Consider the following 56,779-nt stretch of genomic DNA (forward strand, 5'->3'; position numbering starts at 1 on the left):
CTCCAATTCAACCAAAATTCGAGCATAATGACCAATAGAACCAAGACGAGTTCGTCTATCAAGAGAAACAGGTCTCCCAACAGATTTTGCTATAGAAAGAAGCACTTTCTCATGCCAATACTCAAGAGGTAAATCAGGGAAACGAACCCACACCAACTTACCTGCTGGTTGAGGAGAGTGGATATTAAAATCCGGCCTCCATCGCTGAAAACGAATGTATTGCTTTCCAACATTCCAAAAACCTCTGCGCCACACCTCAGTCATATCTGCCTCACTATGAAACTGAAAGATGATAAACCCTTTCCCCAATGAATGTAAGATCACCCCTTGAGACAATTTCCAAGCACCCCTAGCTAGCTCTTGCAATTCATCCATGGTAGTGATGCGAAAATTAGCTCGCCCAATCAACGAAAAACGGAACTGATTTTGTTGCAGCTCGTATTCCTATTGGCCATCTAGGTTATCTCATATTTACTTAGCAGTCTTACAATTGCTATAAGTTTTTGCAAATCTATCAGGACATTTAATAAATAATCCATACAAAAATCATCATCGCTTGTCCATTGTTTAGTCAACCTTCTCAACAATATCCTCAAAGGAAGTTTTTTTTTTTTGGTAAGATCCTCAAAGGAAGTTTGTACCATATAAAACATGTTTAAAATCCTCAAATTGGAGGGGTTTTTCGCAGCTCAGAATGGGTGTACTTGGGAGGTTTTGTGCATAGAATCCCAAGACAAGTGTTCTTGAAACTGAGCTCCATGCTATTTGTGTAGGCATATGCTATGCAGTAGAAAGAAATATGCTACCTGTTTACGTGGAGTCTAACTCTTCACAAGCAATCGATTGTTTGAAACTGAGTGCTCAAAATCAAGGAAGGATGACAAGGATTATTGTGGCGATTCGAGAGTTGGTAGATTTGCATGGAAATATCATCATTACTCATACTAATAGAGAAGCAAATATGGTTGCCGATTGGATGGCGAAGAGAACAACAACATTGTAGTCTCCTACGCATTTCTTTCAGGAACCCCCTCAAGGTATAGAGGAGTTCCTTCAGGTGGATCGTTTGACCAGCTCTCTTTAAATTGATTTGGATTTTTAACCCCGTTTATGTATCAAATAAAAAAAATAAAAAAACATGTTTAGATATCTCAATCTAAATTGGGTGTTTATTTTCTAGGCTTTAAACTTGAACCATTAAATGTCTATAGTTTAACTATATTAATTGTAACAACATCCATTACACTATTAGAGATAATAAATACAATTAATCAATGAGAATTCTAATAATAATTTAATCTAATATTTTATCAAATAAATAATCAAACTAAAAATAGAAGTCACAAATTCCTTTCCCAAAATGATAAAATTAAGCAATTTTAACAAACTGTTCACTCTCCTTTTATAAACTCATTGAAAAACCACTGCGTTAGCAAACCTCCAATTCCAGAGGTAATGTTTACATCACAAAATTATGGTTTAATCGCTTTCCAGGATGCCACACTTTTCTTTTATTACAATTAATCTAAAAGAACAAAAAGATTTAAACCATTGAAATTTTTTTTTTCTTTTTTCCGGCATTTCCATCCACGATACATAGAAATCAAGAAGACCAAAGCAGCCGTTTAATTTTTTTATATTTTTATATTATTACCTTTTTTTATTTTTTTATTTAATCTATCAAGCTTTCATAAAAAACAAAGCAATGACAATCGTGAGTTGTGGGTTCTGCAAGTGTAAATCAAACGTTAAAAGAAAACAAAATTCACGTAACAATTCGATAAATCGACAAAGTTTTAGGGCTAACCATGCAATCTCGATATTTTTTTTTTTTTTTGCCAAATACATAAAAAAAATTCATTCAAAGAAACAAGTTTGGGGAAATTTTTTTAACAGGAACAAAGTACATATGATCAAGTCCTCATGGTGGCTGCATCCACCAACTTTAGACATACCCAAACAACGGGCCCCTCTAGCTAACAAATCGGCATAAATTTTGTTTGATCTCAAAATATGTAATACAACACAATTGTCAAACCCTAGCAAAAAGTTTTTAATAGGCTGAATTAAGTTTGAACAATTCCAATCCAAATCACTAGAATCACTATGTAAACTAGAGACTACGGCCTGACAATCAGAAAAGAGCTTGATATTTTTTATCCCCATAGTAAAAGCAACTTGAAGGATATCATACATTGCTTCCAGCTCCGCTTGCGATGTAGATAGAGCCCAACCTACTTTCACGCGAGTAGCTATAAAAGACCCACAGGATGCCTTGATAATCCCTACATGACCACTACGAAAAGTTGTTGAATCCCACGAACCATTTGAGAAAACATGAAAAAAAATTGATATCATCAACTTCTATCGTTCGCGGATGCAAATCATTAAATAATACACCGGATGAACCTAGGGATTCCAATATTTGCACTTAATCTCCTAGACAAAGCCTCATGACAAAGAATGAAAATATATGGACTAAGTGGGCAGCCCTATCTAATGCCCCTAGTTGGAATCGCCTTCTCCAATAATTGACCATTAACTTTAATTTAAAAAGTAACGGTGGTGATGCATTTCATGATCCACCTCACCCACTTTGCCTGAAACCCCAAAAAATTTAAACATTCCTCAATAAAACTCCATTCTAACTTGTCGTATGCTTTACACAGATCTAGTTTCAAAGCAAAATAACCATGCTTAGATGTAGATTTCTTTATGAAGTGAAGACATTCAATTTGACCCACCTTTCTTCAAACTTGGAATGAAAAATACTCCTTATTTTAATTTAAGAAGAAGAGCGAGCAACATATCGGAATGATAAGATTACTCACAAGAAAGAGTTTCAAAATAGTAGTTAACAATTGAATCGCACATGACTTCATAGAGCTTCCAATCTCCTTTCAATAGATGCAAGACTTTATCGAATGAAATTTTCAAAGAAAATTGTAATGCTTTAAGATTAATTGTTGATGCAAAAGATTACTTAAAGCATTACACTTGAGTATCTAGTTTGGAATACTCAAATCGTTGCTTTTAGCTAGTGTTTATAGAATGACATTAGGTTCTATTGTTAACTGGACTCTCCCAATAAGTTCCTTACACCATTGAATCGTTACTAATTTGATGACATGTATTAGAACATAATAAATTGGGTATAATGTAGATACCTCAACCAAGTATGACTCAAATAACCCTACAGAATGCGCCTTCCTCAACCCTGCCCCAATAGAATTTTCAGCTCAATAAGTCCTAGATCAGGATTATCACACCACATAGGATTGTTCATTTCCAACCCAAACTGGTTAGACTACCTATCAAAACTGACCAGAAAAACTCTCTGGTTGATTTGGGTCTTCATGCAATAAGAATAAAAATGAATAAAAACCCAATAAATGACTCAACCAAAACTGATTTAAACCAAAATTTGTCCCAATTGATTGCTAAAGTGTTCAACCGGATCCAAGCAGCCAGTTGACACCCTTAACTGGGATTTTGGTTAAAACCCTTCTGCACTATAAATACTAGGGCAGAAGTACTCAATTCTGTAAACTTTTGGGAACTACAAAAATTATAGATTAATGTAAAATTATAAACTAAGTGATCAATATGAGAGGACTAACTTTTTCTTTACATGGATGTGCTTGGAGTAGGGTGGGGGCAGCGTATCATGTAGAAGTAGTAAAATCAAAGAGTTTTTGAATTTGAACTTCTGTCTTGATGATGACAAAAATTTTTGCCCCTTCACTCCAAATGATGAGAAAACTTTATCTGTGACATTTGAATTCAACAAATTAGAATAAAAAACTTATTATTTAAGGCAAATCTATTCATTAAAACGGTACGTGAGCTGGGCTCAAAACATCATTAAATAATTTAATGTGGCATGACAATAGAAATCATAAGATGGGCATGTGACATGAATTTAATGACACCCTTAATCTCACTCAAATAATGGGGTAGGCATTGAAGAACCCCATTGTTCTCATTTCATTTTTATTTTTAATTTTTTTATTGATATCATTTTTTCTTGCCAACATAAATAATAATGATCGAGTTTTAATAATGATTAAGTTTTAACCATGTTCTAATTTTTTTGGTAATTAATTATGTGCCATTAAGTACTATCATTTACTGTGACTTTCCTTATGTGTTACTCTTTACTTGCTTTTATTCTTATCATGCTTCACTTTATGGGTATGTAATCATAAATCATCATTTGATTTCGATCTTTAAAGCACATATATCATTGAAGAAAACCATGCAACAAATGATAACAGTCAAAGTTTTACTTTAAAATAACAAAGATTTTTCTTCTTTACATAAGTTTGAACGTCTAACATAAGTTGGAATGTGAAAACTTCTTGCTCGTACTACTTTTGCAAAGAGGTTGTCACCATTAACCCAAAAGCATATCCTTTACACGTTTTTACTTGGATAAATTATTGTTCCATCAATAAGTAGATGATTGAGATGAGCTGTTATGTGCCCTAGTAGGATTCTTATGATGTGAACTGGACCTGGACCCAACCCTAGGATTTGGGGTCCCGAAGGAATTCTTCCCAAAATGTATATCCTCACCAAGCCATGTCGGCCACTTGGACCGTTTTAATAATCTAAGAGTGCTGATGCAGCCCAACAGCAGAGGTTCTGGGTCTTGCTTGGGTCCTTTGCATTGCCATACACTATGGGCCGTCGGATTGAAATTTCAGTCAAAATTTTGATCTCGACCATTAAAATTCAACGGTCGAGATTCGATTTCGGATCTGACAGTCCGAAATTCCAGGTTGATGGTCATGCGCATGACCCAAGCAATTTCCCAGACTGTCACCTCATTTAAATTATTTTGTTAATATTTAAAAATAATACCACACTTATTATATGGTAAAAAAAAGTTTTAAAGGGTACAGCATGTGTGGGAGAGATGATCTAGACTCCAGCAGTGCCTGTCATTATGTATCTTAACTAGAAGATCCCAACTATTTGTACCCCATTTTTGTTTCCTGCTCTCATCTGCTGTGCCCATTTGTAGTTTCCATTCATCAAATTAGGACTAATGGCTTCTTACAGCCTTCTGTGTTTAACCCTTTTAATTGCAGGTTTGTGCAATGAGGCTCATTGCAAGCTCTCCTCTAATTACTACTCATCGACATGCCCCAAATCTCATTCTATCGTGAAATCAACTGTAATTGCTGCTATTAAGAAAGAAACTAGAATTGGTGCCTCATTACTTCGGTTGCATTTCCATGACTGCTTTGTAAATGTGAGTTCTTCCCCTTGCTTTCTACTCTTTTGAAGTGTGTTTGCTTCTTAGAAATGATCTTAATTTTTACAGGGCTGTGACGGATCAATACTCCTGGATGACACTGCCAACTTCACCGGCGAGAAAATGGCAGCTCCAAACAATAACTCAGTTCGAGGCTTCAATGTAGTTGATAAAATCAAAGCTAATTTGGAGAAACAGTGCCCAGGAGTTGTGTCTTGTGCTGATATTCTTGCTTTGGCCGCTCGTGATTCTGTAGTTTATGTCAGTCAGACACACATCAAACACCTCGTAATAGATCTTAATTTGGGTTGATCTTCTCACTGTATACTAAAAGGGTTTCATGAAATTGCAGCTGGGTGGCCCTTCATGGACTGTCGGTCTGGGAAGGAGAGATTCTACCACAGCAAGCCTTGCTGCAGCCAATGCCAGCATCCCTGCTCCTACTTTGAACCTCAGGGGTATCATATCCAAATTCAAGGCACAAGGGTTGTCTGTGAAAGATGTGGTGGCCCTTTCAGGTAAATTGTTCTAATTTCTAAACTAAAATATAGTTTCAATCCTTCTGTTATGTTTGGATGGACGTGCACCAACATGCTTTGGTGGGTGACCCAAATAACCCTATTTGGGAGATCCATGGTTGAAGTAGATGGTTTGGACCAACATGAATCTGTATATAGAACCTACATTCTCCCATATGGTCATATTGTGAGATTAGGATTTTCACCTTAGGATTTTGAGTGAGAGTTCTTATAAAGCTGTTTTGACTATTGGTTGAAAGCTCTCCATTTTTTTCCTTCTTCCACATGGTGGAAAGTCCTTCGCCCGTCAATGTAGTATACTACGTTGGTGTATAAACCACGTTAAATATTTGTGTTTTTTGTTTTTTTTTTTTTTTTTTTTTTTCGGTCGTTTGTTCTAATGCATTTCTTAATGGTTTGAGCTTGTAGGTTCACACACCATTGGTTTCTCTAGATGCACCTCATTCCGTAGCCGAATCTATAATGACTCAAATATAGATCCTTCGTTTGCTAAGTCATTGCAGAGCAAATGCCCCAAGAGTGGTGGTGACAACAACCTGGCTAAGCTTGATGCTGTATCCCCTGCCCATTTTGATAATAACTATTATAAGAACTTATTGAGAAGAAAGGGGCTACTTCATTCAGACCAGGAGCTCTACAATGGCAGTTCCAAAACTGATTATAGAGTTAGAAGATATGTTAATTATCCTTTTCTGTTTTTCAGAGACTTTGCTAAGTCCATGATTAAGATGGGTAAAATTAAAGTTCTTACAGGAAGTAAGGGAGAGGTTAGATTCAACTGTAGGAAAGTGAATTCATGTAAATAAGGGGCCATAAGGGATATCCTGTTAAAAAAATATGGCTTTGAACTTGTGATATTGATGAAATCCAATGCCTGTTGGATTTTTTTCTTCCATGATTGACAATATATAATGTACGTTTGAGTTCTACTTCTTAAATCCATCTTATTTAGAACAAATTGCTCGACCACCCTAGAGCAGTGGCCTTTAAACACTGACATGCCATTTTATCTTTGAAAAGTAAAGACACTCCAAAGTTGAATTTTCATTAAAAACACAGCCGTATAAGTTTTTCGAAGTGGTTATTACCATTCATTCAAAATGTGGAAAGTCTCTTAACTAACATACCCATTTATTACAAACCAAATACAGAAATCGTTTAGGAAGAGACAGCATTTGCTGGCTTCAGCTGTTCACCTTCCTACAGTTCACCCTAATTTGGCCCTTCTTTCCAGTCAAAGGACTAATATTCCCCATCTTAATCATAGACTTGGAAAAATCAGCATAAAAGGTCTTAGAGTCTGAGCTATAGCTCTTTACTAGTGCATCAATGGTACTAGAACCACCAGTATACAGTTCCTGATCCGAGTGTAGGAGTCCCCTTTTCTTCACCAGGTTTGCAAAATACTGTGTATCAAATTTTGAAGCTGTGGTGTCTATGGGAGAACGGTTATTGTCACCACCAGAGGGCGGGCAACTTGACTTCCTTGCAGTGGCAAAGTTGGGATCAATGTTGGTTTCATTATAGAGATGGTTCTTGAAGAGACTACACTTTGCAAAGCCAATGGTGTGTGCCCCAGAGAGTGCAACCAAATCTTTGGTGTCTAGCCCTTGTTTCTTGAAGTTGCTGATGAGTCCAGAGAGGCTTAGCAACGGTGAAGGGATGTCATTGTTCGCAGTGGTCCGACTTGCTGTAGTTGAGTCTCTCCTCCCTAGCTGCACCTCCCATGTTGGGCCTCCAAGCTGTTTTGCAGCACACATCAACCAATGATTGTTTAGTGGCTTATGAACTTAAAGACCACTTTGATGACCCACAAAAAAATAATTTTTAGTGTTTCTTGCTTCAGAAAACAAAAAAAAAAAAAATAAATAAATAAATAAAAAAAAAATAAAATCAGCCAAAAACCATTTGATAAAATTGTCATGTTTCATATAATTGTTAAAACATAAATTGAAACTAATGAAAATTCCTACTAAAACAAATAGTCAAAGCAAAAGTTGGGCATGGAGTAGATTAAGTGAAAGAGTTTAGAGAGAGGTACTTATGGAATTTGAAATTATAAATATAAGAACTTTGGCTATAAGTAGTTTTGCTTTCGAAAGCAAGTTTTATCAAACGTCCATAAACAAGCAAAACTGTCTCTAGTATTTTCAAAGCAGAATCACTTGGTGGGTTATCCAACGAGCCGTGAACTTGACCATTAGGAATTAATCTTGGGTTAGCAGAGAGGTTTATTTTACTAACCGCAACTACAGAGTCTCTGGCTACCACGGCCAAGATATCAGCACATGATACAAGTGAGCCTCCACAGACTTTATCAACCTTGGATTTAATCTTGTCAATAACATCAAATCCTCTGGTGGAGTTAACATTAGCGAAGGCATTCTTCTCACTATCAATGTTGGCGGAATTGTCTAGAAGAACTGAACCATCACAGCCCTACAGGATTGGGAAGGAAAAAAAAAATATTAACAACTCATCATGATATATAGAAAATAATTCATACGTAGCTTACATTTACAAAACAGTCATGGAAATGGAGACGAAGCAAGGAAGCCCCCATGCGACTTTCTTGGTTTACTGCATCTTTCACCACTTCTTTAATGGTGGACAAAGCCTTAGGGCACACTTTGTCGTAGAAAGTAGAGGAGAGAGTTGCAGAGTTAGCTATGTTTACTACAGAAAGCAAAATGATCACGAAGAGATGGAGACACAAAGAAGCAACTGCAGCCATGTTTCTGTTGAAAACTTCAGAATGGACACTAGCATTTATAGTTTTTATAGATTGAATATGACAGAGACAAGCAAAAGTTGGTTCTAGGAGTTGGTAGAGTATGCAAAGAATTTGGTCGGAGAGAACAACTAGTAACTACTGCGTAGAAGTTTATATCAAGGCGGCTAGCTAGCTTCAAAGTAAAACCAACCACTGCAAGAATACGAGTTACACTATTATTGATTTATCTGGATAAGACGGGTCACTGTGATCCTGACCAGACGGAGAAAACCAGCCCAATGGTCCGGTTTAGTTTGGGGTTTTGTGACACCAGACCCAAATCGGATCACATTAAAACCGAAAAAAATTCATAGTAATGTAATCGGACCTAAATCAACGTAAAACCAAGATCAAAACCGGTGTATCTTTATTGGTTTGATTTGGATTCACTCAATTTCATAATGAAATTGAGATGAAACCGATCTAGACCAACCGATGGACAACCCTGGCTACTATAAAGATAATGACTAGATGCATGGGTTATTCGCGCACCGGACCCACCATGCACCTATTGGCTGGCCCTATGAAATATTTAAAATTGAAATTAGGTTTATAGAAAGGAGAGCAGATGGTCAAAGGTCAAACGGGGCTGCTCAGCAGGATACATGAGTACACTTGGGAAGAAAATATAATGAATGTTGCGTAAGTGAAAATAGCCGTTAAGACGTCACGGTCGAAATAAGTATAGGTAAGAGTTTGGCAACGATGGAGACTAACAAACTTATGCATATAGTAGTTATCTTCTACAACGTGACTTTAGGAGAGTCTAATTGACTATAGAAGTTAATGTTGTCTATAAATACTAGTTGGACTAGTATTCCAAACCAGATTTGACCATAAGTTGGGTACAACTCAAATATCTTAAAAGTGAAGAGAATACAATCTTCTATCTTATGAAGGAAAAGCTTCAAACTATGCAAAGAGTATTTGTTACTTATTGTCATGCAAGTAAAATTTATGCGGCATTGTATATTTGGCTCTTATCTCCTTTTTAGATCCAATGGCTATTCCATCTAAAACTGGATGGGTAACCTCTAAGGATCTTAGCTAGTTCAGATGATGAAGATCAATATCTCATAGTATGGGATAGAATTTTAATAAAACTATCAATTCCAAAAATTTTAAAAAATTTAAAAAATAAAAAGAGATTAACTAACAAATACGTAGGGGCACTAAAGGAAAATTTTACAGAATAATCCTACCAAGGTGTGGAATATCAGCGAAATTCGCCATTTCCCCCTTTAGAGAAACCATCTAAATGGCAAATTTCGCCGATACTTCAGAGGAAATTTGAGCAAAAAAATTCAAAAAGTCCAACGGGAAAATTACTTGATTAGCTAGTTGTAAGTTTTCATTTACAAAAATAACCACTCAAAGTTTCACTTAACAAAATTAGCTAAAACTGAGTTTGGATTTACAAAAATAGTGATTTTTCATCCATTTGGACATTTTTACCCCTAAAATTAATCATACCAATATATGGGTAAAAATGTCCAAAGGAAATGAAAAATTAGTGATTTTTCCTTTTGAACAAAATAGTGAATTTTCCTTTTTAATGTGGTTAATTTTAGGGGTTAAAAATGTAAAAGGAATGAAAAATTATTATTTTGGCTAAACAAAACCCAAACTTAATTTTAGCTAATTTTGTTAAGTGAAACATTGAGTGGTTATTTTTGTAAAAGAAAACCTAAAAGTGGTTAATCATGTAATTTTTCCAAGTCCAACTATGGTACCTTTACCCAAAACCCACTTTATCTATCAACCTAATGTCTTTTCATTTTTCTTTATCTTTGAATAACCATGCTCATTGGAAATAGAACTTTATCTTTTTCTTCTTTAAGCAGTTCAATTACAAGAAACGTAAATGGTAGCCAGATATTCTCCTTCGCCCCCGTTGCTGCACAGAGGAGCCCATCACATTGGAGAGATAGAAGATGAAGACAGAGAAGGAGAGAAGAAAAGGATAAGGCAACAGTGGCCAGTGATTTCTAAATGACAAAGCTCAGGTTTGGAGAAATATTGACGCTTTCCCCCATTATTTCACCGATTTGCTGGAAAAGCGCTGAAAATCACCAATTTTTCGATGACTTTTAATAGATATCGTTTTCGCCCTTTGTTTTATTTCGCCACTCACCGATCTAACTGAAATATAATGAATTTCGGTCAAATTTCGACAATATAGTTTACCATGGGTCCTACTTCTTAGGTCATTGGACAAACTCATGGGATTTAAGTCAGAAACACAATACACCCACTTTTAGAATTGTCCCCCCTCTCTCCAGAGACGAGTGAATTCAAACCCGATTGATTTTTCCTTTTCTACTTTTGAGATCAAAGAAAAAGTGTTTGATTGAGAATACGCATATATAGTTTGGTAACGGATTGATTTGCAGCATGGGCATGAATTACATTTTGACCAAAAAAAATTCATTTATTTTCACAATTGTAACATAAGTTACATGTACTTGTCTCCACCACTTAGGTTATTTTTGGAGGATGGCCAGGGAGCAACCCAAAATTGAGTACAAATGATCGTATCTTGTTTCCCACCCCATACCACAAAACAAGAAAAGATTGACTTAAGATCAAGCTCATGAGTTGACTTTTCTGCAATTGGTTTTGATCTCCCCGCTGGTGCCTGTGAGAACACTGATGTTTCCCATCTTTATCACCACATTGGTGAAATCTGATAAGAATGTGGAAGAAATCATGCTATAGGTAAGCATTATTAAAAAAAAGTTGTAGAGCCATCATTGTAGAGCTCTTGATCCTTGTGTAATAAGCCCTTCTTGTTTATCAGGTTCTTGTACTAAGCATTATCAAAAGAAGTTGAGCTTGTAGCGTCAAGAGGGGCAAGATTGTTGTCACTGCCATTTCTAGGGCAATTGGACCCGAATGATGTTGCATATGATGAATCAATGTTGGTCTCAAAGAAGATACGATTTCTGAAGTTTGTGCATCTAGCTTTGCCTATGGTGTGAGCTCCTGAGAGAGCCACCATTTCATTTGTATTTAAACCTTTCTTGGAGAAAAAAGAGATAAGCCCACTAAGATTCAAGGATGATGCATGGATGTCACTGTTGGCTTGACTCAAACTTGCTATAGTTGAATCTCTTCTCCCTAGTAGAACAGTCCATGAAGGTCCACCCAACTGCAATATATACATTGCCCATACTATGCAAACCAGAAAAATTAACCTTTAAAAAAGAGAGAGAAAGAGAGAGAATAATGAATGAACAATGATGCTTATAGCAATGACGGAATCACGAGCAACAATGGCAAGAATGTCTGCACAAGAGACTATGTCGGGACAGATTATCTCGACTTAGATTTGATGATATTGATGACTTCAAAACTTCGGATTGAATTGTTATTTCGGTTGGTCGTCTTTTCACCGGTGAAGGTAGAAGTATCGTCCAATAGTATAAATCCGTCACAACCCTATTCACATACACTCTTGATGTCAACGTCTATTCTTGAAACCCTAGTTCCACATTCATGATAAAAAACGAAGTGAAACTTGACTTTTAAGTTCCTACGTGTTACAACTCATAATCTATTTATTGTAGTCCGGATCACCTCCCTGTACAGGGAGGTATGTGTTCGTTGCATGCTTCTCCATCACACAAAAGTGGGGTTTTGCTTCAGTCTTGCATAATTAATGTGTTGGATCGTCTTGCGGCCATCCGATGGTTGCCACGGGTTGGGTTTAAATCCCGGCCATTCATTGCATATCTTTTCGCTTAAGTGGTTTCAAGCAACGGGTGGTCAGGATTTAAACCCTGACCACACGACCATCCAACGGCTGCAAGAAGATCCTTGGCATTAATGACGTGGGACCGAAGCAATTCCCACAAAAGTGATCCACCGGGGATCCATCTCTGATTCGTTTTATCATGTCCATACTTAGAGGTGGGGCCCACCTATTTTGTAGTGAAGAAACGTGAGAGGTGACGGATATCTCTAATTATCAATCCATCTTCTGGGTTGTAAATTAGGTAAACCAAAGACTGAGAGACTTGCTTCGACAAAGCAATCATGGAAATGAATACGAAGCAGGGAAGCGCCCATGCGGCTATCGTTAGCAAACCCAGAGTCCACAGCTGACTTGATTGTGGAGAGAGCATTGGGACATGAACTGCTATAGTAAGTCGAGGATAACGCACCAGAAGCCACTCCAATGAGAACAAGAAAAGCTACAGAGAAAGTGATTTTAGAAGAAGAAGACCCAGCCATGATTATAGCTTGAGAGAGCCCAACCCCAACAACTATTGCTCTTTTGTAGGGAGGATGGAAAACAAAGGAAGAGTTGCTAAATTCTTCCTCGACACCTTCTATTTATGCTAGTAGATCATTAAACGTAGCACTTATTCCCCTCTTCGTTTTCTCTAGACCACAATCAAATACTTAAAGTTGCTTGGGTTCAGCGCACAATGTCTTGCTGAATGCGCTGAATTCAAGCAACCCAAGCAAAATCAGTTACAGCCAGTGTGGGATTTGAACACACGCAGAAAGAGGAAATTTGCTTTCAACAAATCTCTTCTTGACAGATAAAGATAAAAACAAACTGCTAACGATGCTTTAGATTTTTCAACGGTTTGACGTGTAGATGGTACCAGCAACGCGGTTCTAGAGTAGAGAAGGAACCCAGTTAAAGTAGACCCTGACGGTGCGGTGGACCCAAGTGTGAAACCTAGCTTCTCTTAAGCTAACATCTTGCCGCTCTGATGCTTGAGATGTTTCCTTCACAGACAAGAAACGCGTGGCCATTAGGTTTTCAATTGGGATGAATGATTGTAAGCTAAGATGCTTAATGAACCCGCATTTACATATTTTGATGGGAGATCAAAATGACCTGAATCAATGATAAAGCAAAAGGCTTGGCCGATATCCAATTAAAATATATAAATGTGTACATATGTTCTCTTAAAACTGTGTTTGTTTGCTGGAATAAAGGTGGGTGGGAAAATTCTTGAAAAAAGTGTAGATTTCTTCCTTTTACTTTTACTTTAAATCCCAAAATGGTAGATTGTTTGGTTGCTTGGGGTGGGAAAGTGAGAGACAAGCTTCTTTGAATCAAAGAAACTTGTCTGCTGATGTGGCAGCTCAACTTTCCCACCCCATGCTATTTTAAAACCCCACAAATTTAGTGGGACTTTGTGGGAAAGTTGGGAAAAGTAAAAAAAATGGGACCACCCCTATCACTTTTCCATAAAACCTTTTACTTTCCTTCTCCTTCACCCTACTACACATAGGACTAACATGTTTTTTTTCCCCACCCCACCTTTGCAAATAGACACAGCCTAAAGCAAAGGTGGGGTGGAAAAAAAAAACATGTGGGCCCATGTGTAGTGGGGTGAAGGAGAATGAAAGAAAATGAAATGAAAGGGTTTTGTGGAAAAATGATAGTGGTGGGTTTTATTTTTTAGTTTTTTACGAAATCCCACAAAATTTGTGAAGTTTTAAAAAACTTTGAATCAAAGAAGCTTGTTTCTCACTTTCCCACCCCAAACAACCAAATAATCTACAATTTTAAGATTTAGGGAAAAGTAAGAAATCTACACTATTTTCAAGAATTTTCTCACCCCTTTTTTTCCACCCCACCTTAATTTCAGCAAACAAACGCAACCTTATTAGGTGATTCCGAGATAATGTTGCTTAGTGAATGAATGAATGTCCATTACGTTCTTTTATTTGACCGTGAAAGTCGCAGATTGCATTGATATTTTGAACTACGTTAAATCCTCATTTTCTTCTCATTTTGTGAATATCCCATCAAATTACAAATAATTCAACACCTGCGGGACCATGACTGTTAATATCCCATCAAATTTTATATATCGAAAAGTGATAAAAAATCAAATGGGATTCATGAATATAGAGATTTCAATTATCTGAATTCACAAATGGGAGATTTATAATCTTTGGATTCATGAAATCTAAAGATTCATTTTTTTACACTAAAAACGTGAATCTTTAGATTTATGGGTATGATGTGAAATCTAGAGAATTCAAATATCTACTATAAAAGCATTAAACATTTGAACCATGATTACATAAATGTTTTTCAAGATGAATTTACTGATTTCATTCCAAAGAAATAGTTAATTTTATGAATCATGACTTTTATAGATTTGAAATCTATAGATTTTTGAAATTTCTAGATTCAAGTAACCAAATAGACCCTAAAAAAATCCAAGGGATGATAGCTGGCTAGTGTTGAACTTCAATTTGGATTTTACATATCGATTTGATTTCAGTCTGTTTCATCATGGACCAAAATGTAAAGAGCTGTAATAGCCTTGGTTGGATTTGACAAATTGACAATTTAACTGTGTTGTCGGAATAAGAGAGTTTGAATTTCCACTGGCTTTCTTGCATGAAGAGGAAGTGTAAATAGGTCTTACAGCTCTGAATCGCCAAAGAAGCTAAAAAGGCCAAGAAATTCTTCTAGATGATTTAATACTGTATCCATTATTGGGGTGTGAAGGCCGGCAAGTATAGAAGAATATTCTGATTAAGTAATATAATATAGTAAATTAACACGGTTTCCAAACTGAAAAGATATCAAATTTAAGTGGAAGATTTTATATTAAAGGCGTGCTAAGTCTAACACGGTTTCCAAACTAAATGAAAATATATGAAATTAGAGTGGATGATTTAAAATTAAATGCATTCAAAGACATAGCACCTTACATTGGTGTGTGAATGCATTAAATATTTGTGTCCTTTTCGTTTTATTTCTGTTTCTGTTCGTGAGTTGTTGATGTTCATTATAATACATTTCTTAATGGTTCGAGCTTGTAGGTTCACACACCATTGATTTTTTTCTATATACACCTCATTCCGTAGTCGAATCTATAATGACTCAAATATAGATCCTTCGGCTACTAAGTCATTGCAGAGCAAATGCCTCCAAGTGGTGGTGACAATAACTTGGAGCTTGATGTTGTATCCCCTGCCCATTTTGATAATAACTATTATAAGAACATATTGAGAAAAAAAGGGGCTTCTTCATTTAGACCAGTAGCTCTACAAGGGCAGTTCCAAAACTGATGATCGAGTTAGAAGATATTTTAATTATCCTTCTCTGTTCTTCAGTGACTTTGCTGAGTCCATGATTAAGATGGGTAAAATTAAAGTTCTTACAGGAATGATTAGATTCGACTGTAGGAAGGTGAACTCCTGTAACTGAGGGGCCATAAGGGATATCCTGTTAAAATGTATGGTTGTGGACTCGTGACACTGATGGAATCCAATTCCCTGGGGTTCTTTCTTCCAAGATTGACGATAATTAATGTATGTTTGAGTTCTACTTCTTAAACCTATCTTATTTAGAACAAATTGCTGGGTCACCCCAAAGTAGAGGCCATTAAACACTAACACACCATTTTATCTTTGAAAAGCAAAGATACCCCAAAGTTGGATTTTCATTAAAGCTAGAGCCATTCATTTAAAATGTGGACTAGTCTTTTATATAATCCATTTATTACAAACCAAACACAAAAAATTCAAGTTTAGGAAGGGAAGGCATTTTCTGGCTTCAGCTGTTCACCTTCCTACAATTCACCCTAATTTGGCCCTTCTTTCCAGTCAAAGGACTAATATTCCCCATCTTAGTCATAGACTTCGCAAAATCAGCATAAGAGGTCTTAGAGTCTGAGCTATTGCTCTTTACTAGTGCATCAATCGTATCAGAACCACCACTATACAGTTCTTGATCTGAGTGTAGGAGTCCCTCTCTTCACCAAGTTTGCAAAATATTGCGTATCAAATTTTGAAGCTGTGGGGTCCATGGGAGAATGGTTGTCATCACCACTGGGGGGTGGGAAAGTCGATTTCCTTGCAGTGGCAAAGTAGGGATCAATGTTGGTCTCATTATAGAGACGGTTCTTGAAGAGACTACACTTTGCAAAGCTAATGGTGTGTGCCCTAGAGAGTGCAACCAAATGTTTGGTGTCTAGCCCTTGTTTCTTGAAGTTTCTGATTGTTAGATGCCATGAGTTAGGGATAGAGAGGCACGTTTTTGGGTGGTGGAGACTCAATTTTACATGGTTCGATTGATCTTTGCAATATACGTCCACGGGAATGTGATTTGCTTCATTGAGATTGATTGTAGTACAGATTACTTATTTATAGTTACAAGAGTTTTGCTCAACATTAATCTTGGACTATAACTCTAGAGTTTGAATTACACAAGTTATCTATTTGTGTTTGGTATAAACTGTCTTTTGTGTGTTTGAGTGCAATTCTAAGTCTGATCTACATATGGATAAGATGTAATTTACTGAAGTCTCTTGACTAGTTGAGTTTGAGTCTAGTTCTTGAAGTCTTGCACGCATGGAGGTAGTTCAGTTTGAGTCTAGTTCTTGAAGTCTTGCACGAATAGAGGTAGTTGAGTTTGAGTGGAGTTCTTGAAGCCTTGCACACATGGAGTAGTGGTGGCTAGGGTTGTCTATGATTTTCTTGTTTTTGCCCTTAGAATTGCAAAAAACCGTTATTATCCTTAACACTAATAAGGTCAGAGAGCTTTAGTGATAGTGAAGGGATGTCATTGTCCGCGGTGGTCCTGCTTGCCGTAGTTGAGTCTCTCCTCCTTAGTTGCACCTCCCATGTTGGGCCTCCAAGCTGTTTTACAGCACACATCAACCAGTGATTGTTTGGTGGTGTGGAAAATTAATAATCCACTTGTTAACCCACAAAAAACTGTTTCTGGTGTTTCCAGCTTCAGGAAACAAAAAAAAAATCAGTCAAAAACCATTTGACAAAACTGTTCTGTCTCATATAATTGTTGAAACTTAAAATCGAAACTTATGAAATTTTCTACTTCAAGAAACAACTTTGACACTCAATTTGTCAAAGCAAAATTTCAGCAAGAATTTGGTTTAAGTGAAAGAGTTTAAAAAAAAGGTTTTCATGGAATTTGAAATTATAAACTTGAATACTCTGCTAAAACCCTGCTAATAATATTTTTCTCTCAAAAGCAAGTTTTTCAAACACTTAAAAAAGTGTTCTGCTTCTAGAACAAGCAAATTGTTTCTCGTATTTTTTGAAGCATAAACAGTGGGTGGGTTATCAAACGGGCCTGAACTAAAATTAATCTTGGATTAAGGGAGATATTTATTATTACTAACAGCAACTACAGAGTCTCTGGCTACCACAGCCAACATATCAGCACATGATACAACCGAGCCTACACAGACTTCATCAACCTTGGATTTAATCTTGTCAATAACATCAAATCCTCTGGTGGAGTTAACATTAGGGAAGGCATTCTTCTCGCTATCAATGTTGGCAGAATTGTCTAGAAGAAGTGAACCATCACAGCCCTACGGGATTGAGGGAAAAAAAAAACAATTCATGGTATATAGAGAAAATAATTCATACGTAGCTTACATTTACAAAACAGTCATGGAAATGGAAACGAAGCAAGGAAGCCCCCATGCGGCTCTCTTGGTTCACTGCATCTACCACCACTTCTTTAATGGTGGACAAAGCCTTAGGGCACACTTTGTCGTAGAAAGTAGAGAAGAGAGTTGCAGAGTTAGCTCAGATCATTACAGAAAGGGAAACACTGATCATAAAGAGATGGAGAAAGAAGCAAGCAACTGCAGCCATGTTTCTGTCTGAGTTGTAACTTGACAGTGTATAAAAACACTGGTAGTATTTATGGTTTTTATAGATTGCATGTAAGAGAGACAAGCAGAAGTTGGTTCTGGGAGTCGTTGGAGTGTCAATGAATTTGCATGGAGAGAAAAAGAAAGCAACTACCGCGTGGAAGTTTATTTCAAGGCGGTTACCTAGCTTCAAAGTGAAACCAATAACTGCAAGAATACACTATGGATCACTGTTATCCTGCCCAGACCGATAAAACCAGCCGAACAGTCCGGTTTGGGTTTGGGGTTTTGTGACACCAAACCCCAATCGGATCACATAAAAACCAAAAAGTTTCATAATAATGTAATCAGACCCAAATTAATCAACGTGAAACCCAGATCAAAACTGGGGTATCTTTGCTGGTTCGATTTTTGATTCACTCGTTCTCAAAATGAAATTGAGATGAACCGCTCTAGACCAACCAATGGACAACCCTAGCTACTATAAAGAAAATGACTAATGAGATGCATGGGTTATTCGAGCACCAGACCCACCATGCATCCATTGGCTGGTCCTATAAAATTCAAAAGAGTAAGAAAACTAAAAATTGAAATTAGGTTTATAAAAAAGAGAGCAGATGATCAAATTTGTTTGATGTCACCCTACTTCTCGTATTATGATCAGCAAATATGACCATTTGACCAATCAACATGGCATACCTTGTCAACTAGCCTATAAAGAGTACTTTTATAATTAATTCATCAACTTCTTGTATATAATTTTTAGTAATTTTTCCAATAATATAGCCATGAGGCAGCATATAAATATTGACAGATTAGTGGACTTTTTAATGAACACAGGCTTACAGCATAGATATGAACTCTTAACAATTATTTTTGTATATTTTTAGGACGCCTAAATATATTTTTTTCTGCCCAATTTTTGGGTAGGAAAAAGAATCCAACCTATGATTAAACACATTATATTTGACCATTTATTTTCTTTAATATAATTTCAATCATAACTTTGGAAAGTGTACGAATAGGTTAATTGTGATTCGCTAATCAGATATGGCCTGTCTCCAAATAATTAAGAAAAAAATAGTGATTGTTACGTGCTAATAATTAATGATTTTTTTTTTTTAAATTAAGAAAAATAGACACCATTGGAGGTTTTCAAAACAAGACTAAATTAATGGTCGTTAGGATGCCAGGTGTATATTTATGACGAAAATAGAATGAAAGTTGTGTAAGTGAAAATGGCCGTTAGAACGTCACAATCGTAATAAATATAGGTAAGAGTTTGACAATGATGGAGACTAACACAAACTTAATTATGCATATCATGCTTATCTTCTACAACTTTATTTTAATTAATATAAAATATACGCTGATGGTGGTAGAAGGTGAGCCTTCAACTTTGAAATATTGTGAGGAATGGGAATATTATTAGGGTAGAGGGGTTTAAGGATAAGAGTTGCTTAAAATATTGTACTTTGAGTATCAAGTTGGGAATATTCAGATCGTTGATTTTAACTAGTATTTATAGACAGCATTAGGCTCTACGGTCAATTGGACACTCCTATAAAGCTCATTATTACGTCGGTTCATAACCAATCTAATAGTCTATAATATAACATAAGTTGGGTATAACTCAAATACCTTGACAGTGAGAATAACACAATCTTCTACTTTTGCAAAAAGACATTTTCAAACCACCCGAAGAGGTTTTTTTACTTCTTGTCATGCAATTAATATTTGTGCGGCATGTATAATTGTTGTTTGTCTCTGTTTCAGATCCAATGACTATTCTATCTAAAACCGAATCGGTAACTCTTAAGATTGACTTCGTTGACAAGGACCAATACCTGATAGTATGGATTAAAATTTTGATTTTTCAATAAAACAATCAATTCAAAGAAAATATTTGATTAACAAATACATAGAGACACCAAACAAAAATTCTACTAAAGGGTGGTCTTACCAATTAGTTCATAGGACAAACTCATGGGATCTAAGTCAAACAAACAAGACAGCCACTTTTAAAATTGTTCCCTTCTCCAGGTCAAACTCCAGTTAAACTCGTATTGATTTTTACTTTTTCTTCTCTTGAGATTAAAGAAAAAAGTGTTTGATTGAGAATACACAGATTTTGGTAACAGATTGATTTGTAGGCATGAAATTACATTTTGACCATAAAAAAATTCATTTATTTTCACAATTGTAACTAACTTAATTTATTTGTCTCTACCAGTTGGGTTTTTTTTGGAAGATGGCCAGGGAGCGACCCAAAAGTGAGTACAAAAAGAAATATCATATTTTTACTTCTATTTTTCATATTTCTAATACAATGTAGTAGACAGAGAATTTGAAGTGCATGCTTCAAACCTAACAAAATCTTATTCATAATAACTATCTCTAGCAATAAAAACCATCAAGCCATAGCACAAAACAAGAAAAGGTTGACTTATGATCAACATATTCATGAGTTGACTTTTCTGCAATTGGTTCTGATCTCCCCACTGGTGCCTATGAGAACACTAATGTTTCCCATCTTTATTAACGCATTGGTGAAATCCAATAAGAATGTCAATGAACTCATGCTATAGGTAGTAATCTTCGAATCAGTAGAGCCACCATTGTAGAGCTGTTGATCCGAGTGTAACAAACCCTTCTTGTTTATCAAGTTCTTGTAGTAAGCATTATCAAAAATAGTTGAACTTGTGGTGTCAAGAGGGGCAAGATTGTTGTCACTGCCATTTCTAGGGCAATTGGACCTCAATGATGCTGCATAGGATGAATCAATGTTGGTCTCATTGTAGATACGATTTCTGAAGTTTCTGCATCTAGCTTTGCCTATGGTGTGAGCTCCTGAGAGAGCCACCATTTCATTTGTAGTTAAACCTTTCTTGGAGAAAGTAGAGATAAGCCCACTAAGATTCAAGGATGGTGCAGGGAGGTCAGTGTTTGCTTCGCTGAAACTTGCTGTGGTTGAATCTCTTCTCCCTAGTAGAACAGGCCATGAAGGTCCACCCAACTACAATATATTGCCCATACCATGCAAAGCAGAAAAATTAACCCTAAAAAAGGGAGAAAGAAGAGAGAAAATAATGAAAGAAGAATGGTGCTTACAGCAACGACGGAATCACGAGCAGCAATGGTGATAATGTCTGCGCAAGAGACTACACCGGGACAGAGTTTCTCGACATTAGATTTGATTGTGTCGATAACTTCAAAACCTCGGAGTGAATTGTTATTTCGGTTGGCTGTCTTCTCACCGGTGAAGGTTGAAGTATCGTCTAATAGTATAGATGCATCGCAACCCTGCTCACATACAAACTTGATATCAACATTTATCCTTGAAACCCTAGTTCCACATGATCAAGAAACCAATACAATTGATTGTGAAACATGGACTTTTTTAACTTCCTGCGTGTTAATATAATGATTAGAGTCCAAATCACCTCTCCATCAACAACAAAGTATGTGCTCCTACACGCTTCTCCACTATACAAAAGGTGGGGCCCATGTGAGACCCATTAGGGATCCCACTTTTAGAGATAGGCCTCACCCTTATTATGCGGCAAAAAACCATAAGAGGCGCACATACCTTTAACCTGACGGATAGAGGATCCGACCTCTAATTATCAATCCTTCGTCTTGGTTAGGAAATTAAATAAAGGAAAGTGAGAGAGACTTGCTTGTACAAAACAATCATGGAACTGAAGACGAAGCAGGGAAGCGCCCATGCGGCTATCGTTGGCAACTGCAGAGTTCACAGCTGACTTGATTGTGGAGAGGGCATTGGGACATGATTTGCTATAGTAAGTGGAGGATAACGCAGCAGAAGCCACTTCAACGAGAACAAGAAAAGCTACAGAGAAAATGATTTTAAAATATGAAGAAGAATGAGAAGAAGAAGACCCAGCCATGATTATAGCTTGAGAAATCCAACCCCAACAGCTACGTACTGCTCTTTGCAGAGAGAATGGAAAACGAAGGAAGAGTCGCTAAGTTCTTCCTCGACACCCTCTATTTATACTAGTAGTTCGTTAGGCGTGGCACTTATTCTTCTCGTCGTTTTCTCTGGCCCAGAATCAAATATTATTGTTACAGATAGACAAAAAACAAATTGCTAATATTTTATAGTAGAGCAACGCGGTTTTAGAGCATAGAAGGAACCAGTTAAAAATAGACCATGCATGACGGTGCAGTGGAGCTTAAGCTTACATCCTTCGGCTTAATTTGCTGCTTGAGATATTAACATTATAATCGAAGGTTTTGACAGTAGATTTCCAATCATCTGCATGATTTTATATACTGAAAAGTGATAAATAAGGGAGAAGAGAATATCCAAGAGATTTAAAACCAATCACACTAATAGCTAGCTAGTGATAAACTTCAATTTGGATTTTACAGATCGATTTGATTTCACTCAGTTTCAGCATGGATCAAAATTTCTCAGGTCTAATAGCCTTGATTGGAACTGACAAATTGACAGTTTAATCAATACAAATATCCATTTAAATATTTCTGAGCCAGTGATGATGCTTTGATGCTATATCCATTTTCGGAGTGTGAACCCCGTAAAGTATGGAAGAATATTCTGATTAGTTAATATAATATAGGTAATTAGTACTGCTAAAATCGTGGAATTAAGAGAGGGAGAGAGACGTGTAAGAGGAGAGGGAGAGAGATGCGTGTGAAAGAGTCAAAGAGGGAGAGAGAGAGAGAGAGAGACCAGTTTACATGGTTCGAGACAATGCAGATTTAGTTGAGTGGTAAGATCCATAGTTCTTAGTGGAGATATCGTGGGTTCGATCCTTGCAAATGGCATTTCTAGTATTAAAAAAGCACCAGTTCCCAAAAAAAAAAAAGTTTATCCATGGCTTCCTTATATATAGGTAGAGTCCTTGTTCATCAGTGTTCTAGGACTCTTGTAATTGTGATTATCTAGATTCCCTGTTTTACAATGTTTGGATTTACATGAAGATAGGTGTTTTAGATTACATAAAATATTGGTCAAGGTTTTGTAGCAACTGTAATCAGTATCAAACTCTTATTTGGATTGGTTAGAGTCCTTGTGAGTACCAACTATAGACACATTCTTGAGTGTAGTGGCTGGTGTTTGATTAACTGTGAAAGTCTTAGAAGCAACCCTAGCCAATAAGCTTGAGATGGAGTGCCGGATAGGGTTTTGGTTGATTTTCCAGAAATATCCCTAATACGCTCCCCACAAACTCAAGGGAGGTGAAGTGACCTTGAAGTCAGCTAGTAACTATAGAGGGGAGACATGGAGTGTCACGTCCTCCCAGCCGGTACCCTATCTGGCATACCCGAGAGTGTGATCCACAGCCCGAAGATCAGGTATCGAGTGATCAACCTCCCACATAAACAATAACATAATCATGAACAATCATAATAAAAGTGCGGAAGATAAACCATAGATCCAATAAAGAAAGAATGAATCATAAATGAATCAGAATAATAGATATAATCAGAGTGTCAAACAAATAAGTAAAGTGAGGCAAAAATCCCACTCTACAACCAGCGGAAAAGTAGCTCTAAAAGAATAAACTAGACAAAATCTAATCCCAGTAGCAAGTACATTGGGTAACTAAATTGTTCTCCACTTTATAGACAACATCCTTATAAGTGTAAATCTCATAAATGGCACAAGGACGCTTCCACTCAATGGTCGGACTAAGCATCGTACGGAGCATAACCACTCGCGGGATCTTCAGAGTAATTGTGGTAACCGCAATCACCTTCCCGGAGATATGCTTCTTCGCCTTGCGCTTCTTCATAGGGACCGTCACGGTACTCGGTACTGCAGGATAGTCTAACAAACATTGTACAATAAAGGAATGAGTTTCAAAGAAACTCGGTAAGGCGATTAAAAATCCATAATAACATAAATGGCGGGATTCCGAACAATCATAAATGCAATATGATATGAGACAAACAATGAATGAATGAATGAATCTAACTCTATGTATCTTTGGTCTCTATTGGCGGACATGCTTTAAGTCATAGCACCGTACTTCTTTAGGAAAGTCCACTCACATCCTCAACCATTTAAGATATCTTGGATTCTCTCACGGATCATTTCACCGGTCTTGAGCAGCCGATTGGTAATGGGTCCTTCATCCCTCGGGACAAACCATGGCGGGGGTTAAGTCAACACACTCTCTCACAACCATTTGGTATAAGTCTTGGCGCATGTCGGGGTAAAACCTAGCCAAATGCAAGTCTTCTACTTAGTTACATCAAGTCGAGATCCGGATACTTCCATTCCTCGTCCCCGACGATCCTTTCTGGTATCCTTCACACTAGAGTCCTCATAGTCCCTGACTACGGACTCATCAACCCTATTGGTTATCCACATATGGTAAACGGGAAGTTCTCACGTCCTCTCACGGGTTGGTTACCGGTCTTAAGCGCCCGTGAGCCCAAGTCTAACCATATGCAACCCTACCAATAAATGGCCCCCACAATGTGATTCCTGTCCTCTCACGGGTTGGTTACCGGTCTTGAGCGCCCATGAATCCCCATTGCTACCACGGGTCGTTCGGTCTCAATACCCCTCCGATTAGGGTCTGACATAACAGGACATCCTAGCCAAACACTACTAGACAATCCTAGATATGTCATCCAACAGTTTAGGAAGGTGTCCAGAGGGCATCTCCGGAAACATCCCATAATATTCCCGTAGTAGTCCAAGGACAGAAGTGTCAAAAGGACACCTCTCCTTTCCAAACCATACTTAAGCATACACATGCATCAATTCATATCATCACATATATGGTAACTTCATATATGGAAAGAAATCAATAATTACAATCACTTGTATAACATTGGTAAGTAAATCATACATGAATCAATTTAATATGAATAAGTAATGCTACTGTAATCAAAGTTATGCAACAGTAGTATATCATTGTAAGAATCTAATTTAGGAATCATATCAATGATATTCAAATATAGAAACTAGATTCATGCTATCTATGTAATTAAGGAAATAACCATCCTTACCTTTTATAACTTGCAAAGGGATTCTAAGAATCAAGTAAGATCTTGGCAAACTTGAGAAGAAGGTCCTAAACAAGTATATACAACATATTAGGAAAGATCCCTAACGAAAAAGATACCAAAACATCCAACACAGACCAATTCTGGAGTTGCTGTACTCATTGGTCGAGTGGATTGGTCGACTGGTCCAGTCGACCAATGCAGACAGTAGCCTAAAAAAACAGAGTTTTAAGATATGAAATCCGAATTTGGTGGTTCAAAAGGGTACTAATCAAAGGGTAAACTACCTCAGTAGTATTCTAATATATAGGGGACCTCAAAACACCAATTGTTATGCCCCGTGTCTTTTTATATTATTATGTTATTATCGTGTGTGAATGTGTCAGTCTTTAAGATTATTAACGGATTCGATAATTGATTTGACGGTTTAATTAAATGATTTGAGTATAGTTAAATGATAGTTTAAATGAGGCTAGATCCAATTGATATTGGGTCGAGGTCAGACATCGTTTGTGGGTCCCACAACAGTGGAATTAGACTGAACCGAAAGCGAGGAAATGATCAGCGTAAATTTCTGGACCTAGAGGTATGAATATTAGCACCTGAAAGTGGGCCCTGCATAAGATATTACAGCGGGCCCACAAGCCCATAATAAAGCCCATTAGCCATTTAATATTTATATATGTATTATATATATATATATATATATTATATTTATTATATATATTATATATATATTATATTATTTACCCAACCGACTTAAGAGGACCGACTAAGGAAACTTAAAGGGGAAGATGGATTGTTGCGTAGGGGAGAAGCAAGAGAAGAGGAGTAAGAAAGGAGAGAGAAAGAGTGGAGAAGGAAGGAAACAAAAGAAGAAGCCATTAAAGAAGATTCAGAAGAGAAGATTGAAGATTTTAGATTTCAGAAACGTGTAGGAGTTAAGGTGAGAGAGAGAGCTAGCATAAGAAAGAGAAAGAGAAAGTGGGTGAGGTCATTAAAGGAGAGAGAGGGTAGAGTTGGGAGAGGTGAGTTGTGTGTGAGGTGAAGTTGAGGAACAGGGGAGAACGTGGAGAAGAGAGAGAGGGAGAGAAAAGGAAAGAGGAGAAAGCCTAGAGGAGAGAGAAGGAGTGGGGAGAGAAGAGGAAGACAAGAAAGAAGAGAGGAAAACCGTGGGGAGGAGAGAGAAAGTAGGAGAGAGAAAATAAAATAAAATAAAAGGGGAAAGTCTACCGTTGGTTCCTACGCTTTCGAAATAGCCAGTAATTGTTCGGAATACCGAAGGGAAAGCGGTTTTATCGGGAATCGGGGTCAAATCACACACACATGGAACCAGGACGGTAAGTAATATTGACCAACCTATGTATGATAAGTGGGTGTTTCCTTTAATAGATATGTAGCATGCACATGATAACATAAAAGCTATTTTATTTATTCATTGATGCAATATATGGAAGGTGCATGATATATGTGTGTTTGTGTATTGAACAAAATGCATGGGATTGGATGACAACTTAATGAGGTGATTGAACTGCTTGAATGAAATGTTAATAGTGTTCTTGAACTGTTAAGCATGAAGTTGCAAGAATGTTTATGCATGGTAAATGTAAAGTATCATGTGCTCATATGTAAATGATGGAATATCATGAACTCGTGTTCGAGATGAGATTGAATGATATCGTCTTTGTCATGTTTAAATGATTGACTTGTATGGAGCTATGTCCAACTTTTACTCATATGATAGTAAATGATGCTTGAAATGAAAAATGTATATTGAAATGGGCAGAGCATGGTAATACAATACTGGAATTGAAGATGAAAAGAGTAAAAGAAAAAGGAATAAAATGTAATGGCTTCTCATAAGTCCCGGTACTTATGTACCCAAATGGGAAGGCATGAAGTAAGACTGAAAAGTGAAAAGATTGAGTCTGTGCCGATGGCAATCCACGAGGTGTGCAAGGCCTTGTGCCTAGAAGCCACTTCGGTGGTGAAGAGACAGAAGCCACTTCGGTGGTGAAGAGACTGAAGCCACTTCGGTGGTGAAGAGACAGAAGCCACTTCGGTGGTGAAGAGACGAAGCCACTTCGGTGGTGAAGAGACTGAAGCCACTTCGGTGGTGAAGAGACGAAGCCACTTCGGTGGTGAAGAGACGAAGCCACTTCGGTGGTGAAGAGATATGTGCATCCTCTGGATTTGCCTAGGCACAAGACTATAATGTCAGATAACTGAAATGCAAGTAAAAGAAAAAGGAAAAAGGAAAAAGAAAAGAAAAGGAAAAATGAGCAGGAAAAGGATAATGGAAAAGGAAAACGAAAGGAAAAATTGGAATGTATGATGTTATATGATTATTGATGCATGATGAACTGCCTGACTTACTTACATGGTTGTCTATATTGCTTACTGGGCCGCAAAGCTCATTATTGAAAATGTTGACAGGTCCTCAGACACGCGATAAGGGCAAGGGTGCTGCTACTTGACAGTACCTTTAAAGTTGAAGATGGGAATATTTTCTTTTTGTTGCAACTAATGTTAGTTTGAATGAACTGTGAATGTATATATTTCTTTGAGACTGTATGTACTTTACTAGTAAAGTACTGTTGTAAGGTCAAATGTAAGTATAACCACTGTGTACATATGTGTATGAGTCAAATTATCAGACAGGTTGTTTGTTTGTTCTAAAGAATGTTTAGTCTGGTTTTAGTAGTTAAAAACAGGTTTATTTTAAGGAATGAACTGTCACGCGCCCTAGTTAAATGTCCATAATGAGGGCCCCACCAAGCCTGTGACAACTGGGGTCGTGACACCAATCAAATCAAGATATCAAGATCCAAATTAGGAAACAAAAAGTTACCATAATTAGATCAACCATGGATCTTGATGAATTCGAAATAGAAATCAAAGACAAGAACAATAGGAGGATGGATCATTGCTTCAGGTAAAGGTATCATGAAAACATACTTAGATCTTCAAGGAAAAAACTTAGAAGCATAAATCTAAATAAGGAAATAAAACCTACCATATATGTAACTACCATGCTTCATGAAGAACACATAGTATGGTAGAAGAGAACAACTAGAAATTGATAGATTATGGATCATGGAAAGAAAACACAGTAATTAACTACTAACATGATCAATATCGAAGATCCAAAGAGATCAGAATTCAAATCAAAAGTTTAACAAGATTAGATCATGGTTTGATCATGATTCCTTCAAAAGCTTGCAATGATCATGGTTAAGATCATTGTTCTAGCCTCAAATCCTTAGGATGATCATGAGAACATGTTCAGAGATGTTTGCAACAGAGAATGCAGCATCTCTTCCACTGTCTCAACTCAAAAAGGAAAGAAAAACAAAGATGGAGGAGAAGAAGAGAGAGTAGACATACCTTTTGATGCAAAAGGAAGAGTTTCGACGAAGATCTGTCAAGAAAACACCAAGGATGCAAGGGAGATGACTTGCAGAGGTCTTTGGTTCATTCCAGAGAGTTTGGAGGCAGCAAATACGAAGTGGACTCGAGATTGGGCTTAAATAGAGCAAGAAAAACCTAATTGCCAAAGACAGCACTCATTGGTCGAGTGGATTGGTCGACTCGCCAGTCGACCAATCAGTCGACCAATGCTGACAGCAAGACCAAAACAGGGAATTGAAGGCCCAGATCAAATCCAATCCTAAAGGGGTTTTGCACACAAGTCAAGTGACTTACCTAATAGGTAGAAATGCCTTCAAACCAAGATAGAGAGCACTCCAAGTCCATCAACTAATCCGATCTTCATCAAGATTCAGTTTCCATAAATAGAACTTCATCATCAACTTTCATGGATTCAAAGCCAGACACCAAGTCCTCCACTGGGATGGCCCAAAGCTGACTTCTTACTTTACTCCGGGTCATCGGACCTACAAATAACAAGGTTTCCGGGTCAAGGTTAGGGCTGGGTTTTACATGGAGCTCAGGGGGGGATTCAGCCAAGGGTGGGGATGAGGGTGGTGGGACCATAGGTGGAGGAGGTGGGGTAGGGATAGGAAACACAGGAGGAGGAACGAGGAGAGAGGTTAAAGGTGGTTGAGATTGATGGCTAACCTTAGTGGGTGATTGATGGTGAATGGGAAAATGAATTTCATCAAAAATAACATGGCGAGATATTAATAATTTACCCGTCTGAGGATTAAAACAACGATAACCACGATGGCGAGGATTGTACCAAAAAAGGACATGCATGCTAGATCGATACTCTAGCTTATGTTTGTTGTAAGGGTGAAGGTAAGTGTTTGTGAAATTAAAAGTAACCGCAAGCGCACGGTATTGTGTAGCTAACGGGTCAATCTCAAAGAGATATGCCACTTTAGAATTTAACCTCTTAATGATAATGCGAGAGTGCAATGATTCAAATTTGTTAATTAACTAATTAAACTAAACGAGCGGTCCTAATCCATACGTCTAATGCAATCGAATTGAGACGAAAAATAAAACAAACATAACCAACGCATAATTAATAAAAAGCAGAAAAAAGTGCGAACAATAAATAAACAAAAATAAAAGGGAAGTGATCCGAGTGTCAGCTCTGGATCTAGGGAAGGGGAATATAATTATAATAACTTTGACCATGGATCCTTTGCCGTAGCTTACAGTCCACCGATTGAGGGAATGGATATTAGAGAAAAAAAATTGCAGAAATGAAATAATCAAAGCAATAAAAGTGAAAGGGAAACCTTAACCAAAGAGAGGCACGACTGTAGGCATCTTTGATCAAGAACCCAGGGGAAGGGAGAACAATAAATAAATGCTGAAAGTAAATTGCAGAAAGTAATAACATAGCAATAAAAGGAAAAGGGAAACCTTAACCAAAGAGAGGCACGACTATAGGCATCTTTGTTCAAGGACCCAGGGGAAGGGAGAACAATAAATAAATACTGAAAGTAAATCCTAAATTAAGAATATGGAGGGGTAGATAGAAGCGGGAATGGAGGGGGGAGAGAAGATTATTGAAGAATGTTACTTACTTGCATCTTTGAACTTCAAATAATAATAAAAAAGAATTAAACTAACGATTTGAATCTCAACCAACTCTAACAACCATGATCTAGATCTGCAATTGTTAGACCCATAGAAGAACGAATCCTCAAACTTGAAAATTGAAACTTGAACTTGAAATTGCATTACATAGAAAAATTAAACCTAAACATTCAATCTAAAAATTAGAATCTCATAAAAGCAATCAAAGAAAACTAGAGAAAGCCTAAATAAACTAAAGAGAAAAGAAAGAGTGCTTCTCCTAAGCTCTAAAACACGTCCTCCCTTGATGGAGTATGCTCTCATTTTATAGAGTTTACATGGGATACTCAGAGTTCCTATCTGACTCAACCAATTAGGGTTTTTGCGTATTAATCGAACTGATTTAGAGAGATCAAATACATAATTCCACCGTTGGATTTGAAGATCAAGAAGTCATGAAGCTCTCCTCCAAAAATCAACTTGATAGGACATCGGATGATTGTTCGATGAAGGGATTGATCGAAATTGGACAGAGACATTCAAAAACGGGATTTTTCCCTCTTCCTTCTTTGAGTATAATTCTTTTTCCTCTTTTTCTTTCCTTGATCAAATCCCAAATAGGAAACAAGCTATTGAAGTATGCAAGGACTTTTTTTTCCATTAGGACTCTCTCAATAATGCCTCTGTAGATTTGATTGATAATTTATAATCTCAGCCATAGGTCAAAATTTACTTCTTTATTTCTAAAATATTTTGGAGTCGGCCCATAATCACATCTCTAGTCCATCATGCTCCAGATCAGGCCCATTTTTGCACTTGAGAAGTTGAACGGACCTTTTGTCTTGTAAAATTGCATGTTTCATACCCAAAATTCTAAATATTTGCTTAAATCTTGAAAAATCCTAAAATCTACAAAGACAACATAAAACCTAAGGTAGATCCATTCTAAGTGTGTAAAATGTATGCTTCATGCCTTAAGATTTCACACATAAATGTGATCATTAGTAAGGTAGAATGCACAACCAAAAACTCTTGAAGCATAATCAGGATGGACTTGAAAGAGTTTGTAGTGGGGTGAAACATTGCCCAAAACAGTGGTAGGAATCATTTTGATAAGAAATATTACAGTTTCAAAAGCATAGTTCCAAAATTTTCTAGGGAAAGAGGAGTAGGCTAATAAGGTAAGGTCAGTTTCAACCAATGTGGCGCTCGACAGCCCCATTTTGCTCATGTGTGTGAGAACAAGGAAGACGATGATCAATCCCACAAGATGTGAGAAAAGTAGAGACAGTTCGATAATCTCCACCCCCAATCATGACTTTGAAATCTTTTAATCTCTTTCACTTGAATTGCAGTTATTTAGCCCCATGTAATAATTCCAATTATGGGCCCATGGACTCTTAACATATACCCTAAGCCATAGTTAAAGGCCCAACTCTTAGTGATACATGTGGCAGATGTGGTTTGGCTGCGGTGAAACAAACCAATGAGAGTAAATTGATACAAAACCTAATGAACTTCTAAACAAGATAATGTGGAAGGTGGGCCTTTTTTTAGAATAGGAAAATATTTTTTGTAAGCACAAGGGAAATAGAGGCGGGAACAATGAAGGAAGCAATGGCACGAGGCATCATAAAAGGATTGGGCAAGGCCCGACATGGGCGTAAATATCAAAGAAATTTTGTGTCACAAAGAAGAATTCCAAGCCATGTTTATACACAACAACAACATATGACCCTTGAATTTGATCCATCCAATGAGCGAACTTATTGAAAGATATAGAACATCCTAATTTGTAATGTCCGATCTCACCCTCTAGAAAAACGGCTATTAGAACTAACCCCACCTCATTTTGAAGAGAGAGACACAAATCTCTCCAACCTAAAATGTAACTGTAACCAAGGAACGAACTTTTGTTCGTTTCGCCCGGTTCGTTGGGCGGCTAATCGGGCAAAATGCCGTATTTCACCCCCCCCCTATATAGAAAATTTTCGCCTCCAATTTTTGGGGTTTTTTTACTTGATAATTTTGGTAAATTTGATGCCTATCCTAATTTGATACTAATATGTGGTAAATTTGAATTATTTCCTAAAAGTTCTTCCATTTAAATTCTCCTACCTAGCCACATTTAATATGTTATCTTCTGAGTCATACATCATTCAGACATAATTGGAATGACTATCCATTCACTCTGAAGATTCTATTACAAGATTTATTAATAATTTAATTTTTTTCCATAAATTATTTCATTTATACACTCTTCCCTAATCACATTTGGCATGTTGACTTTCGGTAATTTTGCCCACCAGTTCCGGGGGTTTTTGGTCATTTTGAACCCAAATTTGATGCAAATATGTGGTAAATTTAAATAATTTCCTATAAATATTTCCATTTAAATCTCCTGCCTAGCCACATTTAACGTGTTACCTTCTAAGGCCTAAATCATTCGGACATAGTTGGAATGATTAACTGACGATTCTATTACAAAATCCCTTCATAATTTAAATTGTTTCCATAAATTATTTCATGTATATACTCTTCCCTAACCACATTTGGCATGTTGACTTTTGATAATTGGATCACTAGAATATAGTTGGTAAGATTGTTCATTAATCTTGAAGATTTTGCTATAAAATGTCTTTCTATTTATAAATTATTCTATGTAGATTCTTCTCCTAATTACATTTAGCACATTAAATTTTGAGTCTTGAATCACTGGGATAGAATTGGTAAGATTGTGATAGAATCGTGAGGAAAATCACCTAAAAAGTACAAGAAATAGCATAAAAATCACCCCAAAAAAATGAAAAAATTAATTTTTCGATATATCGCGATATATCGCCAGATATCGTTCTTTCGGTTCGCCAGGGGGCGAAATCACCGAAATACGGCGAAAATAAGTTCCTTGACTGTAACAACTCCCATCAATGAATGAATCTTTTCTTTATATATATATATGTAACCGAAATTTGCACACCCTCATCTGTATTCACAATGAAACCGAATTGACGGGTTAGGATCATCTCCTTGAGAGGTATGGGTCCCCTGATGTTTTTCTACTAAATAGTAGGGTAGGGTCTACGTGAGACCCACTTGAAATACTACATCTAATTCATTTTATTAGCATTTAAAAAAGGGTCATATCTCTATTATGTGGTGAAGGAGCAAGAGCACGTACCTCTCCGCATATGGGAAGTGATTTGGACTCCTACTAATGCCCTTGCCTAAAGTTAAGGGTGGGGAAGGAAAAAGATGCGAAATACAATAAAGGAAATATTTTTTACGAATATTTTGGTCAGAACGAAGAGGAATAGTTTTTTTTTTGTTTTTTTTTTGAGATTTTTTACGTGTGGACCACAAACTAATGTTGAGCCCCTTAGTGCAATATATTATGTGAGTCTTAACCAGACTAATACCGTTAGTTGCCGTTAAGTATATTCAAATTTCAAACGTGGAGGGATCAAAGTGCCCCTCAAGTCATTTAATACATTGTGTTAATATATGATTTTAAAAAAGAGAACTCCTTCATCGAAAACTTGGGGAGCTTTGTTGAGGATGGTTGGTGCTCTAGTAATCGAAATGAACTTGAAATCTCAACCGTCCATTTCACTATTGAGTGAAAAGTGAAACGGACAGTCAACATTGAAATCTCCCGAGATTTCGATCTCAACAGTAGACAGCTTAAAACTGAGTATTTAATGTACGACACTAAAGTCGAACCGCTGATAATCCTCGTATTCTGAAGTTGGAGATCCAAAACGCCTCAGACCAGGACAAGGAGAACGCAGGTTTGCAACACTCATGGCAAGGATAGTTTTGTCACCAAGGTTCTGAGGAAACCAGTGTCGGCAGCTGAAAGAATTCTCTCATGAGAGTGGGAAGTTCTTAATTCACCAAATAACAATTATCCATTAGAAGAATTTACTGAATGGATGGGAACCAGTCTAGTTCACTCATTCTGAAAATGAAATTGAGATGAAACCGATCTAGAACAACCAATGGACAACCCTAGCAACTAAAAAGCTAATGACTAACCAGATGCATGGGTTATTCGCGCACCACACCCACCATGCATCCGTTGGCTGCCCTATAAAATTCAAAAGAGTAAGAAATAATTAAAAATTGAAATTAGGTTTAAGTACACGAGCGAAAAAATAAAGCAAAGGTTGCGTAAGTAAAAATGGCTGTTAGAATGTCACTGTCGTTATAAGTATAGGTAAGAGTTTGGCAATGAGGGAAACTAACAAACTTGTGCACCTTGTCCTCTACAGCATGATTTTAATTAATATAAAATCATTGCTGATGGTGGTTCAGAGGTGACCTTTCAACTTTGAAAATATTGTGAGGGACGTGAGTATTATTAGAATATAGGGTTTAAGCATAAGGGTTGCTTAAAATATTATACTCTGAGTATCTAGTTTGAAATATCTAAATCGTTGCTTCCAACTAGTATTTATAGACAATATTGGTTCTACAGTCAATTAAACTCTCTCATAAAGTCAATTATTATGTTGGATCGTAACCAATCTGATGGTCTATAATAGAAATTAAGTTGGGAACTAGCTCAAATACCTCAACAGTGAGAATAGCACAATCTTTTACCTTTGCAAAAAAACAATTTCAAACCACACGAAGAGGATTTGTTACTTATTATCATACAAGTAATATTTTTGCGGCATGTATAATTGTGGCTTGTCTCCTTTCCAATCCAATGACTATTCTATTTAAAACCAAATGGGTAACCTCTTAGGATTGATCTAATTACAAGGACCAAGGCCTCATAGTATGGGTCAAAAGTTTGATTTTTTAATAAAACTATCAATTAAAAAGAAAAGAGAGAGAAAGACTAACAAATACATAAGTACACCAAATGAAAATTCTACTAAATGGTGGTCCAACCTCTTAGCTCATAAGAAAAACTCATGGGATCTAAGTCCAAAAAATAAGACACCCACTTTTAGAATTGTTTTATTCCTCTCAAGGGTCAAACTCGAGTTAAATTGGATTGATTTTTCTTTTTTCTTCTTTTGAGATTATTTGACTGAGAATACACATATTTTGGTAACAGATTCATTTGGAGTATGGGCATGAACTTACAATTTGACCATAAACAAATTCATTTATTTTCACAATTGTAACCTAACCTACATTTATTTGTCTCTATCAGTTAGGTTATTTTTGGAAGATGGCCAGGGAGCGACCCAAAAGTGAGTACAAAAATAAATATCATATTTTTATTTCTATTTTTCATATTTCTAATACAATGTAGTAGACAGAGAATTTGAAATGCATTCTTCAAACCTAACAAAATCTTATTCATAATAACTATCGCTAGCAATAAAAACCATCAAGCATAGCACAAAACAAGAAAAGGTTGATTTATGATCAATGTTCATGAATTGACTTTTCTGCAATTGGTTCTGATCTCCCCGCTGGTGCCTGTGAGAACACTGATGTTTCCCATCTTTATTATCGCATTGGTGAAATCTGATAAGAATGTCGATGAACTCGTGCTATAGGTAGTAACCTTCGAATCAGTAGAACCACCATTGTAAAGCTGTTGATCCGAGTGTAACAAACCCTTCTTGTTTATCAGGTTCTTGTAGTAAGCATTATCAAAAGTAGTTGAACTTGTGGTGTCAAGAGAGGCAAGATTGCTGTCACTGCCATTTCTAGGGCAATTGGACCTCAATGATGTTGCATAGGATGAATCAATGTTGGTCTCATTGTAGATACGATTTCTGAAGTTTGTGCATTTAGCTTTGCCTATGGTGTGAGCTCCTGAGAGAGCCACCATTTCATTTGTAGTTAAACCTTTCTTGGAGAAAGCAGAGATAAGCCCACTAAGATTCAAGGATGGTGCAGGGATGTCACTGTTTGCTTGACTCAAACTTGCTGTGGTTGAATCTCTTCTCCCTAGCAAAACAGTCCAAGAAGGTCCACCCAACTGCAATATATTGCCCGTACCAAGCAAAACAGAAAAATTAACCCTAACAAAGGGAGAAAAAAGAGAGAAAATAATGAATGAACAATGGTGCTTACAGCAACGACGGAATCACGAGCAGCAACAGTGATAATGTCTGCGCAAGAGACTACACCAGGGCAGATTTTCTCGACATTAGATTTGATGGTGTCGATGACATCAAAACCTCGAACTGAATTGTTATTTGGGTTGGCCGTCTTCTCACCGGTGAAGGTTGAAGTATCGTCCAATAGTATAGATGCATCACAACCCTGCTCGTATACAAACTTGATGTTAACATTAATCCTTGAAACCCTAGTTCCACATGACCAAGAAACTAATACAATTGATTGTGAAACTTAGACTTTTAACTTTCTATGTGTTAATATAATTATTAGAGTCTAGATCACCTCTCCATCAACAATAAAGTATGTGCTCCATGCAAGATTTCCACCAAACAAAAGGGAGCCCCATGTCGGACCCACTAAGGATCCCACTTTTAGAGATAGGCCTCACCCTTATTATGCGGCGAAAAAACATGAAAAACGCAGATACCTTTCCCCCAAGGGATAGAGGATCCGAACTCTAATTATCAATCCTTCCTCTTATTGGTTGGAAATTAGATGAAGTAAAGAGAGAGAGAGACTTGCCTGGACAAAGCAATCATGAAAATGAAGACGAAGCAGAGAAGCGCCCATGCGACTATCGTTTGCAACCGCAGATTTCACAGTTGACTGGATTGTGGAGAGGGCATTGGGACATGAACTGCTATAGTAAGTGGAGGATAACGCAGCAGAAGCCACTTCAACGAAAACAAGAAAAGCTACAGAGAAAGTGATTTTCAAATAGGAGGAAGAAGGAGAAGAAGAAGAAGACCCAGCCATTATTATAGCTTGAGAAATCCAACTCCAACAGCTACTGCTCTTTGCAGAGAGAATGGAAAACGAAGGAAGAGTTGCTAAGATCTTCCTCGACACCCTCTATTTATACTAGTAGTTCGTTACGCGTGGCACTTATTCTTCTCGTCGGTGTCTCTGGCCCACAATCAAATATTAAACTTACAGCAAGTGTGGGATGTGAACACACGCAGAAAGAGGAAATATACTTTCAATCAATATCTTCTTGACAGAAAAAGATAAAACCAGTTGCTAATGGTGCTTTATATTTTTTTTTTCGACGTGTAGAGCAAGGCAGTTTTAGTTTTAGAGTAGAGAAGGAATTAACCCAGTAAAAAATAGACCATGGGAAATCGAAGGTTTTGAAAGTAGAGCTCCAATCATCTGCATGATTTTATATAAAGAAAAGTGATAAATAATCGATAAGAGAATATCCAAGGGAACTAGAACCAATCACACTAATAGCTAGCTAGTGATAATCTTCAATTTGGATTTTACAGATCGATTTGATTTCTCTCAGTTTCAGTATGGACCAATATTTCTGAGCTCTAATAGCCTTGATTGGAGCCGACAAATTGACAATTTAATCAATACAAATATCCGTATAAATATTTCTGGGCTAGTGATGCTTTGATGCTATATCCATTTTGGAGTTATGGAAGAATATTCTGATCAGGTAATATAATATAGTCAATTAGGACGGTTTCCAAAACTAAATGAGAAGACATTAAATTTAAGTGGATAATTTTGTTATCTTTCTACTTTTCTAGCATGCAGTGGTGGAGTTTTGTGACGAGAACTCATTGATTATCTTAGAGTTTAAGGATTTCTGGAGAAGTTACAGACAAAACTTAGAACCTTCCAAGTTTCAGATGAGAACTTTCAAATAAGAAATTTGATTAATCAAATATAGGAAAAAATATTGCTGTTGTTGATGGTGATGAAGTAGGAAATCCACTAGGTAAGTGCTGTTTTGGTGAACAGCCATTACTTACTAGGATTATTACAACAACAACCAAAGTGAAAGCTAGAATATATTGACCATGGTTCAATAAAGTATCTGTTTTTTATAACCTTCTTTGCATAACTGGCTTGGCCTTACTTGTTCTAATAAAATAGGGATTTTAAGTAGTTTTGAGATTTGAAAGGTAAGTTACTTTACCATTTAGCTTCATTTGATTCTTCTTCTTTGGATTTTCTCATATAGTCACTCTATTATCATTGGAGTTTTTGAAATGTTTATCAGTCTTTTAGTAATAACTAGGTCAGCATATATACTAGTAAACTCAATGGGTGGTTCTTTGTCACTAATTTTCTTACGTTCCAGTTGGATTCTAGTTGGATACAACCAGAAAAATGACAATCGATGGCCAATGGATTTATAAACTTTTAGTTTATTTATTTAGTTGTCGAAGAAAAAATCTTTAGTGGGGAGGGAGAATTCGGGTTCTTTGCTGGACCTCGTTGGGGCAAAATGATCATTTATCTCCATAGATGGTGACAAACAGTCCCTTTCATATTCTCCGGTGCTCTTATATTAGACCTACATGTGAAATATTGGTCCCTTAAATAACTCTTCTTCTTTTTTATTTTACATTATTGACCATTTCAATGTAAGCTTTCATAAGTAAAAGTGTGGTTTTCTTTTTCTAATTATAAATATTCAGAATTTTTTGATGAAATTAATTTTGACGAGTAATGTGTTGTTTTAAATCTTTGAAAAAAATTTATTTTCACCAATTTTGAAGAGTTTGAAGAGAATAGACATTGTAGGACCAGTTTGCTCTCCATTTTTCGCATAATGTGATTGAGTCTTTTTTAGAAATGTTTTCACTTATCCAAATATCAATCAAAATTGACTTGTGAGTACTAGTTATGCTTTCATTTGGTAATGCTCCATGCATGATGATGGCAATTGGCAAGTGCTTGCAAGATAGAACATAAAATTTCTAATCAATCTGAAGCATAAATTGAATTGTCTTAAAAGAATTGAAAAAACATATATTTTCAATAAAAGTATGTAATTCTTCCCAACATTCTCACTTAACTTGTTTACTTAGATGTCTTACTGTTTCTATTTTCAGTTAATGAGATCATGCAACATGAGCATCAGGAATTACCTAATAGTTATGTTTTCCTTAAAGAATAATAAAACCTTTTAATTTAATCATAGATTGAAAGTATTTTGATGTTTATATGATATGATCTAGTTAATCACAAGTTCGAGGTTCAAACAAGAAAGAACGAAAATATAGGGAAGTGAAGTGACAACTCCATGTATATTCCAGAAGGTGTTTAAATCTTGTCCTAATGATACTAATGCTCAAGCTATCATTAACTCTCTTGTAGTTGTAGGACCTGCTGTCTCGTAGATGTACCGATTTATTAACATAAACTACATTACAGCTTCCGAATCATATGAAATTTTTATTTTTAAAAAAAATCAAAAGATATACAATGTTTAAAAGCTTTCAATTATTTAGAACAGATTGTATTCCAAGATTTGCAGTGTATTTTGTTGAAAATCTTTATAGAAAATGATAGATTGAAACTCTAGAAGGAAGTATATGACCACTTTAACAAAGAAAGTAAACTCAACACCCTAATATTATAAGAAGGTTGGTCCATTGCCTATTCATTTCCCCGCAATTGATGTTGACTCCAATTGATGTTGACTCTAAAATTTTAAATTACAAAGTGTGGTACCAATCTTTTGAATATCAATGATTAATTAATCACATGGTTAATTGATTTAAAATACTCCCAAAAAAGAAGGAAAGTAAAAGAAATATCCAACAATCATTCTTTTCAGTTCAGTCAAAATGCATGGGCATGGGCTCTTAACCATACCATTATGTTTTGTATTTTTATACAATTATTCATTTTTTTAGAATGGCTTTATCATATTGCATGTCTGTGAGAATATGTATGTATTAGAGAAGAAAATAGTAATAAAAGAAAAAATAAAAAGGTCTATAGGGGTGAATGAATAATAGAATGTAAAATATGTGTTTAAGTTTTATAAATAAAACTTGACGTCAGTCACAGCCCAGGATTCACATTCTCTACAATTCACAATCCTGCAATTGATTTGCTATTTTTTTTCTCTTAAAGTAAATTGTATATTTTTCAGAATTCTTTTATAGAGATTACAAATAAACCCACTATTTAAGGATCCCATATATCTTATTTATGTAAGAAATTACTTAACCTCTACGAATGGAATGATTCACCTGGAAAAAGAAGCATACAATCCAAAAAGGAATCATTTCCTCCAAGAGCTAGAAGTCGATGAGTTTAGGCAATGATAGAAAAAAGTAAACTCTTGACAACTACGTCGTGATAGACAAAGAAATTCGATACAAAGACTAATGAAGCAAGAAATGAGAGTGAAAGTTTCTAGATATCCATTCAAATTTCATGCAAGACTTTTTTTTATCCTTCACTTGTTATTGCCCAAACAGCTTGCAATCAATAATATTTCCAATGGTTTATAAATGAATTGAAACTTAGTATGCGTTTAGTAACATTTCCGTTCTGAGAAACCAGTTCTTATGCAAAACCGTTTTTTAATGTTTCTTTGCTAGAAAATGGGTGTTTGATAAATCCGTTCTGAATATTTTCAAAACACTAATAGAATAAGTTGGTATATATATATATATATATTTTTTTGTTGAAAAATAAGTTGGTGTTTGATAAACTCGTTCTAAGGCTTTAATTTGAACCAATTTTATCACTTCCGTTTTTGTTTTTTGGTAAAAACATCTTTTTGATGTTCTGCAAAAAGCGTTCTTTAGAACACTTTTCTGACTGGTCCGTTCTTAAAGAACAGATGAACGAACCGTTTTATCAAACGCCTCTAACCCGTTCTTCTGTTCTTTAACCCGTTCTTCCGTTCCCAAAGAACAGAAGAACCCCAAAAACGTCTTTTAAGATCGTTATCAAACGCGCCCTTAAGGTCCTTGCCTAGTAGGCACCCACATTTTAAGGCTATCATTCTGTAAAACATTCTGACTAGGTCGATAGTGGCAAAGTTTTTTCAAGGCCCTGGGCTGTGCCCCTCTGTCCTTTCAATTTTTTAAAAATTTCCTTAGAGAGGCATTGCTGACCCTCTTTTCACATTTAAAATATCTGCACTACTTGGTCCTCTCTGATATTAAATCCCAACTCTACCTCCATTAGTCGAATAATGTAGAATAATGTGGCATGGTCTGAAACCACAAGATCAACCCAATATGTCAAATCAACATTTTCCACAAAATTTGATCCAATTAAAGTGCTAAAAGCTGGAGCAGTTGAGTCCAAATTGTTGAAAATATGGCTATTAGGGTACACAGGAAAAGTCTTACTCGATCTCTAAAGATTAGCACTTGATCCTGACTGAAGTTTTATATTTAAAATCAATCATGAGGGTTAAGCTTTTCTTGTGCCGAAAGTTTATCAACCTTGAGCTGTAGACTCTACAAAATTTTGAAGCATCGTCAACGGCTAGTATAACTTGCCCTCTAGAGTGACTGGGGTTCAACTTGACCTTGTCTTCGGTTTTGGGTAAAATGTACATGAGAGAGCTAAAGAAATATTGACAACTACTTAGGAGAAAATTTTGAGTGTTATAGAAGAAGCTTAAATATTATGGTGAGAAGTCAGCTCCAGCTAGAGGAGGTTTATTGTAATCATCCACCTGATAGGGAGTATATTAATTGAACATAGATAGTGTTTCAATTGGGATCCAAGTAATAATGAAAGTGCGAGAGAATTGATTTGTAATTCTCCAATTAAGGTTGTAGATCACTTTCGTGTGCAATTAAGTTTGAGTGCTAATTATGAGGCCGAGATTTTAGCCGTAATGATAGGTCTGAGAAAGGGGCAAAGATCCCATTCTAGATAAGGTTTGGGTTGAATGCAATTCAGCTGTGCAACAGTGATATCAATGAAAAAAAACAAAAAAGTTTCCCTAGTTTGAGTTTGACTACGCAGAAAATTTTCAAACTTTCAAGTTGATGGTTTTTTTTTTTTTTTTTTTTTTCATTTTATTTTATTTGAGAGTAAGAAATTTCAAAATGGAGTAGACTGGGCATCAAGGGGTTGTATGGTAGCGATTCTAGCACAGTTATTCTGTGTCATTTGCCCGTTTTGGCACAGAAATGACAAAATTTGTATGGTAAACTGGACTGAAATTTGTGTGCCAGTTCAGCAAAAGTGTGCCGAACCAGGCAGTTGGCACACAAATTTGTTGTGTCAGAGACTTCTCTGAGACAAAAGCACTTCTCTTTGAAGTTGTGGGGCACAAGTGAGCTCGTGATGGTGCTTAAGGTTATCGATGTAATTTTCACGATAACCCTAAGTTCTAGACCTTCTGGTCATCTCTCTCTCGTCTCTCTCAACTCTCTCGATCCTCTCTGGTTCCTCTTGTCTTGCTCAACTCTCCCAGGTCTAGAACCCAAGCCCAAGTTAGTCGCCCTTGTTAACCAGTAAAAGCCTCACAGCCAGATCAAGTTTCTATTGGCCCACGGATTAATTAATCTCCTTAACTTGAATTACAGCTATTTAGCCCCATGTAAAAATTCCAATTATGGGCCCATGGACTCTTAACATATACCCTAAGCCATAGCTAACGGCCCAACCTCCTGGTGATACACGTGGCAGATCCGGTTTGGCTGCCGCAAAACAAACCACGATAGTAAATTGATACGAAACTGAAATTGGCACACCTTTATATGTACTCACAATAAAACCTATCTAACAGGGGCGAAGCCAGGATTGAACATTGGGGGAGCCGAATATACCTGGGCCAACACGGGACTCACCATGGGTCCCATCTCATAAAATTTTCTTATATTTTGACGTGTGGGGCCTACATTAAAAATTTAGGTAAATTAAGTTGAAATTCTAAGCGAGATTTGAATTTCCATTAATAGGAATGAAATTTTAGGAAAAAAATTTAAGGATTAAAAAAAAATCAATGATTATGATTAGATGTAATAAAATCAATGGCTGAATTCTAATGAGATTCAAATTGCTATTAGTAGAATCAAATTTTAAGAGAAAGAAAGAACAACTAAATAAAATTATACTTTATGAAATGAATACTAGAAAAATCGTGAGTGTGAGAGAGAGAGAGATAATTTGAGAAAGAGAGAGTGAATACGGATAATTGTGGAGAAGATTTCGAAAAATTCCAATGTCTGTTAACTACTCCAATATTTTGTGAGACGTGTGAAAAAAAAAAAGAGAAAAAATAAGAATAAAAGAGGAGATTCATGAGAGAATAAATAAGAATGAAAATATGAGAGAGAATCTAGGGAGAAATTCATGGATAGTGAGTTAGTTTTTAATTTGAATTTAACATTTATTCCTTAAAACTAGGGGTTTAATGATAACCATTTGATTATGATAAGAATGACATTTGTACCTATCATCTATATCTTAAATTTTCGGAAGGGGGCCAAATAGTGGTATTTCACACGTAAAGTGAAAAAATTAGGAAAATATGTAGGCATTTTTAAATTTTCAAAAATGGGGGGGGGGGTGGCCTGGCCCTCCGGTCCCTACATGGCTCCGCCACTGCTATCTAAGCCGGCCAAATTGACGAGTTTGAATCATCTCCTTGAGAGGTATGGTCCCCTGATGCTTTTCTAATAAATAGTAGGAGTAGGGTTTATATGAGACCCACTTGAGATACTATTCTAATTCATTTTATTAGTATTCAAAAAAAGGTATGTTTCTATTATGTGGTGAAGGAGCAAGAGCACGTACCTCTCCCCCATATGGGAAGTGACTTGGACTCCTACTAATGCCCTCGCTTAAATTTAACGTTGGGGAAAGAAAAAGATGCAAATACAATAAAGAGAATATTTTCTACCAATATTTTGGTCAAAACCATCAGGAACCTTTTATTTTATTTTTATTTTTTTTTGTGGAATTTTTTTTTTAGATTTTTTATGTATGGATCTCCTTAGTAGACCACAAACAAATGTTGGATCCCCTTAGTGCTGTATATTACATTTGAGTCCTAACCAGACGAATACCATTAATCGCCGTTAAGTATATTCTAATTTCAAACGTGGAGGGACCAAAGGGAACTCCTTCATCGAAAACTTGGGAGCTTTGTTGAGGGTGGTTGGTCCTCTAATAATCGAAATGAACTTGAAATCTCAATCGTCCATTTCGCTGGAGATGGAAAAGTGAAACAAACGGTCGATATCGAAATCTTCAGAGATTTCGAACTCAACAGTAGGCAGCTTAGAACTGAGTATTTATTACGCAATATTGAAGTCGAACAGCTGGTAATCCCTGTGTTCTGAAGTTGGAGATCCAAAAGGACCAAAACGCCTCAGAGCAGGACAAGGAGAACACAGGTTTGCAACACTTATGGCTAGAATAGTTTTATAACCAAGGTTCAGAGGAAACCAGTGTCGGCAGCTGAAAGACCTCTCTCATGAGAGTGGGAAGTTGTTAATTCACCAAATAGCAATTATCCATTAGAAGAATTTACTGAATGGATGGGAACCACAAAAGGCTCATCTCTCTCATGTGGTTGGCAATTTCGTAACTGGGTTGGACCCGTGACTGCATGATCCCTACTGGCTTTAGAATTCAAAATTGGAATTCATTTGGTTCAACGTGAAACCAACCACTGCAAGAATACGAGCTACACTATAATTGATTTATCCTGCCCGGACTGATAAAACCAGCTGAACGGTCCGGTTTGGGTTCGGGGTTTTGTGACACCAAACCCAAATCAGATCACAATAAAACCAACAATTTTCATAGTAATGTAATCAGACCCAAGTTAATCAACGTGAAACCCAGACAAAACCGGGGTATCTTTGTTGGTTTGATTTTGGATTCACTCATTCTCAAAATGAAATTCAGATGAAACCGATCTTGACCAACCAATGGACAACCCTAACTACTATAAAGATAATGACTAATGAGGTGCATGGGTTATTCCTGCACCGGACCCACCAAGCATCTGTTGGCTGGCCCTATAAAATTCAAAAGAGTAAGAAAGATTAAAAGTTGAAATTAGGTTTCAAGTACGCGTGCTAGAAAATATAGCTTAAGGTTGCGTAAGTAAAAATGGCCGTTAGGAAGTCACCGTCGTTATAAGTATAGGTAAGACCGTAAGAGCTTGGCAATGATGGAGACTAACAAACTTGTGCGCGTAGTGCTTGTCTTCTACAGCATGATTTTAATTTAAAATCTAGGGTAAATATCATTTACCTCCCCTCTTAGGTAGACAAATAGCACTTACACCCCCTCTTAGTTGGATAATAGCACTTACTTCCCCCCTTACCTAACAAATATATCAAACACCTCCCCCCTGTTAAATTTAACTTTTTCGGTTAAATTTAATTTTCAACGTTAAATATTTTTTTAAAACCACAAACTACCCTTAACTAAAAATATTTTTTTATTTTAAACCATAAATTACCGTAATCACCTAACAGTTAAAATACTAAATTACCCTCAATTAAAATAATTATTAAAAATCAAAACACCATAGTTAAAATCCAAATTATATTTAATTATTAAAAACCCAACATACCTTTTTTTTATTTTAAATTTTATCAAACAATTAAAAAAACACGTACTACTATCAAGTAAAATTAAAAATGCAATTAAAAAAAAAAAGGGTATGTTGATAAAATTAAACACGTACTACTATTTTGGGTTTTTTTTTCAATTATTTGATAAAAAAATTAAAATAAAAAGGGTATGTTGGGTTTTTAATAATTAAAGATTATTTGGGTTATAACTATAGTGTTTTGGTTTTTAACAATTATTTTAATTGAGGGTAATTTAGTATTTTAACTGCTATGGTGATTACGGTAATTTAGGTTTTAAAATATATATATATATATATATATATATATATATATATATATATATATATATATTTAGTCAAGGGTAGTTTGGAGTTTTAGAAAAATATTTAACGGTAAAAGTTAAATTTAAGAGAGGGGAGGTGTTTGATATATTTGCTAGGTAAAAGGGGAGGTAAGTGATATTATCTAACTAAGAGGGGGTGTAAGTGCTATTTGTCCAGCTAAGAGGGGAGGTAAAGGATATTTACCCTAAAATCTATGTTGATGGTGGTTGAGAGGTGACCCTTCAACTTTAAAAATATTGCGAGGGACGTGAGTATTATTAGGGTATAGGGTTTAAGCATAAGGGTTGCTCAAAATATTACATTATGAGTATCTAGTTTTGAATATTTAGATCATCACTTTCAACTAGTATTATAGACAACATTAGGTTCTACAGTCAATTGGTCTCTCCCATAAAACTCCATTATTATGTTGGATCTGTAACCATTCTAATAGTCTATAATACAATATAAGTTGGGTTTAACTCAAATACCTCAATAGTGAGAATAGCACAATCTTCTACTTTTACAAAGAAATGATTTCAAACCACACAAAGATGATTTGTTACTTATTATCATGCAAGTAATATTTGTGCGGCATGTATAATTGTCGCTTGTCTCCTTTTTAGATCCAATGGTTATTCTATCTAAAACCAAATGGGTAACCTCTTAGGATTGATTTACTTGACAAGGTCCCATGCCTTATGGGTCAAAAGTTTGATTTCTTAATAAAACTATCAATTCTAAAAAGAAGAGAAAAGAGAAAGAAAAAAAAGAAAAGAGATAGACTAACAAATTGATAGGAACATCAAACGAAAATTCTACTAATTAGCTCATAAGAAAAACTCATGGGATCTAAGTCAAAAAAATAAGGCACCCACTTTTAGAATTGTATTCCCCTCTTCAGGGTCAAACACGAGTTAAACTCGGATTGATTTTTCTTTTTTCTTCTTTTGAGATCATTTGATTGAGAACACACATATTTTGGTAACAGATTCATTTGCAGCATGCATGCACATGAACTTTCAGTTTAACCATAAAAAAATTCATTTGTTTTCACAATTGTAACCTAACTTACATTTATTTGTCTCTACCACTTAAGGTTATATTTGGAAGATGGCCAGGGAGCAACCCAAAACTGAGTACAAAAACAAATATCATATTTTTATTTATATTATTCATATTTCTAATACAATGCAGTAGATAGAGAATTTGAAGTGCATCTTCAAACCTAACAGAATCTTATTCATAATAACTATCTCTAGGAATAAAAACCATCAAGCCAAGGTTGACCTAAGATCAACGCTCATGAGTTGACTTTTCTACAATTGGTTCTGATCTCCCCGCTGGTGCCTGTGAGAACACTGATGTTTCCCATCTTTATTATTGCATTGGTGAAATCAGATAAGAATGTTGACGAACTCGTGCTATAGGTAGTAACCTTTGAATCAGTAGAGCCACCATTGTAGAGCTGTTGATCCGAGTGTAACAAACCCTTCTTGTTTATTAGGTTCTTGTAGTAAGCATTATCAAAAGTAGTTGAACTTGTGGTGTCAAGAGGGGCAAGATTGTTGTCACTGCCATTTCTAGGGCAACTAGACCTCAATGATGCTGCATAGGATGAATCAATGTTGGTCTCATTGTAGATACGATTTCTGTAGTTTGTGCATCTAGCTTTGCCGATGGTGTGACCTCCTGCGAGAGCTACCATTTCATTTGTATTTAAACCTTTCTTGGAGAAAGCAGAGATAAGCCCACTAAGATTCAAGGATGGTGCAGGGATGTCACTGTTTGCTTGACTGAAACTTGCTGTGGTTGAATCTCTTCTCCCTAGCGAAACAGTCCATGAAGGCCCACCCAACTGCAATATATTGCCCATACCATGCATATCAAAATAATTAACCCTAACAAAGGGAGAAAAAAGAGAGAAAATAATGAATGAAGAATGGCGCTTACAGCAACGACAGAATCACGAGCAGCAACGATGATAATGTCTGCACAAGAGACTACGCCGGGACAGATTTTCTCGACATTAGATTTGATGGTGTCGATGACTTCAAAACCTCGGGCTGAATTGTTATTTGGGTTGGCCGTCTTCTCACCGGTGAAGGTTGAAGTATCGTCCAATAGGATAGATGCATCACAACCCTGCTCACATACAAACTTGATGTCAACATTTATCCTTGAAACCCTAGTTCCACATGATCAAGAACCATTACAATTGATTGTGAAACATAGACTTTTTTAACTTCCTGCGTGTTAATATAATTATCAATTCTTCTTGGTTGGAAATTAAATAAAGGAAAGTGAGAGAGACTTGCTTGTACAAAACAATCATGGAACTGAAGACGAAGCAGGGAAGCGCCCATGCGGCTATCGTTAGCAACCGCAGAGTCCACAGCTGACTTGATTGTGGAGAGAGCATTGGGACATGAACTGCTATAGTAAGTGGAGGATAACGCAGCAGAAGCCACTTCAACGAGAACAAGAAAAGCTACAGAGAAAGTGATTTTCAAACAGGAGGAAGAAGGAGAAGAAGAAGACCCAGCCATGATTATAGCTTGAGAAATTCAAACCCAACAGCTACTGCTCTTTGCAGAGAGAATGGAAAACGAAGGAAGAGTTGCTAAGTTCTTCCTCGACACCCTCTATTTATACTAGTAGTTCGTTACGCGTGGCACTTATTCTTCTCTTGGTTTCTCTGGCCCACAATCAAATATGAAAGTTACAGCAAGTGTGGCATTTGAACACACGCAGAAAGAGGAAATTTACTTTCAATCATATCTTCTGGACAGATAAAGATAAAAACCAATTGCTAATGGTGCTTTATATTTTTCAACGGTTTGACGTGTAGAGCAACGCGGTTTTAGAGTAGAGAAAGAACCCAGTTAAAAATAGACCATGCATGACGGTGCAGTGGACCTAACTGTGAAATCTAGCTCCCTTCAAGCTTACATCCTTCGGCTTAATTTGCTGGTTGAGATGTTTCCATTATAATTGAAGGGTTTGAAAGTAGAGTTCCAATCATCTGCATGATTTTATATACTGAAAAGTGATAAATAATCGATAAGAATATCCAAGGGAACTAAAACCAATCATACTATAGCTAGCTAGTGATAAACTTCAATTTGGATTTTACAGATCGATTTGATTTCACACAGGTTCAGCATGGACCAATATTTCTGAGTTCCAATAGCCTTTATTGGAACCGACAAATTGACAATTTAACTGGTTGTCGGAACAAGAGAGTTTGAATTTCCAATGGCTTTCTTGCTTTCTTGCATGAAGTGTACATAGGCTTGACAGCCCTCGAACGCCTAAGAAGCTTAAAGGCCAAGAATTAATCCTTCTAGATGCTTTGATGCTATATCAAATTTCGGAGTGTGAACGCCGTCTAGTATGGAAGAATATTATGATTAGGTAATATTAAATAGTCAATTAAGACGGTTTCCAAAACTAAATGAAAAGACATTAACTTTAAGTGGATAATTTTGTTATTTTTTCTACTTTTCTAGCATGCAGTGGTGGAGTTTGTGACAACAACTCATTGGTTACCTTAGCGTTTAAGGGATTTCTGGAGAAGTTACACACAAAACTAAGAACCTTCCAAGTTTCAGATGAGAAATTTCAAATAAGAAATTTGATCAATCAAGTATGGAAAAAATATTGCTGTTCTTGATGATGATGTAGGAGATCCACTAGGTAAGTGCTGTTTTTTTTTTTTTTTTTTTTTTGGTAAAGTAAGTGCTGTTTTGGTGAACAGCCGTTACCTACTAGGATTACAACAACAACCAAAGTGAAAGCTAGAATATATTTGACCATGGTTCAATAAAGTATCTGTTTCTTCTTACCTTCTTTGCATAACTGGCTTGGTCTTACTTGTTCTAATAAAATAGAGATTTTAAGTGGTTTTGAGATTTAAAAGGTAAGTTCCTTTACCATTTAGCTCCATTTGATTCTTCTTTTTGTGTGTTTTCTCACATTGGAATTTTTGAAATGTTTATCAATCTTTTAGTAACTGGGTCAGCATATATGCTAGTAAACTCAATGGATGGGTTCTTTGTCACTGATTTTCTAAGGTTGTTGGATTCTAGTTGGATACAACTGGAAAATTGACAATCAATGGTCAATGGATTTATAAATCTTCTGTTTAATTATTTAGTTGTTGAAGAAAATCTTTAGTAGGGAGGGGGGATTCACATTCTTTGTCGGACCTCGTTGGGGCAAAATGATCATTTATCCCCATAGATGGTGACAAACGGTCTCTTTGATATTTTCATGTGCTCTTATATTAGACCTACACGTGAAATGGCCCCTTAAAGGACTTTTCTTCTTGTTTATTTTATGTTATTGACCATTTCAATGTAAGCTATTATAAGTATACTTGTGGTTTTCTTTTTCTAATGATAAATATTTTGAATATTTTGATGAAATTTAATTTAATTCACGAGTAATGTGTGGTTATAAATCTTTGGAAAAGTTTATTTTCACCAATTTTGAAGAGTTTGAAGAGAATAGACATTGTAGGACCAGTTTGTTTCTATTTTTCTCATAATGTGATTGAGTCTTTTTTAATAATGTTTTCACTTAGCCAAATATCAATCAAAATTGATTTGTGAGTTATGCTTTCATCTGGTAATGCTCCATGCATGATGGCAAGTGCTTGCAAGATAGAACATAAAATTTCTAATTAATCTAAGAGTAGGTGATGGTTGAACGGCCGTGTAAATTACTTGTTTGAACGGTCCTAAAAATCTTACTATTAAATTTGGTAGAATTAAATCTGAATCGTCCATTATAAATGGTTCAGATTTAATTCAATAGATTTCATGGTATAATTTAATTATACTACCATTCACCTACATTTATGCCTTAATCTAAAGCATAAATTGAGTTGTCATATAGCCACAAAAGCTAATGTCTCAAAAGAATTGAAAAACTTATGTTTTAAATAAAAGTATGTGATTCTTCCCAACATTCTCACTTTACTTATTTACTTAGATGTCTTATTGTTACTATTTTTATCTAATGAGAAGATGTAACATGAGCATCAAGAAATATTCAATACCTTATGTTTCCTTTATTGAATTATAAACCTTTAGTTTACCCATTTAATGATTTTTCTGTTTATATGATATGATCCTAGTTAATCATGACGAGGTTCAAACAGCAAAGGATGAAAATATAGGGAAGTGAAATGACAACCCCATGTATACTCCACGAGGTGTTTAAATCTTGTCTTAACGATGCTAATGTGCAAGCTCCCATTGACTATCATGTAATTGCAGGACATGCTCTCTCATAGATATACGGATCTATTAACATAAACTACCTTATTGCTTCCGAATTACACTTAAAAAAAAAAAGCTATCAAAGTATAAATATACAATGATACATGAATAAATCCAAAGTTTAAAAGGTTCCAATTATTTAGAATAGATTGTACCCCAATCCCCCATCCAAGATTTGCAGTGTATTTTGTTGAAAATCTTTCTAGAAAATGACAGATTGAAATCTAGAAGGAAGTATATGAAAACTTTAACAAAAGAAAGTAAACTCAACTCATACTAATACTATAAAAAGGTTGATCCAATGCCTATGCATTTCCCCGCAATTGATGCTGACTCTAAAATTATAAATTACAAAGTCTGGTATGAATCTTTTGAATAGCAATCTATGATTAATTAATCACATGGTTGATTTACTCAAATTACTCCAAAAGAGAAAGAAAGTAAAAGAAATACCCAATAATCCTTCTTTTCAGTTCAGTCAAAATGCATGGGCATGGTCTCTTAGCCCTACCATTAAGTTTTGTATTCTTATACAAATATTCATTTTTTAGGATGGCTTTATCATACTGCATGTCAGTGAGAATATGTATGTAATGAGGAAGAAAAATAGAAATAAAAGGAAAATAAAAAGGTCTATAGGGGTGAATGAAGATTAAAAGGTAACTTATGTGTTTAAGTTTGATAGACAAAGCTTGACGTCTGTCTTATAGAGGAAGCCTAGGTTCACATCCTCTACAATTCACAATCCTGCAAGTTCTTGCAGTTGATTTTTTTTTTTTCTTTTCTTTTCTTTTCTTTTCTTCTTTCTGTTAAAGTAATATTAATTATCAAGTTATATATATTTTTAGAATGCTTTTGATAGAGATTACAAATAAAGTCACTATTTAAGGATTCCACGTATCTCATTTATGTAAGAAATTACTTAATCTCTAAGAATGGAATGATTCACTTGGAAAAAGAAGCATAGAGTCCAAGAAGTCGATGATTTTAGGCAATGATAGAAAGGTGAGAACTTGAAAAGTAAAAGCTATTCAAAACTATGATGGATAAAGAAATTTCAACACACACTAATAAAGCAAGAAATGAGACGTGAAAGTTTCTAGATATCCATTTAATTTTCATGCAAGCCTTCTTTTTTATCCTTGACTTATTATGCCAAAACAGCTTGCAATATTTCCAATGGTTTATTAATGAATATAAACTTGAGGTTCTTGCCTATTAGGCATCCACATTTTAAGGCTATCATTCAAAAAAACATTATGACTACGTCAATAGTGGCAGAGTTTTTCCAAGGCCATGGAGGCGTGCCCCTCTCTCCTTCTTCGAATTTTTTGTAATTTTCTTAAAGAGGCCACCACCACAGCCAGGTGTACGACGCGGGTCGAACACCGGTTTATAAACCGAGGTTGACAACCAAAAAAAAAAGAGGGCATTGTCCCTCGAAATATCATTACTAAATCTCTCTGATGATAAATCCTCACTCTACCTCTATTAATCGAATAATGTGCCCTAGTCTCAAACCACAAGATCAACCCAATATGTCAAATCAACATTTTCCATAACAAAACAAAATCTGAATTTGATTCATTTAAAGTGCTAGAAGCTGGAGCAGTTGAGTCCAAGTTGTTGAAAATATGGCTATTAGGGTTCGAAGGAAAAGTCTTACTCGATCTCTAAAGATTAGCACTTGATCCTGACTGAAGTTTTATATTTAAAAATCACTCATAAGGGTAAAGCTTTTCTTGTGTGGCAGGTATACATTAAAGAAAAGAAAAGTTTATCACCGTTGAACCGAAGACTCTACAAAATTTCAAGCATCAACAACGGCAAGTATAACCTGCCCTCTAGAGGAACTGGGTTCAGCTTGACCTTGTCTTTGGTTTTGAGTTAGCTGTGAGAGAGCTGAAGAAATATTGACAACTATCAAGGAGAAAATTTTAACTGTTATAGAAGAAGGTTGAACTTAAATATCATGGTGAGAAGTCAGCTCCAGCTAGAGGAGGTTTACTTTAATTGTCCGCCCAATAGGGAGTAATTAATAAAAATCCGAGAGAATTGATTCGTAATTTTTCAACTAAGGTTTGTAGATCACTTTCGTGTGCAATTGAATTTGAGTACTAATTAAAAGAAGGAGATTTTGGCCGAAATGATAGATCTGCAAAAAAAAAGGCAGAGATCCTATTCTAGATAAGGTTTGGATTGAATGCGATTCAGCTGAAACAGTGATATCAATCTCGGAAAAAAAAAGAGGTGTTTCCCTAGTTTGGATTGGCAGAAAATTTTCAAACTTTCAAGTTGATGGGTTTCTTTTTTTCTATTTTGTTTTTTTGAGGACAAGAACTTTCAAAATAGAATATACAGGGCATTAAAATTCTGACGAGGCCCAATGGGCTTGTGGAATTGAAATAACCATCGGATTGGGCCGAAGTGGGATGTACACACTCAAAGGCCAGGTCCAAGCCCAAGTTAGTCGCCCTTGTTAAGCAGTAAAAGCCTCACAGGCTGATCAACTTTCTAAAGGGCCACGGATTAATCTCCTTCACTTGAATTGCAGCTATTTAGCCCCATGAAATAATTATAATTATAGGCCATGGACTCTTAACATATACCCTAATAAGCCATAGTTAACGGCCCAACTCTTGGTGATACATGTCGCAGATGTGGTTTGGCTGAGGCAATATAAAGCTCCCCCCGAGGAAGTAAATCGTGGTGCGCGCAAGCTGGCCCGGATGAACCTCAGTTCCAAAAAAAAAAAAAAAAAAAAAAAAGAATAAATTGATACGGAACCGAAATTGGCACACCCTCATCTGTACTCACAACGAAACCAATCTAAGCCGACCAATTGACGTGTTTGGATCATCTCCCTGATAGGTATGGGTCCCCTGATGCTTTTCTACTAAATAGTAGGAGCCTCCACGTAAGACCCAATTGAGGTACTACCTCTAATTCATTTTATTAATATTCAAAAGAATCCTATCTCTATTATGTGGTAAAGGAGGAAGAGCACGTACCTCTCCCTATACGGGGAGTGATTTGGACTCCCTACTAACGCCCTTGCTTAAAGTTAAGAGTGGGGGTAGGGAAAAGATGTGAAATACATGAAAGGGAATTTCTTTTACGAATATTTTGGTTAGAACGATCAGGATTTTTATTTTTATTTTTATTTTTTTGAGATTTTTATGTGTGGTTCTCCTTATTAGACCGCAAACTAATGTTCATTCTCTTAATGCAGTATATTACATGTGGATCCTAACCATACTAACATCGTTAATCACCAGTAAATGTATTTCAAACTTCAAACGTGGAAAAATCAAAATGCCCTCAGGTTATTTAATACCTTAACAGTCCTATAGTTTAGCCATGGACATTGATACAATCTCAACAATCCATGGGAATGTTCTCCTTTAGTTGTTCCATTGAGGAGCTTCCCGAGTGCTAAGGTCAATAAAAGGAAAATATCATAGGTCAAATTAGCAAATTGCTGATGCATAATGTACAATGAATGCGAATTTACAATCTCATTATGATGATGGTTGCAATATTTTTGCAGGTTCAGCATGGATGGTTCTGTCGCGAGTATTTGTGGAGTACTTGATATGGGTTTGGGATAAGATTGCCAGAGTAGACTCCTTCATTGAAAACCTGGGAGCTTTGTTGAGGGTGGTTGGTGCTCTAGTAATCGAAAAATAAACTTGAATCCCGCACATTAAATGCGCAGCACCTGCTACCTACGGTAGAGATGACCGTCCGTCTCGCAAGTGAGTGAAATGAAACGGATAGTCGAGATTTCAATCTTGACAGTAGGCAACACAAACCTGCATATTCAATACGCAACATTGAAGTCGAACTGTTGGTACTCCACCTTGTTCTGAAGTTGGGAACCCAAAACACCTCAAACCAAGACGAGGAGCACGCAGGTTAGCAACACTCATGGCTTGGATAGTTTTGTCACCCAAGGTTCAGAGGAAACCAGTGTCGGTAGCTGAAAGAATTCTCTCATGAGAGTGGAAACTTCATTATTCACCAAATAGCAATTATCCATTAGAGAACTTACTGAATGGATGGGAACCAGAAAAGGCTGATCTCTCTCATGTGGTTGGCAATTTTGTAACTGGGTTGGACCCGTGACTGCATGATCCCTCTTGGGTTTAGAGCTCAAAACCAGCCGAACGGTCCAGTTTGGGTTTGGGGTTTTGTGACACCAAACCCAAAATCGGATCACAATAAAACCAACAAGTTTCATGGTAATGTAATCAGGCCCAAATTAATCAACGTGAAACCCTGATCTAAACCGGGGTATGTTTGCTGGTTCGATTTTGGATTCACTCATTCTCATAATGAAATTGAGATGAAACCGATCTAGACCAACCAATGGACAACCCTAGCTACTATAAAGATTAAAATTCAAAACAGTAAAAAAAGATTAAAAATTGAAATTCAGTTTATAGAAAAGGGAGCCGGTAGTCAAAGTTCAAACGGGTCTACCCAGCAGGGCATGCAACTAGACTTACAAAGAAAACATAATGAAGGTTGCCCAAGTGAAAAGCCGTTAGAACGTCACAGTATAATAAGTATAGGTAAGAAGCTTGGAGATGTTTACCAAAAAAAAAAAAAAAGCTTGGAGATTACGGGTAGGAAGTTCGGTAATTCTGAATCACCATGATTATAGGAGAAAATATAGGTTTGAACTCTACTATAAATATGAGAAAATAGTCAATTCTCATAAATTAAATAGAAAAAAAAATTGTAACGGTTATGATTAGATCTAATAAATTCAATGGCTAAAATTATAAGTGTCCAACTAATGTTCATAGGACTCTCTGGCTAGGATGGTTGTCTATTTAGTAACTTTTGTTTTTCTTTTTTTTGATATTCACCAAGGTCCACTTCTTGGTTATCCAAAGCTTTGTAACTCGGATTCTTTTTTTTTTTTTTTTTTTCTCTCCCCTTTTTGCTTGTTGGTTCCTTTTATGTGGGGGGAGGGGGGGGAAAGGGGGGCCCCGTTGTGCTTCTTTGGTTGAATGAATTTGAATTACCAAAAAAAAAAAAATGTCCAACATGGATAAAAAATCTAATTTTCTACAAAATTATCAATTTTAATAAAATAAAAGAGACAGGCTAACAAATACACAGGCAAGGAACGAAGTATCATTCGTTTCGCCCGGTTCGTAGGTTCGCTACGAACCGGGCGATATGGCGAAGCTGCCTGGTTTTTTCAAATTTCAAAATAAGCCTGCTGTGCGATTACCCATGTAATATAAATATAAAATTGATAAAAATAATATAAGAAATAATTACAAAAGGAGTGAGGATTCATGTAATAAATGCAAAGTCGAAAAGTACAAAAATAATATAAAAAATTCTTACAAAAAGTACAAAACGTCATTCAATCATGTAAAAGTATAATTTAATAATATTATTGAAACGAAAATCTGTTTTTAACTCTCTTTCTCTCCCACCTTTGTCTGTTGTTCATCGTCTCTAACATCTCCGCCCTCTGTGAGTATTTTTTTCCCAAGGCAAGCTTTCACTCTCTCCTTTTTTCTTTTTTTTCTCACGGCGA

At 36.2% G+C, this 56,779-nt stretch overlaps 5 protein-coding genes and 2 pseudogenes across 5 annotated transcripts; 1 reads left to right on the forward strand and 6 right to left on the reverse strand.

Annotated features, from left to right (window-relative positions):
• The first annotated feature begins 4,932 nt into the window (after nt 1-4,932).
• Nucleotides 4,933-6,851, forward strand: LOC149008097 (peroxidase 4-like). The gene is made up of 4 exons (XM_089165390.1): nt 4,933-5,260; nt 5,333-5,524; nt 5,616-5,781; nt 6,211-6,851. Exons 1-4 carry the CDS (start codon nt 5,054-5,056, stop codon nt 6,606-6,608), a joined length of 963 nt encoding a protein of 320 aa, XP_089021516.1. The 5' UTR covers nt 4,933-5,053; the 3' UTR covers nt 6,609-6,851.
• Nucleotides 6,852-6,860: 9 nt separating this feature from the next.
• On the reverse strand, nt 6,861-8,537 carry LOC149008098 (peroxidase RIP1-like). Its single transcript, XM_089165389.1, has 3 exons — nt 8,318-8,537; nt 8,047-8,241; nt 6,861-7,544 (listed from the first exon to the last, which is right to left on the reverse strand). Exons 1-3 carry the CDS (start codon nt 8,534-8,536, stop codon nt 6,987-6,989), a joined length of 972 nt encoding a protein of 323 aa, XP_089021515.1. The 5' UTR covers nt 8,537; the 3' UTR covers nt 6,861-6,986.
• A 2,629-nt stretch (nt 8,538-11,166) lies between these two features.
• On the reverse strand, nt 11,167-12,811 carry LOC149008099 (cationic peroxidase 1-like; annotated as a pseudogene).
• Nucleotides 12,812-16,118: 3,307 nt separating this feature from the next.
• On the reverse strand, nt 16,119-18,193 carry LOC149008100 (peroxidase RIP1-like; annotated as a pseudogene).
• Nucleotides 18,194-20,302: 2,109 nt separating this feature from the next.
• On the reverse strand, nt 20,303-22,162 carry LOC149008101 (cationic peroxidase 1-like). The gene is made up of 3 exons (XM_089165149.1): nt 21,873-22,162; nt 21,304-21,495; nt 20,303-21,208 (listed from the first exon to the last, which is right to left on the reverse strand). Exons 1-3 carry the CDS (start codon nt 22,101-22,103, stop codon nt 20,654-20,656), a joined length of 978 nt encoding a protein of 325 aa, XP_089021275.1. The 5' UTR covers nt 22,104-22,162; the 3' UTR covers nt 20,303-20,653.
• Nucleotides 22,163-35,400: 13,238 nt separating this feature from the next.
• Nucleotides 35,401-37,099, reverse strand: LOC149008102 (cationic peroxidase 1-like). Its single transcript, XM_089165129.1, has 3 exons — nt 36,808-37,099; nt 36,238-36,429; nt 35,401-36,142 (listed from the first exon to the last, which is right to left on the reverse strand). Exons 1-3 carry the CDS (start codon nt 37,039-37,041, stop codon nt 35,588-35,590), a joined length of 981 nt encoding a protein of 326 aa, XP_089021255.1. The 5' UTR covers nt 37,042-37,099; the 3' UTR covers nt 35,401-35,587.
• A 10,029-nt stretch (nt 37,100-47,128) lies between these two features.
• On the reverse strand, nt 47,129-48,528 carry LOC149008103 (cationic peroxidase 1-like). Its single transcript, XM_089165217.1, has 3 exons — nt 48,247-48,528; nt 47,882-48,073; nt 47,129-47,786 (listed from the first exon to the last, which is right to left on the reverse strand). The coding sequence occupies exons 1-3, from the start codon at nt 48,475-48,477 to the stop codon at nt 47,232-47,234; spliced, it is 978 nt and encodes a 325-aa protein (XP_089021343.1). The 5' UTR covers nt 48,478-48,528; the 3' UTR covers nt 47,129-47,231.
• Nucleotides 48,529-56,779: the final 8,251 nt, after the last annotated feature.

Source organism: Hakea prostrata, chromosome 8, assembly GCF_041222555.1.
Source record: "Hakea prostrata isolate BN-2017 chromosome 8, UWA_Hpros_2, whole genome shotgun sequence".
Lineage (NCBI taxonomy): Eukaryota > Viridiplantae > Streptophyta > Magnoliopsida > Proteales > Proteaceae > Hakea > Hakea prostrata.

Excerpts from the sequence above, each read along its gene's own strand:
- LOC149008098 (XM_089165389.1), bottom strand. The coding sequence starts at position 8,536 with ATGGCTGCAGTTGCTTCTTTGTGTCTCCATCTCTTCGTGATCATTTTG. Across the intron at positions 8,242-8,317 it reads TCCATGACTGTTTTGTAAAT|GGCTGTGATGGTTCAGTTCT; the intron begins GTAAGCTACGTA and ends CCAATCCTGTAG. Across the intron at positions 7,545-8,046 it reads CCAGAGACTCTGTAGTTGCG|CTTGGAGGCCCAACATGGGA; the intron begins GTTAGTAAAATA and ends GCTGCAAAACAG.
- LOC149008097 (XM_089165390.1), top strand. The coding sequence starts at position 5,054 with ATGGCTTCTTACAGCCTTCTGTGTTTAACCCTTTTAATTGCAGGTTTG. Across the intron at positions 5,261-5,332 it reads TCCATGACTGCTTTGTAAAT|GGCTGTGACGGATCAATACT; the intron begins GTGAGTTCTTCC and ends TAATTTTTACAG. Across the intron at positions 5,782-6,210 it reads AGATGTGGTGGCCCTTTCAG|GTTCACACACCATTGGTTTC; the intron begins GTAAATTGTTCT and ends TTGAGCTTGTAG.
- LOC149008102 (XM_089165129.1), bottom strand. The coding sequence starts at position 37,041 with ATGGCTGGGTCTTCTTCTTCTTCTCCTTCTTCCTCCTATTTGAAAATC. Across the intron at positions 36,430-36,807 it reads TTCATGATTGCTTTGTCCAG|GGTTGTGATGCATCTATACT; the intron begins GCAAGTCTCTCT and ends GTATACGAGCAG. Across the intron at positions 36,143-36,237 it reads CTCGTGATTCCGTCGTTGCT|TTGGGTGGACCTTCTTGGAC; the intron begins GTAAGCACCATT and ends AATATATTGCAG.
- LOC149008103 (XM_089165217.1), bottom strand. The coding sequence starts at position 48,477 with ATGGCTGGGTCTTCTTCTTCTCCTTCTTCCTCCTGTTTGAAAATCACT. Across the intron at positions 48,074-48,246 it reads TCCATGATTGTTTTGTACAA|GGTTGTGATGCATCTATCCT; the intron begins GCAAGTCTCTCT and ends GTATGTGAGCAG. Across the intron at positions 47,787-47,881 it reads CTCGTGATTCTGTCGTTGCT|TTGGGTGGGCCTTCATGGAC; the intron begins GTAAGCGCCATT and ends AATATATTGCAG.
- LOC149008101 (XM_089165149.1), bottom strand. The coding sequence starts at position 22,103 with ATGGCTGGGTCTTCTTCTTCTCATTCTTCTTCATATTTTAAAATCATT. Across the intron at positions 21,496-21,872 it reads TCCATGATTGTTTTGTACAA|GGTTGCGATGCATCTATACT; the intron begins GCAAGTCTCTCT and ends GTATGTGAGCAG. Across the intron at positions 21,209-21,303 it reads CTCGTGATTCCGTCGTTGCT|TTGGGTGGACCTTCATGGCC; the intron begins GTAAGCACCATT and ends AATATATTGTAG.